This window comes from Polyodon spathula, chromosome 8 (assembly GCF_017654505.1).
Source record: "Polyodon spathula isolate WHYD16114869_AA chromosome 8, ASM1765450v1, whole genome shotgun sequence".
Lineage (NCBI taxonomy): Eukaryota > Metazoa > Chordata > Actinopteri > Acipenseriformes > Polyodontidae > Polyodon > Polyodon spathula.
Genome location: NC_054541.1, coordinates 14,500,726 through 14,572,814, shown reverse-complemented (window position 1 = coordinate 14,572,814; position 72,089 = coordinate 14,500,726). Strand labels below are relative to the sequence as shown.

Here is a 72,089-nt window from a genome sequence, read left to right as displayed (position 1 = left end):
CAGCCATGGGTGTTCCTTTGGGAAAAAAAACACCACAGTTGAAAAATACTGCTTGATATTTAAAAAAATAACTAAAATAACTAAAACAAACAAAACACACACACACACACACACACACACAGTTTTAACCAATTAATTACCCAGTCATTTTTTCTTTGATAAACTCAGAACACAAGCTGTATTAGGCCTATGTAATCTGATACATTATACTTAGACTTCACATTTGCGGTTTAACAAAACGAGAGTAATTTATCGTAACACTATGGTTAAAGAGGACCTTAAAATAACAATTAGATGATGCCGGTTAAACACGCGCCAGAAAAGTAGCCTGCGCTCACATGAGGACAACGGTACTTGAATGAGTTAATGAATACACTACAGTTTGACACTGCCATGCCTGTCAACATTGAGTTTTCAAAATACAGGAGCTTTTGTAAACTGAAATCTCATACCTGACAAATTTTGAAAATACAAAATCGAGAGCGAGGGAGGGGGAGTGCAGGTGCGTGGGTAAGTATGTGATCTTGCCTCACGCACTGAATGCATGCATGCCTGCCACATCACAGGACCCCCCCCCTGGGTCCTAAACCCTGTCTATTTCAACCCGGGAATTGCAGTAATCGCACACAGGCCATGAAGTTTATAGACATTAAAGGTTTGCTGACATAAGGGGGTTTAACAGTAGAATACGGGAGATGTCTGGGAGAAGGGTCCAAAATACAGGAGACTCCTGGTGAATACGGGAGAGTTGACAGGCCTGTGCTGCCGAAATGCTTCTAGACTCGTCTTTAAGAAGCCAGTGGCAGTCTGGAACAGCCTCATGAAGGTGACATGGACTTTGAACGCGGAGTCTTTTAAGTTGTGAGCCCAATGGTGTGCCAAGTTAAAGCATCAAAGCATGTGCCCGACAGATGGAGAAGCACTCCATTAACAGTATGGTGTCTCTCTCTTTCTCTCTCTCTCAGTAGGCCTCCATTTGGGGGATTTCTCTTTTCACCTGCTTAGAATTAGTGTCTTTTTTTTTTTTTTAAACGAATTATTCCATTGATGTTAAATGACCTACAGCAGAGGACGTGGTTAAGTGCCAGGAAGTAGCAACTTTGTTATCTCTCTTTAAGCGTGCTAACCAATGATAAATAGATATGTTTTTTTCCATATCCCCTCAGTCACTATGTGCATAATTGCATCATGTAATTCAAGTTCTACAATAATATAGGTATATATATATATTATATATATATATATATATATATATATATATATATATATATATATATAGACACACACACACAGTGCCTATACAAGTATTATAGTAAGTATTCACCCACCTTGGACGTTTTCACGGTTTGTTGTATTATAACCTGAAATGGGATGCTTTAAATTTAAATTTCCCCTTTGATTTACACAACCTACTAAACACTTTCAATGTGAGAAAAAAAATGGGGGGGGGGGTTGGGGGGGGAACAAATCAATCAAAAATAAAACCCTGAAAAGTCTTCATTAGATAAGTATTCACCCCCTTTGCTGTGACACTCCTAAATAAGCTCAGGTGCAACCAATTGCCTTCAGAATCCACACAATAAGATAAATGGAGTCCATCTGTGTGCAATAAAAGTGGTTCACATGATTTCAGATTAAATACACCTGTCTCTGTAAGGTCCCACAGTTGGGTAGTGCATTCAAAGCAAAGATACTACCATGAAGACCAAGGAACTTTCAAAACAACTCCAGTATAAAGTTGTGGAAAGGCACAGATCAGGGGAGGGGTATAAAAATATTTCAAAGGCAATGAATATCCTCTGAAGCACAGTCAAGCGAATCACTAAGAAGTGGAAGGTATACGGCACCACCCAGAATATGCTTAGAGCAGGCCGTCCTCCCAAACTGAGCAGCAGGGTAAGAAGGGCATTGGTCAGAGAAGCCACCAAGAGGCCAATGACAACTCTAAAAGAGTTCCATGGCTGAGATGGGAGAAACTGTCCATGTGTCAACAATAGCTGAGGTTCTCCACAAATATGGCCTATAAGGAAGAGTGGCAAGAAGGAAGCCATTTCTGAAAAAATTCCATGTAAAATCCCACTTGGAATTTGCAGTGGCATGTGGGAGACTCTGAAAACATGTGGCAAAAGATTCTGTGGTCCACTGAAACAAAAATTGAACTATCTGGCCTAAATGCAAAGAGTTATGTCTGGCGCAAAACCAACACAGCACATCACCCAGGTAACACCATCCCTACTGTGAAGCATGGTGGTGGCAGCATCATGCTGTGGGGATGCTTTTTATCGGCATGGACTGGGAAGCTTGTCAGGGTAGAGGGCAAAATGGATGGAGCTAAATACAGGCAAATCCTTGAGGAAAACCTGCTTCAGTCTACAAAAGACCTAAGACTGGGACAGAGATTCACCTTTCAGGAGGACAATGACCCCAAGCACACAGCCAAAGTGACACTGGAGTGGCTTAAAAACAAGAAAGTACATACTTTATACATATGTGTGTGTGTGTGTGTGTGTGTGTGTGTGTTTCAAATTTATGTCGGGGCAACTTCTCAAACTCCGTAGAGTTCATAGAAACTCTTTTCATATTTCTAATAATGAAATACAAAATTCGTGACCGAAGGGCAAATAGACTGAAGTCGGTACTCCTTGGGGACTGTGTTGCTCGTGCTAACGGTAGGGTGACCAGACGTCCCGGTATTTTTTGTCAAAATAATAATAATAATAAAAACACCGCTTCGTGGCACCTACAGTGAAAACTAAATACAGTTCAAAATGTAATACGGTAATCAAGAACATTATTTTTATTAAGTGATTAACACTGAAATAGGGCAATTTTGTAGCTGTTCTGATTGGATTCAACACAGACTCGGCAGAACAACAAGAGAATGCAAGCATCATCAACCAGGTTAAACCACATAAAAATAATAATAATAATAATAATAATAATAATAATAATATAATAATAATAATAATAATAATAATAATAATAATAATAATAAAACAGAATGAAAAATGCCAAAACAAGAAACAAATCCTACACCCGGCAATGTATTAAAATTAGCTTGCTGCTTAAAAAAAAAAAAAATGAAAAAAAAATCGCTGAGAGGATGGCTATTTTAATAATCATCAAATACCCTGTATTTAAATGGTTTGATTAGTCTTATCAATTATTTAACAAAGTGTCCCGGTTTTGAGCTTTGAAAATCTTGTCACCAAAGGGGTAAGAACATGTGTTTTACATTGTTGGTTAGCCCTCCTTTAAAATGAGGAGCAGGGACTACAGTCGTGGTTTTGGTTAAGTATATTCATTAAAGTAATGAGACACGAACAGCGCAGTGATTCACTCAGCCTGCAGGCATCTTATTTAAAGACAGGTGTGCTTAGTACCGAGGCAGGTTGTTAATCTAGTATCGTAATCACTGCGAACGTGTTAAACTTTGTCATTTGATCCTGCTGCTATCATTAAGCTTTTAGGTCTATTTTTATTGCAGGATGTTGTGGTTGTAGTGTAGCGGACATGCAATGTCAATTAATGCCCAGAGGCTTCTTTACGATCTCAGGACGGTGACAGAGATTATACTGCGTTCCTATTCAATTACACGTTGCTTAACTTGACGATTTAAACTCTTTTGCACGTATTGCGTGGTACAGCTGTGACCAAACGTTTTGCATCACCTAGAATTGTAGGATTTAAACGTCATTTAAAAAATACAAACTATATGAACATAATGTAAGTCTTATTTAATGGTATGGAACTCCAAAAGGATACTGCAGACGTCTACCCGAAGCCATAGTCGTAGTAGGCTATGGTATTTCATATTAGAATTCAAAATGTCACATTTTTCAATTTTGGCCAGTTTTTTGTTAAATATATGGAAAGCTACAAAGCCGTGTGTAATTCAATGTTAACGTAATATTATTCAGCAGGCTTAATTTATGAAGCATAATTGGTTAGGGTGATGCAAAACTATAAATAGTGGGTCCGAAAAAACTGTTTTATGTCATGTGTTTTTATTATTATTATTTTTAATATAAATGATCAATTCACTAACATAACGTTAAGACTAACCATGTATACTCTTGTAAAGCCCACCACCGAACCTCATTTTAAATATGATTTGATGTATTGTCTTCTATCCTTCAAATTTAGTATGTTGTGCTCTTTACAATACTTGTGTAGATAATATGTTGTTGTAGTCTTATAAGCATTGCCAATTAAACAGAAAAAAAAAAAAAATCAAAAATTGTATTTGTCTGTGTTGCCTGTTTAATAGTACAATCAAGGACTGACATAAGAGACAAGGGTATTTTATGTTAAGCAGTCATTAACTGTCTGTGTTCTGGGTTAGAAAATTAGACTGATTGGGCAGTATTGTAGCATTGAAATATAGTTCCTAACTTAATGTTTATAACTTTTGTTTAACAGCCTTCTTGAATCTGCAACTGTATTGCAATCACATATTTACTGTAGGAAACATTAAATTCACTAACCTCTCCGCTGTTACACAACATGGAGAAAGAGGAGAAAGAAGAGAGAGATTGAATATGCAGGAAAAGGTCATAAAAGTAACATCAATAATAAATGCTTCTAGAATGAAAAGAGGTTCAGCTCACCCTTCAGACATTGTTTCGTTGTGTTTGGAGCCCTAAAAGAGAGAAAAAAAACCCATTCATATTAATAAAATATAAATATGACTTTTGAATGGTCTTTTATTTCAAATACCGGTACTGCATTTTTATGCAATTGTAGTCTGTTATCAAAGTATTATACAGTACTCCTAAGCGCAAATTAAATCTTTTATTTCTGAAAGCAAAATGACAAAACTAGAAATGTACTTTGCCCAACAATAGTTAGAGGTGAAATGTCTCCGTCTGCTCAGTGTGTTTGCTTCTGATGCAGTGTTATGGTTAGAATTTTACGTTGACTCAGAAAAAGCCCACTCACGCAACAAGTTCACGTCACAGGTAATGGGACCTTGCCTGACCTCCCCTAGTTTCCTCTGGGCTGCAGAGGCTGTAGAGTGGCACTGCAGGGCTGTTGCATAGGAAGGAAGCGAACTTACAGCACTGTGGCAGGAAAAATAGGTTTGACCAGCATCAAACAGGAAAATAGTGGGCTACTCTCAAATTGTTGTTTATTGAAGACACAATAGAGATTTGTTTTAGTTTATTGTGACTAACCAGATTACTAACACTTTAGTGAATGGTATTCATTTTGTGTTATTAGATCATCAATATATACATTTATTAACTATTAAAAAAAAAAAAAAAAATAATAAAATAAATCCTGATCTCATGTTACAGCGGTAACATATTTTAAAGTAAAATAATTCAACCCTGTTTTAATGATTGATGGCCTTTTTTTATTAGTGTACACTAATATTAAATATAAATACGTTCATATTAACCAAGCAATGCACAACTCTTAAAGTGACCAAAATAAATAAAACTGTGTCTTCCAAAACCTCAATTCCCTGTAGGGTGTTCCCTGTTGAGTGTATTGCTGTGTAACACAGTCACAGTGATTTCATCCCTGTACTGCTGTCGAGCTGGTGAATGCTATAAAGCGGCCCCTGTAAGTCAGAGACAGGCTGCTTTCATACGGCCACACTCATAGGCAAAACTCTCACACTCATACTGGGATGCTGGAATATGTCCTGCCCCCCTCAGACAGGTGGATTTATAGTTGGGTGTTTTTGTAGTTTTTTTTTCTCACTTGTAGCTCAGTGCCCTGAGTGGAGGGAAGCTCCAGACCTATTTGGTTCGGTGTAGTTTTACAAGGTGATCCACTCGTGTCAGTCACGCATATACTCTGATTGCAGGAGTTGCAAGAGTGTCTTACTCCAGGGGTCAGGTTTAAACGTCTTCACACTTAAATTAAGTGTACTACTGCGACTAAACATTGAGTCATTCATAAAAAAAGAAATAGTTGGTATATAACTTACTGTGATTATATAAATGTGTTCAAGTCGTGCTAGGATTTCAATAAAACCTAACAGTTTTATTCTGTATAGCAAACAAGTCACCATTGTTTATTGTTAAGTCTGGCCATGCCTAATTGTTAGTTTTCTACCATTATTTATTACCAACTGCAGAATATTAAAATGGCAAAGCCACAATTCTTAAATGTTCTACCATCCAAAAAAAAAATTAATATATTTTAGATCACAAAAATAGAATATTGAGGAAAAGCACACTGCAAACAATATGATAGCAATAAAAAAACCAACAAAATACAAGAAAAAAGAACTAACCTATGACATATTTTAACCCTGTTGAACAAAATCTCAAGACACTGAAAACAGGCAGTTTAATCCTACCAGTGCTGAAGAAGCCTTGTTTAGTGATTCTGCGATGTTAGTTTGCCTGTTGCTTACTGTGGCTTACCGTTTGAGGAAAGGTGCCAGTTGCAGTCAGGTTGGAGGAAGGGGTTGGGTCACTCGCATTTATTGTTTCGGTCCTTACTGTGCCTGTCACGTGAATGGCTCACTAAAATAGCCCTATGCCTGTGACAGGCCTTGCCTTGACATTGAGTACAGAGCAACCACAGATTGTAACCCTTGCACTACACTGCATGCCCCAGCCACCAGCTCAGCCTTGACTCCCCTAATATGTGAGTTGGTGTTTATTGGATAGCTGGTGCAGGACAGTGGAAAACACAACCTGAACTGCACCTCTATCATGCAAAACTTTACTGTATCTATTAACATGCTCAAACCTCATTTCCGGAGACAGGTCCAGAGTAACTACTGGAGCTTCACGTTACATGGTCACCTTTCACATTTCAAGGTGCTTTCACTGTCCGTGTACCTGCTCTACAGTTCTAGTTGCTGCCATCAATTTAATTCAGGCTATATCAGCCAGAGTGTCATTACATCAGTAAGCACCAGTGCCATCTTATGCTTACCTGGTGTATTCCAGCAAAACCAAACCTGAACCAAAGTGGCAGAGCACTAGATGATGTTGGCTCTGATATCCAGAAAGAGACTTTAGCACATCTAGCTAGGATTAGGGTTAGAGTTAGAGTTATATCGTACAAAAAGATTTACATTGTGACTCTGCAGAAAAACATTGTAATGATGTGTAAGCACACATGTATTTAAGAAGTAGCGACTATGTAAAAACACAATAATTAGACGCACTCAATGTACTGTTGCCATGTTGTTGTTGTTTTCTTTGTGCTAATGTAAAAAGCTTTGAAAATCGAACCTAGTGCATCACACTATATTTACCGGGTTGGACAAAAGAATGGACATGGGAACATTGAGCAAATATTCACCCCAAGACAACTTCCATAATACAAACCCTATATAACGTGCTAATGTTGTGGTGCTAATTATTTGTCTGAGTTGTATTGCATAGATGAAAAGAATATCGCTATTGTAACTCAAGAACTGTGGCTTGGAGTGTGTCCCCATAAAGTCACGCCACTGAGCTGCAGAATGCAAGATCAACACCCTGGAATGACAAGAAGGCTGCCTCAGTCTGGCATGGCTTGTGACCTCCGTGGCTTCACTTTGACAGAAGCTGAACGGCTCTGGCTGTGTGATTCAATAACTAAAGGGGATAAAAACACCAGGCAAGGTCAGCTGTAAGCATGGCCTTCCCCTTTACACATTCAGCACAGGGTTTATGCATTTTTCTCTCCTTGCTTTTTCCACGTTTATTCTGTACATTTACCATAGTGTACCCTTGTTTGCCATGTTTATGAATATGCTTTACCATACCTCGTTATGTTTCACAATGCTTTCACTGTGGTTTATTACATTTTTCTCTGCTTTTACTTGTATAAGGGTTAGTTTACTGTGTTTTTTTTTTATATGCTTTACCATACCTCTCAGTGTTTTACCATACCTCTATTCTTTACAATGCTTCCTTATGCTTTATCATACCTTTCTGTGCTTAACAATACTTCCCTATGGTTTATCATACCTCTTTATGCTTTACAATGCTTCCCTATGCTTTCACTGTGCTTTATTACACTTTGCTGTGCTTTCACCACGGTGAACCCTTACAAGAGACTACTTCTGATAAGCTGTGCAGCAGGTGTTATTATGTTTATTATGTTTTTGTACTGCCTGTTATCAATCCTACTATACTATACCATATCACAGTGTGATCAGAGTAGCTTAGTATGGGACACTTTTACAAGGGCACATCTGCAATTAAAACATGTTTTTCTGCACATTTCATTGCATCATGTTGAAATCACGTCTTCATGATTCAACCCTTCTGGCCCCTGGTTAACCACCCTACCCTACCCTGTGCTTGTTGTGCAGTATAGTGTTCATCTGTTCCTGCACTGTGATTTGAAGAGACACAGGGTGCTTATTGCAAAGTGATTGAGACCGTTATACCAGTTTAAAAGCACATCGTTTTATGCAGTACGGTCTACATAACAAACTAGATCGTCAGATACCTTTACTCCAGATTGACAGTAACCTCAATAAAGTTACCAAACCAGAAACAAACTGCTTGGGTGTTTCATTTCGGGGCTTGTATGTCATATTAAATAGTTTCTTAATTAAAAAAGGAACTTCATTTCTGTAACAGTGGCAACTGTTCCCAGGTAAATTCTTAAATGGATAATCTCATGACACATTAGTTACAGCTGTGCTCATGTAGTGCTGATTTCTTCAGAAATGCAGTTTCTTGTAGTCTTTTCAGAAGCAACCCTGCTGTTTTAAAAATGATATTTCTGCTGGAATAGCTAGTAAGCCTGGTAAATAATGATATAAGCGGAAACAGCACTAGACAACGACAGAGAACATACATCATATACACAGGTAAGACATACAATACTGTAAAACAGTTTCTGCGGCAACTTCATTTTCCGGATGGCTCACTGTGGACATACTTACAGCAACAAGTGTTTGTGCATGTAAACAATGCATATACTGATTATAAAGTGAATGGAATGATTATGCCAATTTTACTGCATGTATATTTGACGGATTTTATAGCAAAAGAAAAATCAGTGAATTTTTCTTGCCAGCAAACGTTTTATGTTTTACAGTACGGGTAGATGCGATATGCATTTAAATACTGTAAAAGTGAAATTGTTAATAAAGTCAGATGCACAAACGGTTCCCATTCAGATTCTCACTTCATTGAGCCTGATCAAGGCAATGTATTTGAATTTGCTGAGAAAGGGTAACAATGTGTCTCCTTGTTGATTTATATACCGGTAAGTCCAATAATACAGGAAACAGCTGCAGTATGCTAGTAATACACCAGCAGGCTCTTTTAATAAACCCTTTGCAAGCATTTCTGAATGAAGACGCAGGCAGTCTTTAGCAGTGACTCCTTGTCACATCACTGCTTTGTATTTTAAGCACTTGCTATATTTATGGAGCTAGTATGCAAGACATTGAGGAGGGTTCACATCTAGAAATTATGTGCTTGAGTACGACTGAAATAACCTCAGCGCGCGCTCCACTGTTCTCTGTGACCTTGTGTGTATTAAAATGGGCGGCTTGTATACAACATGAATTTCCAAGCAGATCCTCACACAGTGGACTCAGTCTGCTCCCACTGACTCGAAGGTTCCCTGCTTTAAATACATCTGCAGCTCCAGCCACCCTGCAGAATGAACTAATTTTGCTTCATAGTCCAATGAAACCTGCTGAATAATGTTATGTGAGGATATTGAATTACACACCGCTTTGTAGTTTTCCACATGCTTAACGAAGAACTGACAAACTTGAAAATGTGGCATTTCGAAAACCAACATGAAATACTGTAGGTTACTACTATTACGGCTTCCGGTAGACTTTTCCAATATTATTTTGTAGTTGCTTTGATTATATGATGTTAAATGAAAGATCTAAATATATATATATATATATATATATATATATATATATATATATGGGATACAGACTGCAGACCAGGAAGTGGAGTGAGAGGAACAGCTGGAGGAAAAGACTGCAGGGAGAACCTGGAAAAGTTGGACCAAGAAACCAAGGGAAGTTACAACCAAGTAGGGGTACTTTTGTTTTGAGTGGTGAACCCTGTCTAGCTTGAAGATAAGTGCACAGGGCTAGAATAATTTTGTTCAGTGTGCGATTGGAAACCATTTTATTTGACAGTACAACACATATATGTCCCTGTGGGATAGTGCTTGTGTTTTGTTCTTTTTGCTTGTTGCAGCAGGTTCCTGGGCCCAGGGGTTTGGGCTAACCTCCTGTGGGGCAGTGCTTGTGTTTTGTTCTTTTTGCTTGTCACAGCAGGTTCCTGGTCCCAGTGGTTTGGCTGACCTCCTGTAGGATAGCATTTGGGATGGGGAGAAACCGGTCCTGGGTAAAGAGGGGGCCTGTCTGTGTAGGGCTAATTTTATAATGAATAGGACAAGGGCCATTTGTGGTCTGGAGGGATCTTTCTGTGCTAAGGCCTCCCCTCACGAGACAGGCAACCACAGGCGAAGCGAAGCCGAGACAGGCAACCCCAGGCGAAGCGGAGCCGAGACAGGCAACCCCAGGCGAAGCGGAGCCGAGACAGGCAACCCCATGCAAAGTGGAGCCGAGACAGGCAACCCCAGGCGAAGCGGAGCCGAGATAGGCAACCCCAGGTGAAGCGAGACCCTCGGCAGCCCTAGGGGATAAAAAAAAGACAAGCAGCCCCAGGCGATGAGGAGCAACAAGGAAGCCTCAGGCGTTGCGGAGCATCCTTGGGCGGTGCGAGGCAGGCAATGGCAGCAGTGGACCATCGGGAGGCGACGGCGGAAGGACAGCCAGGCCTAGCTGTGGTGCTGGGGTTGGCCCTCTTCGCAGACACTGCGGCCGGGCGTTTTTCCTCCCGTGCTCCCCTCAGCAACCTATGCAGGGGCACACCAAAATGATATCTTAGCTACATTGATGACAGTGAGGATTTTAAACAGTTGATTCAGTCCGTAACATTTCCACCCCGCCCTCGATTACACATGAACAAAAACGAAAACAGACAATAGTATGTCTTTCTTAGACATTTCCATCGCTGTTTTGAATTCCACTGTCTACTACAAACCAACTGATACCAGCAGTAAGACTCCTCACACCCTGAGGTTTTCCGTGACTCGATTCCCTATTCACAACTGTTAAGACTCATTTCAAATATAAATAGAAAAAATGCTTGTTATAATAACAATATACAACACACAAGTGATAGAATCCCTCTGGTCCTCACTTACCCCTACCAACAGAAAGATACAGACAATTGTCCAAACAAACTTAAAAACTTTACAAACCCATCTACAGCGCCTATTTTCAAGACTCCCCCTTGATGTCATAGAAGAGAAGAATGTAAGAGAATATGTGGTACACAGTGATATTCATTCTTCTGGGGAACCTTTGAAAGGTAACAGACTATGATGTAATACCTGTAAATACATTCTTTCTGAAACAGAGATTAGAGGCATTAAATCTTCAATCAACATTGAACATTTTACATGTACCTCTAAAGCAATAGTCTACTGCATTATCCGCAAGAAATGCAACAAATTGTACATTGGGGAAACTAAAAGACGTTTAGCAGACTGGTTTGTAGAACACTTAACACCACTGCATTTCCAGTAGACCGTCACTTCAACAGTGATGATCACACTGCTGAAGACATCACAGTCTGTGTGATCAGTCAGTGTTATGGAACAAATGTTGCTCGGAAACAAAAAAGGAACAAGAGTTTATCTTCAAACTGGGAACTTTGGAACCTCTGGGAATGAACATTCTATTCTAATAATCATGACACCAGCCACAGAATATTTGTATAATTACAAATCTTGAATAATAACAAGTTTACTGCACTGTGTTTACTTTTCTTTTTAAACAGCTGTAGAACTACCTGGTTTAATCAATGACAATCAAGTGCAATCAGTGAAAGGGCAGGTAATTTAATACTGAGTTAAACTAGTCCTGTGGTGAACGTGTAAAGGGCATGTTCACAGCTGACCTTGCCTGGTGTTTTTACCCCCTTTAGTTATTGAATCACACAGCCAGAGCCGTTCTAACCCTTATACAAGTAAAAGCAGAGAAAAATGTAATAAACCACAGTGAAAGCATTGTGAAACATAACGAGGTATGGTAAAGCATATTCATAAACATGGCAAACAAGGGTACACTATGGTAAATGTACAGAATAAACGTGGAAAAAGCAAGGAGAGAAAAATGCATAAACCCTGTGCTGAATGTGTAAAGGGGAAGGCCATGCTTACAGCTGACCTTGCCTGGTGTTTTTATCCCCTTTAGTTATTGAATCACACAGCCAGAGCCGTTCAGCTTCTGTTAAAGTGAAGCCATGGAGGATACAAGCCATGCCAGACTGAGGCAGCCTTCTTGTCATTCCAGGTTGTTGATCTTGCATTCTGCAGCTCAGTGGCGTGACTTTATGGGGTCACAGTACTTGAATTACAATAGTGATATCCTCTTCATTTATGCAATACAACTCAACACAATCTGCTGAGCAACGAGATCAAACCAGGCGATCGGTAATAACAGACAAATAATTAGCATCACAACATTAGCACATTATATAGGGTTCCTATTGTAGAAGTCGTCTTGGGAGTGACTACAGGACCAGTACAAACCCAGTGCTGGTAAAATAGTGACATCTAGTGATGGCTGATGGCAGAACAGATCTGAGGTAGGTACGCTATCCTTCAACGTGTGCACTGTTCCTGCGTTATTTGAATGTGCTATGCTGGTATGGCCCGTCCTCCTATTCCTCTGAAGCAGTGGTGGGCAATTCTGGTCCTGGAGGGCCGGTGTCCCTCCTGGTTTTTGTTCCAACTGTGCCCTAAATTACTTAATTCTACCAATTGGTCTAATTAATGAATTTAGGGTAGAGTTGGAACAAAAGCCAGGAGGGACACCGACCCTACAGGTCCGGAATTGCCCACCCCTGCGAAGGATGGAATTCTACACTATCTCAGGGGTCTCCAACCCTGGTCCTGGAGACCCCCTATCCAGCAGGTTTTATAAGTGTCTTTACATCATCATTCGCTAAAGATCTGGGACACCTGTTAATCTTGACTAATTAAGCCAATAACTGATTCAATTAAGTAACAGCGAGATTGGTTAAAATGAAAACCAGCAGCCCCAGTAGTTCTCCAGGACCAGGGTTGGATACCCCTGCACTATTTGAACAGTATGGATTCCCTACTGCTGCTCATGACATTGTGTTTGATGTCATGATATCTGGTTAAACGTAGTGTCTTATTCTCGGAATGTCTGTTGCTGTTTTACTTTCTAGGTCAGTGGTGCACAACTCAGGCCATGGAGGGCCGGTGTCCCTCCTGGTTTTTGTTCTAACCATACCCTAAATTAGATAATTGGATCAATTAAGCATCTAATAAGGTCCAATAAAGTACTTTAGAGTGCAGTTGGAATAAAAACCTGCAGGGCATGCCAGTTACCAGGGGAAGCAGCTGATTGGTTAATGACAGGAAATGGGTGGGGACAGTTTCGCTCTCCAGATGACCAAGGAAGCACAATACTAACTGAAAGCAGGGCTTGCAAATACAATTCTTGAACCTGACATTCTGTTTTAAAATGAGAAACATTTTACTTTTGTAAAACTTTGGTTAAACTTTTGTTGCCTTATAGCCTGGAATTAAAATGTGAAAATAGTCATTTTTTTTTAAATTTATCTACACATCCTACCCCACAACTTCCAAGTGAAAAATATATTCTAGAAATTTGTAGAAAATTAATTAAAAATTCAAACTGAAATAGCTTTTTTGGATAAGTGTCCACCCCCCTTGTAATAGCAATCCTAAATTAGCTCAGGTGTAACCAACTGCCTTCAAAATCACACCAAGTTAAGTGGCCTCCACCTGTGTTAAATTGTAGTGATTCACATGACTTCAGGATTCATGGCCAGCCCAATCTCCAGACCTGAACCCCATTGAAAACCTCTGGAATGTGATCAAGAGGAAGATGGGTGGTCACAAGCCATCAAACAAAGCCGAGCTGCTTGAATTTTTGCGCCAGGAGTGGCATAAAGTCACCCAACATCAATGTGAAAGACTGGTGGAGAGCATGCCAAGACGCATGAAAGCTGTGCTTGAAAATCAGGGTTATTCCACCAAATATTGATTTCTGAACTCTTCCTAAGTTAAAATATTAGTATTGTGTTGTTTAAAAATGAATCTGAACTTATTTTCTTTGCATTATTCGAGGTCTGACAACACTGCATCTTTTTTTGTTATTTTGACCAGCTGTCATTTTCTGCAAATAAATGCTCTAAATGACAATATTTTTACTTGGAATTTGGGAGAAATGTTGTCAGTAGTTTATAGAATAAAACAAAAATGTTCATTTTAAGCAAACACATACCTATAAATAGTAAAACCAGAGAAAATGATAATTTTGCAGTGGTCTCTTAATTTTTTCCAGAGCTATATATATACATACACACACACACACACACACACACACAAACTATTCTAAGGGCTAACAATTGATAATAAAAAGTAATAAACACAGAAACATATTTTTTTGTAAAGATTTATTGATGTACAGAACAGTGGTGACCAACATACTAAGTACTGAGATCTGTTTTGGTGGAGCTGCGATCCACCAGCAATAAAGTGAAACGAGTAAAATAAAGTAAACCCCTTTTGACCAATTGGGATTATCTGTCCAGTGGTGACCAATACGTTAAGGTAGCAATGAACAAAAAAAAACTTAATAAAACGGTGCAAGCCTATCAACATTTTCAACTTTTAAGGACAAATATGCTTATAAACAAATGGAAACTTAAGCGTTTTTGTATCCGACGAAAAGCAAGTCTGAAGGTTGTATTTTGTATCATTTTGTGCTATAAAATTCACCCCATAAAACTAACAATGAACATTTTATTCAAATCAAAGAAACATCTTAGTCAAGTAAACAGATGTGTCCCCTTTTTGGTTTCTGCAAAAACTAAACACGGTGGCATAAAAACGCACGAACTCTTCAAGTTGAGTCTTTTTGCACGCTTTGTTTTTAACATTTTTTTTCCAGCTCGGTAGCACAACGAAGCTGAGCCTCAAGATTTCTATTTCATGGTCAGTCAGTGCTGAAAACGTTACGGCAAATAACAGCTCCCACTTTTTATCAGTGTTACGCGTTGGCAAGAGCTTCGTCGCCTTTGATTACTCGCACAACAAAGCGATCCATTGAAACCACCAAACACAGCTGTACACTACGAACCTGAGGTATAGAAACCAGAGTACAGTTATTAGCGCCATCTACTGTTTGGAATGAATATAATTGATCTATGTATGTATTAATAGTCAGGATGTTTATATTTAAATACGCAATCAACCTTATTAAAAATCATTCTTTGCTTATGTGTTGATGCTTGGACCAAGATCCACCAAAAATCTCGGAGATCAACATATTTACCACCACTGGATAGAAGAACAAATTAAAGATTTAACTAGTACATAAATATATATATATTATATATATATATATATATATATATATATATATAATATATAGATAGATATATAGATAGATAGATAGATAGATAGATAGATAGATAGATAGATAGATAGATAGATAGATAGATAGATAGATAGCTAAAATAAAAATAATAATAATTTGTGGAGTTGAAAGCATTGCTTTACCGGCTGAGCGTGTGATGTCTGCAAGTTCATAACATGGCGCTGACACACACACACACACACACACACACACACACACACACACACACACACACACACACACACACACACACACGCTTGGATTTCGGACGCTGTACTGCAGTACCTGGATAACCCTACAATGCACTGCTCATGTATACATGCTTATATCACTGACAACATATATCACATATCATATAACATATATAATTTTCAATAGAAGAAATGTGCTTCATCTGTCAGTCTGTGGAGCGGTGCTGCATTCTGCACAGTTCAAGCAAGGGGGGGGGGGGGGGGGAATCTAGTTACAGAGAAGGAGGCAAACTGAGGCTTGGAGATGCAGTTGGAGCAGTTCAAGATTATCAATTCAGATAGTCTCACACAGATTATCTGAAAACAAGAAGAACAGTTGTCCTGTTAGAGCCTCACAGGCCATCTTATACACACACACACACTACAACTTTTAACACAGCAATGATGGGCAAGGAACACACGGAGACCAACATCCGTATCTGCTTACAAGGCCGTAGCCAGCTATGAGGCACGTGAGGCACGGGCCTGGATTAAACTCATACTAATCATTTTTATTTAGGCTCTTTTACATGTTGCTCTGCTGCAGAACCAAATGCATTTCATTCCTCATTATGTATGAATTAAAAGTCCTGCTGATATCCTCTGTGCTCTTCAAAATCTTTTACTGTCATTGCAAACTACAGCGACACCATGCGGGGTGCATGGACAAGTGCCTCTGTGATTTTTCGAGTCTGGCTACAGCTCTGGCTTAGCATATGGGTGTCACTCTGTCATTGGATTTGAATGAAATCAGAATCGGATCACTCAGACAGTGCTTGGTGCTAGCTCTTATGAATCACTCAGACAGTGCTTAGTGCTAGATCTCTCTTATGAATCACTCAGACAGTGCTTGGAGCTAGATCTCTCTTATGAATCACTCAGATAGTGATTAATGCTAATGCTAGATCTCTCTTATGAATCACTCAGATAGTGTTTGGTGCTATATATCTCTTATGAATCACTCAGATAGTGATTGGTGCTAGATCTCTCTCAGGGCTGGTTGTATCAGTTATGCTATAATACATACTGGCCAGTGCCCGCAGCATCGAACATCTTCTTCCTGCCCTCCATGCCAGACATAGCCTCCACGTTTTTACGCCAGTCCTGCACCTCCGAGGTGAGCACCTGGGAGCAGAGCAGAGAGACAGGGTTTGAAAAACCTGCAGAGGCCACAGAGCTTGTACGTCCAACACACCCACCTTCAGATACATGCCAAGGATTTTAAAGTGCAAAGAAATGTCTCCTATGCTCTGTCCTAAGTCTAAGTCTTGGTTTCTGTGCTGCACTTAAAACTGTTTGTTAGGACCAACTCCTTATTAACTTTGCCAGCTCCTTATTAACTTTGCCAGTTCCTTACTAACTTTGTCAGCTCCTTATTAACTTTGCCAACTCCTTATTAGCTTTGCCAGCTCCTTATTAACTTTGCCAGCTCCTTATTAACTTTGCCAGCTTCTTATGAACTTCACCAGCTCTTCTGGTAACAGTAGACTGTTAGTATCCTGGATACAGAGAGCTCTTCACCTTCTCTGTGTCCTCCTTCTTCACAGACTTGAGGTTGGCTCTCAGGTCCACAGATCCCTTGTGCTTGGAGCCCAGCAGTGAGCGCAGGATGGCGTCGGCCGAGACACGCACTCGGCGCAAGTTGGGCCTCTTGAACTTGCCTCGGATGTCCAATATCTTCAGATTCAGGTCATGGATCTAAGGTAATAAATGATATTCGAAGTTACGTCACCATTTTGAACCTATCCGCAGCATCGACAGTGTAGATCTCACACTCAGAGTGAAACCTGCTGAATAATGTTATGTAACATATTGAATTACATACCACTTTGTAGTTTTTCATAAATCTGACAAGAAATACTGTACTACTATTATGGCTTCAGGTAGACTTTTGTGATATCATTTTGTAGTTTCCTTGATTACATGATGTTAAATAAAAGAATAAAAGAGATTTTTAATTATGTCTGAATTCTAAAATTGTAGGTGATGCAAAGCTTTTGGCCAGAGCTGGATATAAACAGATCAAATACGTTAGCATTAACTTAAATACGTTAGCATTAACTTCCCATCAGTTTTGTAATTTGTATTTAGAGTTAATGACTTATAATATGTTTAAGTGTTCGGTGGCTTCCTCTGATCAAGTTGAGAGTGTACTTTTTCTTGCCCTATTTGTATGACAGGCCAGACAGTTTGGTGCAAGTAGCTCTGATAATGCAACCCTTCGAGTCATGCTAAGGCAATGTGGGAGGTATTGAGTTTCCTCGGCAGTGCTGAGCATGCTGGAAGTGTGTGAGGTATTGAGTTTCCTCGGCAGTGCTAAGGCAATGTGGGAGGTATTGAGTTTCCTCGGCAGGGTTGAGCATGCTAACACAGCGTGTGAGGTATTGAGTCTCCTCGGCAGGGTTGAGCATGCTGGAAGTGTGAGAGGTGTTGAGTTTCCTCGGCAGTGCTAAGGCAATGTGTGAGGTGTTGAGTTTCCTCGGCAGTGCTAAGGCAATGTTTCCTCGGCAGTGCTAAGGCAGCAGGTGTTGAGTTTCCTCGGCAGTGCTAAGGCAGCGTGTGAGGTGTTGAGTTTCCTCGGCAGTGCTAAGGCAGGGTGTGAGGTGTTGAGTTTCCTCGTGCTAAGGCGGCGTGTGAGGTGCTAAGGCGGCGTGTGAGGTTGAGTTTCCTCGGCAGTGCTAAGGCAGGTGTTGAGTTTCCTCGTGTGAGGTGTTGAGTTTCCTCGGCAGTGCTAAGGCGGCGTGTGAGGTGTTGAGTTTCCTCGGCAGTGCTAAGGCGGCGTGTGAGGTGTTGAGTTTCCTCGGCAGTGCTAAGGCGGCGTGTGAGGTGTTGAGTTTCCTCGGCAGTGCTAAGGCGGCGTGTGAGGTGTTGAGTTTCTTCGGCAGTGCTAAGGCGGCGTGTGAGGTGTTGAGTTTCTTCGGCAGTGCTAAGGCGGCGTGTGAGGTGTTGAGTTTCCTCGGCAGTGCTAAGGCGTGTGAGGTGTTGAGTTTCTTCGGCAGTGCTAAGGCGGCGTGTGAGGTGTTGAGTTTCCTCGGCAGTGCTAAGGCGGCGTGTGAGGTGTTGAGTTTCCTCGGCAGTGCTAAGGCGGCGTGTGAGGTGTTGAGTTTCCTCGGCAGTGCTAAGGCAGGTGTTGAGTTTCCTCGGCAGTGCTAAGGCGGCGTGTGAGGTGTTGAGTTTCCTCGGCAGTGCTAAGGCGGCGTGTGAGGTGTTGAGTTTCCTCGGCAGTGCTAAGGCGGCGTGTGAGGTGTTGAGTTTCCTCGGCAGTGCTAAGGCGGCGTGTGAGGTGTTGAGTTTCCTCGGCAGTGCTAAGGCGGCGTGTGAGGTGTTGAGTTTCCTCGGCAGTGCTAAGGCGGCGTGTGAGGTGTTGAGTTTCCTCGGCAGTGCTAAGGCGGCGTGTGAGGTGTTGAGTTTCCTCGGCAGTGCTAAGGCGGCGTGTGAGGTGTTGAGTTTCCTCGGCAGTGCTAAGGCGGCGTGTGAGGTGTTGAGTTTCTTCGGCAGTGCTAAGGCGGCGTGTGAGGTGTTGAGTTTCCTCGGCAGTGCTAAGGCGGCGTGTGAGGTGTTGAGTTTCCTCGGCAGTGCTAAGGCGGCGTGTGAGGTGTTGAGTTTCCTCGGCAGTGCTAAGGCGGCGTGTGAGGTGTTGAGTTTCCTCGGCAGTGCTAAGGCGGCGTGTGAGGTGTTGAGTTTCCTCGGCAGTGCTAAGGCGGCGTGTGAGGTGTTGAGTTTCCTCGGCAGTGCTAAGGCGGCGTGTGAGGTGTTGAGTTTCCTCGGCAGTGCTAAGGCGGCGTGTGAGGTGTTGAGTTTCCTCGGCAGTGCTAAGGCAGCATGTAAGGTATTGAGTTTCCTCGGTAGTGCTGGGGCAGTGAAAAGTTCAATCGCACCCTGTTCTATGACAGTACCTCGCGAGCGTTCTTGCCGACTTTAAACTCAATGTCGTAGCGCTCCTCGTCCACAACTTCAATCTTCGCGTGCAGCTCGGTGCATAGCTTCTGTAATCAGAGCACAGCAAGTTCATGACAGGCCAGCAGCATTAAAGGAGGGGCAGCTTCCAAAGCCATGGTAATTATTCTTGTAACCACCTGGTCTATAGTAATAACAGGATGGGCCAGCACAATTGAAAGATTACAACACTGGGCTGAATTCTCAAAGCTATTTACTCTAATTTGCACATTTTTTTTTTTTTAAATATTAGAAACGCACCCAGTAGGGTTACCAAACTAGAAGTAAACAGCTATGACTTTTAATTCAGTGAATTAAGTATTAAGTCGCTTCTTGTTCATTTTAGTTTTGGGAATCTACCCATTGTCACATCTATTTTTTTGATCTAAACAGTGGCATCTTAATGTTTTCACCCTTACATACATGACCACCTCATATCCTCAAAACTCCCTTCTAGTTTTTAGATGGGGACATATGCAAGACTCAAATGCATGACAGCCTCATATGAGGATCAGTGGTGTAGTGGAGCTGGCCCATTCTGGGACTATTTTCTATAGGCAGCAGTGGTGTAGAACTCACATAACAGGCAAACTAATTCACATGACTCACATCTCCCACACACCTGTTTGATTCAGTCAGTCCTTTTGATGCAATGCAAAGAGCATCGGGAACTTCTTCTATTACAAACTACTTCTTTAAGAAGGCTAAACATGCTGATGAAGACGACAACAACAGTGCATTGACTGCGACTGAGAACACAAACACAGACGAAGCCACTGACACACACACGTAAATAAAGCATTATGACAAGATGGAGAAAGACACTTTGTGGAAATACTTGTAGTAATAAGATAAATGCATTGCCTATTATATGTTACTAGAAGTTCGGTATGCAAATAAAATGTGAGTTTGTATGATAATTCTTGTTTACGAAAATCTATATTTTAGTGGCGTTCCGGTACAAGCAGATTTAGGACTATACCACTGGCGAGGAAGCCATTTGTTCCCCATATAAAGCAATGGAAAATAATTGATAAAATGTTCAATAAAAATATATTCATTGTGTGTCTACTTTCAATATTTTGTGCATGAAAAGGGTACTACAGCCATCCTAACATGAAAATCAAGGTCAGAACCATACCTCTCTGTGCTTTACAATGCTTCCATATGCTTCACCATACATCTCTGATTTGCAGGCTTGCCTATGCTTCACAATGCCGCTCTGATTTACAATGCTTCCCTATCCTTCACTATGCCTCTTTGATTTGCAATGCTTTCCTATGCTTCATCATGCCTCTTTGATTTATACTGCTTGCCTATGCTTCACCATGCTTTCACTATGTTTTATTTACACTTTGCTGTTACTGTATAGGGGTTCTTTGCTACAGTCACTGCCGGGTGTAATACTTGAGGGATTCCTGCAGGGGGCACTCACCTGCAGCTCCTCCAGAGTGAGTCCTGCAAGCTGCAGGGGTGGTACTCGCTCCACCAGGTACCGGACCTTCTCCTCATCCCGGTCCAGCTTCTCCTTGTCCAGAGCCTCTTTCGCTCGGGTCAGCAGCAGGATCTGAGGGCAGAGTGCAGGGTCAGTACCCGGGCTGAGGAGCAGTATCTCTGGACAGGAAACATTAGATACTGTCCCCTCTCCGGCTACACTGCTCTAGATTCATCGAGCACTTTACTAGGGCTGTGCCACTGCTTGTAGTTTCAGAGTATTTGCCTTTGAGATATTTGAACATTGTTAGCTTTTATAAATGCAATAAAACGTGTTCACAACACAACACTAAACAATGCCTTGGTTTCAATCTGTAAGAATCTGCTGTTTAATGTAGAACCTGTTGTGATCAAGCCAACTAAAACTACTTTATAGTTTATAAGCAACTATGTGTCTTTTCTTGTGTCCTTTTGATATCAAATCCTTTTCTTTTAACTTTCCCTAGTGTATTTAGAATTGATTAATTCATGAAGTGCATTGTGGGATTGTAGTCCTGGGCAAGGTGTTTTCACTGTTTATAATCCACAAAGAACTACATATCCCAGTTCCCATAGTGGTAAGTTGAGCTAAGTTTAATCAAAGGTCAGGTTTACAGGACGAATCAATTACATTTGTTAGTTTTGCAACATATTTTCATTGTCTGTTTACGGCCTCAATATGGCATTCAAAATGTCAGTGCCCTGGATGGGAGGAAAATTGCTTCCAAACTGCTTTTAAAACACTAAGTGTGGAAACTAATTACCATGGATTGGTATTGTAAAGGTGAGGGAAGGACATGTTTTCTTGTTTTGAAATCACCACAGTAATAAATGGGTGTTTTTGGTTTATTTCATATCTGCAGCAATTACTCTGAAGATACAAGCACAATTTTTATTGATAGAAAAATCAAACAGCTAATGCTGCATAACTAACAGACTATGTGAGCACACCTTTGAGTGCATGCCTTTGTTTTATAATCCATTTTACTTTCACAAAAAAAGAAATGAACTTGTGAGCAAAGATCTGTGGGTCTTGCTGATTCGCAGTAGTGAACATTTACCTGCTTGTAGCGCTAATATAAACTCATCAGCCTAGTTGTCTAGCGGGATGAAACATGGTGCTCTACCTTAAGAGAAAGCTTGCGGGATGCTGAAATCTTTGACTTCGGCTGCAGAACAAGAGAACACAATTACTGCAGGAAGGACTTGGGAATTAAATACCTCTTAGACAAATTAACCATGGCATTTTTGCAGTTTTATTGACTATATTTCCTCCCCATGCTTTTCCCATGTTTATACTCTGTATTTACCATAGTTTAACATGCTTTGCCATGTTTAATAATCTGGGCTTTACAATGTGTATTTATGCTTTACCATGCTGTCACTGTGCTTTCTTACACTTTGCTATACTTTTACTATGGGAAACTTTTCTAAGAGATTCCACATCACAAGCTAGGGACAGGTAATACAGTTGCATCACACACTACCCCTTGTATCACACACTACCCCCTTGCATCACACACTACCCCCTTGCATCACACACTACCCCCTTGTATCACACACTACCCCCTTGCATCACACACTACCCCCTTGTATCACACACTACCTCCTTGCATCACACACTACCCCCTACCCCCTTGTATCACACACTACCCCCTTGCATCACACACTACCCCCTACCCCCTTGTATCACACACTACCCCCTTGTATCACGCACTACCCCCTTGCATCACACACTACCCCCTTGTATCACACACTACCCCCTTGCATCACACACTACCCCCTTGCATCACACACTACCCCCTACCCCCTTGTATCACACACTACCCCCTTGCATCACACACTACCCCCTTGCATCACACACTACCCCCTTGTATCACACACTACCCTCAGCCTTTATTCTCCATGTAATTTACAGCTTTTCTCATAAAAGCAGATAAAAAAAAATTAAGCAAAATAAAAAAAAAGTGTCAAATTATTTCCATGTTGCTGGGATTGGTCAGTTTTCAGCTTGTTAAATCATCCAGGTTTTGCTATTGGATGAAGTACAGTACTGTGTTTGTGAGCTCGGTAAGTCACATAGCAGAGTCCTGTAGCTCCTGCTTTACCTTAGCAGGAGGCTGAGCCTTGGGGGAGGGGTCTGCCTGCTTGGGGGGGGATGGTTGGGGGGGTTCGGGCTCAGCCTCCGTCTCCTCTTGCGCTGCCTCTTCAATCTCCTCAATCTGCAGTGGAGAGAATGAGAAAAACAGAACCATCTGATGACTGCAGTCTAAACTGTCTCCCACTCCTGCCCCCCGCTATCAAACCAGCGCTCTGCCCGCTCCGACAGCGTGACTCTTTACTTGTACAGGTATTGAAAAAAATACAATTATCTTACGCATTCTTTTTGTTGTTTAGAGTCAATTTGTGAAAAAGTTTCAGTTTTCATCATTTTATATTTACAAGTTTAAAGCCCCAATGTGGTCAGAGCCCTTCAGAAACATGTCCAATTTCTAAGTACATCTAATACACCAGAGTGCAAGCATTAACCTGACCAACTGCAGCACTCCGCCCCCAGCCCAGCCTACACCAGCCCAGCCCATTCCAGCCCAGCCCAGCCTATTCCAGTCCATTCCAGCCCAGCCTAGCCCATTCCAGCCCAACCCAGCCCAGCCCAGCCCAGCCCAGCCCATTCCAGCCCAGCCCAGCCCATCCCAGCCCAGCCCAGCCCATTCCAGCCCAGCCCAGCCCATCCCAGCCCAGCCCAGCCCATTCCAGCCCAGCCCAGCCCAGCCCAGCCCAGCCCAGCCCAGCCCAGCCCAGCCCAGCCCAGCCCAGCCCAGCCCAGCCCAGCCCAGCCCAGCCCAGCCCAGCCCAGCCCAGCCCAGCCCAGCCCAGCCCAGCCCAGCCCAGCCCAGCCCAGCCCAGCCCAGCCCAGCCCAGCCCATCCCAGCCCAGCCCAGCCCAGCCCAGCCCAGCCCAGCCCAGCCCAGCCCAGCCCATTCCAGCCATGCCGATGTGCCAGGGAGACTGCAAATATACTGATTCCCTGGAGGCCATCAACACCGTGCCAATAGGAAATCCACATCCAGTATTAGTATGAAGTAAATAACAAAAGAACATAAGAAAAGTTTGGGAATGAGAAAAGGCCATCTGACCTATCAAGACTCTTTCCTTTTTAGCACACTATTCTCCCCTATTGGGTGCATGTGTGAGTGTGTGTGTGTGTGTGTGTTAATTTAAAAATCACAGAATCTAATCTTATTTTAAACGTTCCCAGTGTTTTAAATCCGACTACTTTACATGGTCGGCTATTCCATGCATTTCTAAACTCTACTCAGCTTCCACTTATGCCCTCTTGTTCTTCTCTCTGTGCTAAGTGTTGGGTTCACTTTATCTAGACCATTTATGATTTTAAAGACTTCAATCAAGTCCCCTCTTTCTTTTTTTCTAGGCTGACGATGTTTATAGCTCACTGAGTCCTGGGATCAGCCTAGCTGCCCTTCTCTGTACCTTCTCCAGTGCAATGCAGTGTAGTAAGGTGACCAAGGTGGGGTCTAACTAGGGCATTGTATAAAAATAATACCACAGCTGCAGCTACTCATTCCATCCACCAGAGGCAGTGTTGCAGAAGTGACAGGTTTACTGTTATAATGATCAATGCCACCTGTTTCAGAGCTCCACCAAGGCCACAAGCCTGTTTTAGGAAGGCAAGGAATGTTAAACAGTGCAACAAGATCTCCACCGCAACACCTCCACAAGGTGAAATACTATTCTCTGCTCTTTTTACAGACCGCCTTTGTTAGACTGTTTCTCGTCCCTGTTAACCTGAGATAACAGTGCTATACCCCAGGTGAACACCAGGTGGACAATGTCTGCAGTTGTGCAGCAACAACACCCACTGTAAGGTTTCTGAATGAAGGTAAACATGGAATGAGCTTTGTTACACTATAAGGATGAGACCAGACCATGCTTCAAATCTTAATAATGTTTACCATTTATTAGTTCCAAATACTCGCATTACATTCCACATTGAAAGGTACTGATTAGATACAATACGTGCCGCTAGTATTAACAGAGACAGGCAATTGATCAGATTACCTGAACCCCTGGAGAGAGCCCACAGACTGATTAACCGACGGTCCACGATAATTCTAGAGGTATTAGAGGCTTCTCTGTCTGTGTCACCTCCATGCCTGGTATATACGCGATCACAGTCTGGTTTTGTTATCTTATTAATTATCAGTAGAATTGAACTAACCAATCTCTTTTACAAGGGTAATTATTTCCCATATTTAATCTCATACATTTCTGCACAGACTTTATCACTCAAATCATTTTAACCCTAAGTTACCCTACTTATATCAAAAGTCACCTCCAATAAACTAGTTTAACAGTACCAATACATTTTACTCGCATATGATATTTCCTAAACTGAAGTTAGAAACTACAGTATATTAAAATAACAAATTGATAAAAAAAAAAAGTGATCTTACCGCTCTGAAATGGAAACAGGAGAGAAAAAAAGACAGAATTAAAAATGACTTTTTGTTCTTTCATCTCTTGTAAGGTTATAAGACCAGCTCACAAAATTAGTAAAACAAGGCTGTTTGCGTGTTAGAGTGTGCTAATGACAGACAGACAGTTTCTTCTCCATTCCTCACATTCCTCTACTCTCAATAACTCCAGTTAAAGAATGTCACAATCAAAAGTAAAATGCATACATAGTTAAACAGATGAACAGTCATCTTCTTATATCTCTACATTATGATGCTCTCAATGCTTTGTGCTAAAATGTCTTAACAAAGTTTCATTACAATTGGATAAGCGGTTCTCTAGATCAAACTGAATGTATCTTTGTGGGGCATGAGAAGGTTCAGGAAAAAAAAAAAAAAAAAAAAAAAAAAAAAAATCTAAAAACTCTTAACCTGTATAATATATCAACTTAAATACAATGTTACTGCTGACCCCTCCTGTCATGTCAACGTTCCTAGACGGCGCTGTGCAGCTGACCGGTGCACCTTTTTATTTAAACCTGCATATTTACTGTGTGAAGTCTACTGTCATCTGGTGATGTACGCTGTTTATTGTTTACTACGTGGAGTGCGTATTAGTAAGCGTTGGACACAATAAGTAAACTATTATCTGCAGTGTTAAGTTTGCTCTCATTATGATGGATCGGTGGCCGGTTCGTGCAAAAGAAAAATCTATATTCTTAACATACAAAACACATCTAATGAAATTAGTACCCTACTTACTCTTGGTCGGACATCGTAGGACTGGGTCACCTGCTAGATACAGTAAGGGAAGGTTTGTGACATTGTGTGTGATAAATACACACATAGCAAGAAGCACATTTCATTTAGGGAAGCATGCAAGCAGTTACCATTCACTTGCACAATGATCGTTTTATGTACCATTTGAATACAAAATAACCTGTATAAAAACAGCGGTGTTCTGTTTATTAAACACCCAATTTGACTTGTTGTGCACATAAATCAAACCACTGGAACTGAAAATGTTGTCAAAATAGGCACATTGGTGCTTGTCTAATTTAATTGATGACTTGAATAGGCCGCACATGCAATTCATTTTAAATAGTAAAGGAACACAGCCACCGATGGTGCAATGCAGGAGACTTTTCAGAAGTTGTTTAAGATGCCTGATTAAAGCATTAAGCGGTCTAACATTTTCACACGCGAGTGCCTATTGTTTCTGTATCACTGTTTACTGCGCGGAAATTTACATGCTCACACCCAGAGGTTTTCATGCTGATAGGTGTGTGTATGAAGGATATAAAGGACAAATCTTGAGGTATATTTCAACGCCCAGCGCATTGCTCTTACCTGTCGATGGAGAATTGGACTCCTATAAGATATCTGTAGTTTCTGATCGGCAAGCGATACACAAAGCAGTATTTATCTGTGAATGTCACATACACCTGCCAAGCAACTGGACAATAAATATAGAATCTGTACCACGAAAGAGAAATATTCTGGGCAGTGGTATTCGGTGAATGAAATCTTACCCTACCCATGTGACAAGGCGCGACAATGCACAGCATTGTCAGCACATCATATTGCTATTCCTAGTAGTATAGAGTTAATAGAAATAGAGTATAACATGACGGGAGCAACATGGGTTACTCATAGTATACATATCATTGTAAGTAAGATAAAGTACGATTTTCAAGTGTGCTATTTAAAGAATAGAAGGTTTTTTCCTAGGGTTATTTTATCTGTCACGAAATAGTTCCATCTTTGTAAAGCAGGTGGCTTGGAGTCTTTCATATAACAAGATATAATACATAACATGACCTGTGAAACTATTAAAACAAAATTAAACGAAATGTGTAATTAATTTAAAAATGAGCTACAGTTACCTACATTTCAAGTTTTACATTAAGATGTGTTTCGTGTGTAAACTATTGAATAAAGCAATGTTCTTTAAATACTGGGATAGCGGAGCGACTGTTTTAGATATTTAATAGGGATGCGGTAAAAGCCTGAACGAGAGGGAACGGCCCGGGACGGTACTTTAATATGAATTCAACTGCTTTAAAAACAGCATAGAAAGATAAACACACGCGAGGAGAATATTTTACCAATCAGAACCGATTTATAATGCGCCGTCATTAACCCGTTCCGGCCCAGAACCTTATTTTTATCACCAAAAAGTTCCCGGAACGCTGGGTTCCGAAGGTGCAAAGACGACGAAAATTATACACATAATAAAACTAAGTGGTAACAACATAAAACCATAGAAAAAACCCACCGAACCCACCTTTAACTGCCCATTCCGGGTAATAAAACTGTGTTTTATATATATATATATATATATATATATATATATATATATATATATATATATATATATATATATTATATAATATCTATAATATATAATAAAACTATATAATTTAATTAAATCGACCATCATTTTTAAGCACATGTTTTTTTTTTTTATAGTGGAACTAGTGGAAGCTTCTTGTTTGACTTTCTGCTTTGCAGGGAAGGAGGTGATACAGTAACAGTATTTTCACAAGTAACAATTGCAAAGTTCTAGAATTGCTGGTAGCCCCTAATTGTAATAGTTATACGTGATTAAAGATAATAATAACACACGCATATAGCTGCAACAGTTTCACAACATTTATTTTTTTATTCTTCTTACAATGATAAAAAATGTCTTTAAATGTATAACATATTCATATATGCACATATATTTGATACAAAACGGATATAATGCAATTACAGTACAAAGGCAAGCAAATACACTACCTTTATATAGTTTACAACATGTAACAAAAAATGAGCAAACAATGCAGAACAGTTTAGATTTTGATATTACGCATGACGACTTCAAATACAGAAACCTTGATGCTTTTCTCATTTTCTTCCCCTTCAAAAAGATAAATTCGTTTTTAAATTGTGTGTCACATGCATAAATAAACTGTTTCTTTTTTATGTCTGTGTTTAATTTGGGAAACACCTGTCTTGTCTAGTGCTGTGTGTATGTGTCTGAATACGAGAGAAATTAAACCATGTATTTTGCTCTAAATGAGTTGCTGCTATATTAAACTATGTAACAGTGTACAATGTAACAATATATCGAATTGAAGTATTTGGCTTAAACGCTGTAACTAACAGACAGCACTAGTTTGTGCAGCATGAGAATTGAAACACATTGTGAGTTGAGATTTGAACCGGGAACCAAATGGTATGAAGCCTTTGTCTTAAGCCACTGGTCACCTTACTCAAGCTCTATCAAATACCTTGCTAATGCACTTTTTAAACTCTCAACCCTCGCTCTTTTCTTATGTCTTATGTCTTATGTAAAAGGAGGAGGGAGGAGGAGGTGTTTTGGGCAGGGGTTTGTTGGGGGCTATTGTTGGTTGTTTGGGCGAGGGACGGAGGGAGGGAGCAATTCCTGAATGGCTGGATATTGTGAGCACGGGTGTGGAGTGTGATTGTGGGGTTATCTTGGATGTTTATTATTGGGCTTTGTGGTGGTCGCCGGGGTTTACAAATAACTTTGTTTATTAACTGCCTTAGTCTTTTATTTGCTCCCAGTTCCCGTTCCTTTTTTCTTATTAATTTAATAAACACTGGCTTGAGATGTGTTGTAAAAAATAAAAATAAAAAAAAAATCTGACATGCTCAGCCTCATTTGTACCCACAGCTGTTGTATGTTACATTACATACTAATGAAACCCCAATCTCTTTATGCCCAACGGATACCTTGTTAAAAATGCAATACAGTTTAACAATCCGACCTAGATCTCACTCGTTTTACATTTGTATTACTTTGCCGCTTTTGCATCTTACTCTAAAAACAGTCTAATGAATATCACTAGCTTGTTAAAGTGAACAATCAACAATTTTTATGTGGTTACACAGTCAACATCTGAAAAGTACACACACATTTTTCTTATAGCCTATTATGACTTAAAATATGTACATCTAGTAATTGGGACGAATTGTCGTGGGGACGAAAGTTCGTGGGAACCAATTGTCGCAGCGGCACATTGTCGGGGACGAATTGCACCCTTGGGTCGTACCTCACCATTCTTATCTATCTATCTATTAGTGATGCACGGACCAAGAAGAAGCGCATGCAAACCCAAGCTGGTGATCGCTAGCCCCTGTATTCTCATAATTCAGTCTACAACAACATCCAGTGTACCACAAACTTATCAACACAACCTTGAATGGTTGTCAACGCTAAGCACTTTCAGCAGTTTACAGGAGTCATGACATTTTTGAGAAATGAGTACCGAGTTCTCAGCATACCACATTAAACCATTAAACTGATTATTAGAAAATAAAGACAGACTCTTACAAGTGTTCAAACAGCACCAGATAAAAGGTTCCACGCCTAACCTTTTTTGCTCAATTTTGTTTTCCTGAGATTACAACACATCGTTGAAATTTGCTTCTAGTACATAATCGGTTTTTTTGCCCGTTTTCCCACTGGAAATAGTGATATTTTGAAATATCACTGTCCTGGTCACAAAAGCAAAGTTTGTGGGGAATAATAGCCATTTTCTATACTTTTGAGGGAAAAGCAGTTAGGAAATAACATTTACTACCCAGGAACAAAAATTGTGTTACACAGTGAAATCAATGACCATCCCCCCGGCTGAATACCCATTGTTGAATTTGCAGTAGCTTAATTCATATTAACCAATTGGATGCAGGGAATGGGCAATTAAATCTCGCTTAACAGTTCGGAACAGTTTCTGTAAGTATGTTGCTCACTCTATTATGTGTCAGCTGTATCTTTTTCGTCCCCTGTGCAGCTTCTGGGCAGCTTTATTATTCAAGCTGTTTATTGCACGGAATGGCCAGTAAAAGGTTGGTTCATTTTTTTTTTTCAGCTGTGTTATGTTGTTCCCACTTAGTTGTATCGTGTGCATAATTTTCATACACTGTGCAGCTTCAGAACCACGTGTCCAAGCCATATTTGTTTATACTGTTGTTTATTACACAGAATGGGCAGTTAAAGGTGGGTTCGGTGGGGTTTTTCAATAGTGCTATGTCGTTACAACTTAGTTTTATTATGTGTATAATTTTCGTCGTCTTTGCACCTTCGGAACACAGTGCTCCGGGAACTTTTTGGTGATAAAAATAAGGTTCTGGGCCGGAACGGGTTAATGACAGCGCATTATAAATATGTTCTGATTGGTAAAATATTCTCCTCGCGTGTGTTTATCTTTCTATGCTTTTTTTAAAGCAGTTGAATTCATTAAAATACCGTTCCGGGCCTTTCCTTCTCTTTCCGGCTTTTACCCCATCCCTATTTAATACATCCCAACAGTTTATATTCACACTAAATAGTTACATCCATGACTCCATCCACTCAAATCAAATACCTTTTCAAAACTAAAGAAACTTTGCAAATAACTATTGTTTAGCGAGTTCACACACGAAGTCATTTACAATACCAACACGCCCACTCTTAGCATCTGACCAATCACACATCACTTATTTGCATATTAGCGGCTCCAGGTGCGTGAGCGCTTGTGTGGAGTTTGATGAAAACAGACGTCGTGCTGTATTTGATATGACAGCGGAGAGATGTTTGTGCGACAAAATTCAGATATACTTGCAAACACTAACGCGTACCTGTGCGTTAATCCTCCGCTTCCTGTTCCGAGGAAAGTAGTCACCGGATATTCGATATTAAGCTTTGAAAAGCTTTGATAATGTGGATTTACGAATTTTGTCTTTAGCTATTTGACACAGTGTTACTTGTCCAACAGAGGAAATTATCCATATGGTTTCAAGCAGTAATTACAAAAGAAAGCATGTTAAAGACACGTTAAGACCCTATTACGCATTACACGGATAGCGCTTAATGTGGCCCAGTGTATCCAAATCTATTGTTATTAACTCCAAACTTGACACAATGTTACTTGTCTAACAGAACTCTCCATATATTTAGTGAAAACAGTTGGTAAAACACTTTATGTCAATAGGTAAGCATACATTTGACAGCATAAAGTTCAAGGGAGCTCTGCTGAAAAGGTAACATTGTGTCAAATTTGGAGTTTGTAGCAATAAATTTGAATACATTAAGCCACGTTAAGCTCTCTTTTATAATGGGAAAATTACGCTTAATGTGGGTTTTAGATATTTCCTCTTCATATGCAGTCACATAATGTATATCATATGTAGTACTCTTTATGGGCTAATATTGTGCCAAATTTGAACTTTGTAGATGCATTTTTTCGTACATTAAGCGTTTTTCACGTTAAGCGTGTTTTATAACAGGGAAATGACGCTTAACGTAGGTTTTATATATTTCCTATTCATATACAGGCACAAAATTTATATCATATGTGGTACTCTTGGTGGGATAATATTGTTCCAAGTTTGGAGTTTGTAGCAATAGATTTGCATACATTAAGCCACGGTTTGCGCGTTTTTATGATGGGAAAACGAGGTTTAACGTGGGTTTCATATATTTCCTGTCCAAATACAGTCACATACAGTGGCTTGAAAAGTATTTGCCCACTGTCTCATTTTCTGCATTTTTGCACATTTTTCACATTGAATTTGGTCAGATCTTTTCGTGGGTTGTAGTAGTATATAGAGGGAGTTTGTGAGAAAAAATGACACCAGTTTGGTGATTCTTTCATTTGTTTGGTGTGCAAGGTAATCAAACATGCAATCTTCAGGTGTGAAAGAGTTATTGCCCCCCCCAGTTAACTCAATCAAATTAAAGGGATAATTAGGGTCAGCTGTTTGAATACTTTGGTTAACAATCAGGCTTGATTTGGGCCATCCCTGCCCAATATAAAACTGACTAACTTTGGCCATCAGAGTGAAGTTGTTAGTACACAGGTTCTAGAGGCACATCTCCAAGAGCAAGGCGTAAAATTATCTAGGAAGTCACAAAGAACCCTAGAGCAACATCGGCTAAAGTCAGTGTTCATGACTCCACCATTAGAAAGACACTGGGCAAAAATGGTTTTCATAGCACAGTAGCAAGGCAGAAACCAGTGATCACTAAGAAGAACATGAATGCTCATCTCAAGTTTGCCAAACAGCACCTGGATGATCCTCAAGAGTTCTGGAACAATGTTCTATGGACAGATGAGTTAAAAGTGGAACTTTTTGGCCAACATGGGCCCCGTTATGTCTGGCAAAAACCATACACTGCATTCCACCGTAAGAACCTCATACCAATGGTCAAGCATGGCAGTGGTAGTGTCATGTTTTGGGGATGCTTTGCTGCATCAGGACCTGGACGACTTACCATCATTTAGAGAAACCATGAATTCTGCTCTGTATCAGAGAATTCTACAGGAGAATGTCAGGACATCCGTCCTTGAGCTGAAGCTGAAGCGCAGCTGTGTCATGCAGGAAACACACAAGCATGTCTACATCAGAATGGTTCAAGAACAAGAAATTTAAAGTTTTGGAATGGCCTAGTCAAAGTCCAGCCCTAAACCCCATTGAGATGTTGTGGCAGGACTTGAAACAAGCAGTTTATGCTCGAAAACCCACAAACGTCATTGAGTTGAAGCAGTTCTGCATGAAAGAGTGGGCCAAAATTCCTCCATGGCACTGTGAGAGACTGATCAATGACTACAGGAAGTGTTTGGTTGCAGTTATTGCTGCTAAAAGGTGGCTTAACCAGTTATTGAGTCTAAGGGGGTGATTACTTTTTCACACAGGTGCATTGGGTTTTGCATAACTTTCTTTATTAATTAAATAAATGAAATAAGTATCAAAATATTGTACACTTGGAAAAAATTACTTTAAAATATATTAACAACTGTCAACAGTGACTATAATGTGTTGTAACTTGCTTGGTTTTCATTTTAAAACTCAAAACCCTCAGCAGGTTCCTACTAGCAAAGTTAAGATGCTGTCCAAGCAAACATGAGACATTCAGCCCTGTCTACATTGTCCAAGCAAACTCACAGTGTAATACAACAAACATGAGACAGTCAGCCCTGTCCACAGCACTCATGCAAACTCACAGTGCAATACTTACTAACATGTTCTCTGCAGTCTGAACCATCAAGGGTGTGACTTTCAAGGAAAAAAAAGTGGGCACACTTTTCAACTAATGCTGATTAAGACAAAAACCAAATGTCTATCTTCCTGTCCTCTCAAAGCTTTGCCTAGCGACAAGAAAATTCCAAAAAAACAAATCGAGGAGGAACTGCTTTAGGTTTTGCCTGCTGGCTGGAATCAACGCGGCAGTGCTTGGAAGAATGGTGTTCTTAAGAATTCTGCTTCCATCCAACCTTTGCAACAACGAGCATTAAGAGGACCAGACCCATGTCTGTCTGTCTGGTAAACTCCATAAGTGTCTTGAATTACCAATCACATTTTCACTGTCTTCTCTTTGTTCCTTGTCTGCTATGTTTACTTTAATATGCAGATTTTAAATACAAAAATCTCTTCAACAGAAGAAAACAGGGACCAGTTGGTATAACTAAGAAGACAGGGTAAGAAAATGTATTTAAAATTCTTAGTTAGCGCTCTCATCTCATGGGGGGGGGGGGGATGATCATCTTGCTAGTGCCTTTATAAAAATGTAATAAAGCACAGTGAAACCATGGTAAAGAGGTATGGTAAAGCATACCGAAAAACAAACCTTGGTAAACTGACCCTTAGAAAAGTTTCCCAGTAGTAAAAGTACAGCAAAGTGCAATAAAGCACAGGCAAGCATTGTAAAGAATAGAGAGGTACTTTACAGAGGTAGGCTGTCAACTGTGCACTATATATCCCATCCCATCAACAGGACAGAGCACAAGGAGGTTAAGTGACTTGCTCAGGGTAACACAGTGAGTGGCAGAGGTTGGATTTGAACTGATGACTTTGTGGTGACAAGCCCCTGGACTTTAACCACTGAACCACACTACCTCCTTTTTAAATTATGGAAAAGATGTAACAGTGCAAAAATACTGTGCAAAAGTACAGTGGTAAACTACTATAGCAGCTTGTGTCTGGTTTATTTATTTGGGTGGAGCTGTTCTGGTTGTCTCAAACAATTAAATAGATTCCTAGCTGTGACAACAAACGATTCAGTTAGCTCACAACCCCCTACAACACAAGCTTGTCAAGCTTAAATGACATCACTGTAGAGCACAATGACACATTGTTCAGTAAGCGGATATTCCAGACTAAGCACATTGCCACGAATGGCAGCCTGTTTCTACAAACCCTCAAGGATAGGAATGTTGTCATCACAGCCGTGAACAGCTTTCTGATCCCTGTCAGGTGGCTGTGCTATTTATTCATAACCTTTCCATCCCAGCATGCACACGTATGACACCCTCAGACAACCGGAGTCATTCTGCATCACAGTTTAGGCGGAAAAGGTTTGTAGAATGTTTTTTGCTGATTCAGAATTGAATTTCCTCAGTTATATGTGCTGCATTTAAATGTTTAGATCTTAAAATGTACAGAAGAGAAGGTTATAACTAAGCCGAGCAGTACAGTAGTGTCTCTGGCCTACCCGTAAATAATAGTTTAAAAAAAAAAAAAAAAGCAAAAACAACACAGCCCACTTTTGATGTTTGATCCCAAGAACTATCATGATTCATGTGTGGTGTACACGTGCCAGTTGTCGTGTTTTTTTCGAGATTATTTAGTTTGTTGACTTGATACTGGGACAGTGTAACAGCTACGCAAAGGGCATGTGTAGAATTTTATAAGAAAGTAGGGTTACCAGAATAAAAAAATGTATTGGTAGATGAAGTACCCAATTGAGAAATCTTATTTCATTGTATCACAATACATAAGTGGGTGCATGCATGTTAGGGTTGCTGTCTAATGTAAGATTGGTGGCTACCAAACCTCTGATTGGTTGAATGGACATTCAGAATCTGGTAGAAGCCAATAGCATACGGGGCGGAGTGATTTTAGCTTGGCAGTTTTGCTTGTAGTGGATGACAGGCGCTGCACTGAGAAAACCATTATTGTATTAAAAGATAATAAACATCACATCCTGATCTGTTAATGCGCTTGTATTTGATGTGAAACAGCTGCCCCTGCTACCCTCTGCCAAAGACAGCATATGTAGATTATAACCTTGACACATCCCCTGCAACCCTGGCTGTGAGGCTAAACACAGGCAGCTGGGATTTTCTGCATACCTGCATTAGATAAAGGAGCCAACTAAAAATACTAGTCTGTTTGAACACCAGGGTTGCATAGCAAGCAGCACAAACTGTGATCATGCGTCCACTCACATGGTATTCAAAGCGACAGCAGCTCACGCAGCAATTCCATGAAGTTTACCTTGTTCACACATTTATAACTACCAGCTCTCAATTGTACATTTTTTAAAGAAACACGCATCTTCGCTATGTCAACATCCTGAGATAATTTATCTCGACAGAACACATTTCTATTTCATCCCCCCCCTCCCCTCATCCTTAATGAGACACTGTAGGTACTGCATTAAAGACTCTTCTCAGTTTCCATGCCTTATGCTAATGAAATCGGTTTCACTTGCACTCCCTAGGTCACTTCACCTCAGCAGTGTCTTCAGGCTCAAAACAGATTACAGGCTGAAAGCATGTCAGTCACTACTAGGGGAAGTAACTAGCTGGTTAATGACAAACTGTTAAAAAGGTGACATGACCTAGGAAGCACAACACTGTAGAAAGTATGGTTTGCAAACTTTTACTGGCAATTTCTTTACTGGCATTTGTGTTTCTTTCAAAATTGCACATTTGAGAGCTTTATAACAAAAGGAAGAACACAACAGGTACGATTTGTGAAATAATTTTGTTCACTCCAAAGCTGTCATTCTTTGTTGCCCCTATAGCACCCCTCCTAGTGGCCATTTCTGTTTTCATTGCAGAAATTCCCCCCTTGCTCAGGCTTGTGCAGAGACAGTCCCATAAAGAAAATATTCTGGTAGCTTTGTTAAACACCAGATATCCAGGAGTGCAGAAAACAATGTTGTGTGGCATTTGAAAACCCTGTGCAATAGTTTAGGGATCTGTGTTCCCCAACTTTATACAACCCATCTCACACCAGCTGGTCACCATTTCACATGGAACTAACATCAGCCAATATGATGAAAAACAGTCCATGCTAAAATACTGAGAATATCATAATGATCTTAAAGTATAGTGTGTGTAATAAACTGCTCCACAAAGTCTATACAGTATTCACAACATCTGGAAAAGATGCAAGTGGACACATGCTGATTTTCAAATCCAATTTATAGCTTTGACAACAGTGACATCCAGTAGTGGAAAAGTGTATTACAAAGGTGATCTGGTACTGTATAGCAACCCACTAAAGTAGGGGTGGGCAAAGTTGGACCTTCCAGTCCTGGTCTTTGTTCCAATCTTGTTCTAAATTGTTTAATTGACACATTAAACCTCTATCCAGACCCTGAAGTAGTTCATTATCTCATGTTCCCCTATTAAACCTGGAGTGGAATGGCCCTTCAGGACCGTGACTGACTGAACACCAGCACTAAAGAGAAAGTAGCTTCAAAATGCAACATGCCTTTTAATGAGGTGTGCAATCCTTCTGAGAGGTTCTTTGAAGACTTTGGGTCTAGTTACCCGTCGTACAATATACACATGTACCCCAGTGTAGGTCAGGCATAGTGTCATATAGAAAACAAGTAAGAGTTAGCACCCTCTATTGAAAACAGCCAAGTTTGTTTTTTGTATTGCTGATTGTACACAGCTGTCTCGTGCTTCTAGAAAGATGTTTTGGTTGCTGTTTAAAAACAAAACGTAATATTTGACTTTAATAGGTAATATAATTACGCTTCATCTGGATTTTTAAACATTATTTAGACAGTGATTCAAGTATTCAAGTCCATTGGTCTCTACTTCAAAGCGCGCCATTCAGTATGCACTTACATTCTAAATAACATTAGGTTATTACCATAACCCTGGTTCCCTGAAAAGAGAATGACAACCATTACTGAATGGGAAGAATCTCTCTGACCATCAGTCTCTGAGCAAATATACAAAAGCTGCCCTATCAGGGCCCTGCTGTGAGGGGGAAGTCCCTCCCACCTCCTGTTGAAGAGGGACGTCCTCACAGTAGCACATCACCATTTCGAAAACAGGTCAGCTGGCAACACGACCTCAAAGGGTAATTGCTGTCATTCTCTTTTCAGGGAGAAATATGGTAATAACCTAATGTTCCCTTTCAATTCGAATGACAACCATTACCGAATGGGAAGCTGTACCAAAGCTGTCGTGGCTCCAGATTACCGACAGTACAGCCCCACGGCAATAGCAACAGAGCCCACATGACGCCTAATGGCATGCCGCCTGCAAAACTCTAGAGCCCAGAGAGGGTCTCGTTCGATTTGTCATATCAAGGCGGTAAAAACGCACAAATGTCTGACTACCTGTCCATGTAGCAGCATTGCATAACTCATCCAAGGAGGCGCCATGAAAGAAAGCCAACGAAGTTGCCTGGCCCCTGGTAGAATGGGCTGTAATGTCCACTGGGAACGGGGAGTCCGCCTGTTCATTCACCAAACGTATCGCATCTGTCACCCGGTGAGCTAGACGTTGTTTCGATAGGGCCTGACCTCTAGACCGGACCCATAGCAGACAAACAGCTAGTTGGACTGTCTCAAGGACGCCATCCTATCCAAACAACAGCGCAGAGCCCAAACTGGGCATAGTGTGCGTTGTCTATGGTCCTCTTCTGACCGTGCAGGGGAGGTCTGAAAGTTTCCAAAACCACTGATTGGTTAATATGGAAAGAGGATACCACCTTTGGCAAAAAGGATGGACTTGTTCTTAATGTTTCCCGTGAGTCACTTCCAGTAAAAGCCATACATGTGTCATCGATGGACAGCGCATGAAGCTCACTTACTCATCTGGCAGACATAATGGCTATTAAAAATGCCACTTTTAATGAAACAGGGCACAGTTCTGCTGACGCCATGAGCTCAAATGGGGGACCCATAAGGGCCCGCAGTACCCGTTCTAGATCCCACTTGGGGACTATACTTTTCATGGGAGGATGAAGCCTCTGGGCCCCTTTTAGAAACTGCACTGCCAAGAAATGTGCCCCAGGGGACACTGAGTCAATTTTGTCATGGCACACTGATATTGCTGCCAGGTATACCTTCAAAGTGGATGCTGATTTTCCTGTGTCAAAACTGTATTTTAAGAAGGATAATATCGTTTCAATCGGGAAGTCACCAGATTGTGATCTTCGGCAAGGCTTGGAAAACTTTGCATTTATATGAGTACTGGGCTCCAGTGCTGGGCTCTAGTGCTCGGCGCCCTAGCAGGCTGTAGTGTTTCTACTACTGCATCTGGTAAACCTCATCTGAATAGACGGCTCCATTCAACAGCCAGACCCAGAGTAGGAGCTTGGCTGGGTTCAGGTGCCATAATAGCCTCTCCGCTTGGCTCAGGAGGTCCTTGCGCAGCGGGAGCTACCAAGGCTGATCCAACAACATGTCGGCGAGGACAGCAAACCAGGGGCGTCTCGGCCATCTGGGTGCAACCAGCAAAACCTGTGCTCTCTCTATCCTGATCCTCTCTAGTGTCAGGGGTAATAATGGTAGCAGAGGAAATGCATACAATAGCCCCTGTGGCCAGGGGTGAACTATTAAATCGGCGTAGAAGATGACGCCGTGAGCCCGCGGGGTCTCCTTACAGCAACACAACAGCTTTCACACGATGTAACAACCACACAAGGCCTCATGTCGTGAAAGAGCAATGGCCACTCGCTAATCCCTTAAGAGGGATCGAAACCAGCTCTAGTCAGAAAAAACTGATGCGAGATTAAGCGAGAGCACTCTTAGACATGCTCGAAGTACGATTTTACCATGGAAAATTAGTTTTTACTTTGCAGATAAAACCAACAAATCAGCCAATTTCAGTTCAAGAAAGCAAAAGGAATCTGAGAGATGAGAGAGAAAATGGCGATGTGCTACTGTGAGGACGTCCCTCTTCAACAGGAGGTTGGCGGGTCTTCCCCCTCACAGCAGGGGCCTGATTAGGGCAGCTTTTGTACATTTGATCAGATTGACGGTCAGATAGGCTCTTCCCATTCGGTAATGGTTGTTATTCAAATTGAATGGGAATCCGGTAATATACTCTCACTAGTCTGACAGTACGTGTTTGTTCAGACTGGACAATATGCGGGCTGCGGGTAGCCTTAACTTCACAGTAAACCGCCGTTACCATGAAATACAGCTACATATGTAACACACATGCACAGTTAACCGCAAAACAAACAGTACGCCGGGACTTACAGGCGAGAGCTTCGTACTGTGTACTTATTTAGGTATAGGCACACATGGCATCAGTGTGTCGTGTTTCTGCCCGGACAAGAATGTTTGTTTCTTTCCCTTCACCTACTGCCCATGCGTCAATGCGCGATTTTTTTCACATCCTGCTGGTCCTGTGTCTCTTCTGTCTGTATCTGCCCAGCCCCGCTTCCTACCGCCTGTTGGACATTGCAGCCAGCAGCACGGTGCTGTCCGCTGGGCAAGCTTACCTGCTCCAGCCCAGGGATCTGAAGAACAAGCCGTCTAGGCTCATTCCCCAATCCTCTCGCCTACTCAAACCTGTCCGGTGAGTCTCCGCTGTCCGACTACACAGGCACAACACAATGGGATGCGGCGTTTAAATAATTCCACCCTTGCATAATGGTTCTACCCCCTTTTTGTCTTTTCTTTACAGGTCTCAGGCCGGTTTCGTTTTATTTATTTAGCGTTTGTTGTTACTGCTTCTGGGAGCCATCATGGCAATGAGACAGACCCCGCTGACTTGCTCTGGACACACTAGGCCAGTGGTTGACTTGGCTTTCAGCGGAATCACTCCGTACGGATATTTCCTAATCAGTGCTTGTAAAGGTAGGTCTGTTCTGTTAGGTACACGGGGCTGTGTGATAGCAGTGTCGATGTTTGACGTGCTAGAGCATTAAATGACGCATACAGTACACCCGCAGTCTTGGTACTCAAGCCAGTCAATATTTAAACGCAGTTTTGATAGCCAGCGTGGACCAGTCTTGTACTATGTAGTGTTCAGCATCCCTATATCCAAGGCGTACGTTGTAACCAGTCACCTCCCCTTAACTTAAATAAAATTAATACGGTAAATGAAACGTTTACATGCAAAGTATGGATCTTCGTGTTGTATGAAAATGTTTAATTTGGCTGTTATTTTTTACTGTGGGAGGGGGGACACTTGCAGCTTTATATTGATTTCTTAATTTTTCTTTTACATAGCAGTTTCACCCATTCCAGGTTTTAATACGAGCTTGATTACCCACTGTTTCTAGATAACAAGCTCAGGGCTGCGTTCAACTAGGCGAGTTGAACGGTTTACTGAACATCTCACAAACATTTAAAAATGGCGCATAGATCAACTTCGGGTTTAGCTGCATGAATGGCTTCATTAGTCATATTAGATGAATTTATGTATGATAGCGACCTTAGTAGCGTTCAGTTTGACATTTTTAACGTAACGTCACTTCTAAAAGCACCCGCCTAATAAATATTGTAGCGATCTACGAAATGAGCAAAGCGAGACGGATTCAGAGCTAACTCAATTTTTATTTACCAACACAGAACTGATCAACAGGCAACTGAGTGCTGCGCTGTTATATGACTCTCCGGTTGCTATCAGCTGCAACTACGCTCTCTAATCCAGTTCTCTCCAATTTCTCAGCACCGTCCCGTTTGTCTCTAATCGAGGGTACACGCCGAGAGGATACCTCCTGTTTTTCATTAAGAAAAGCTGACTCATCTTTTCTACCTCCCCTCCAATCCCTTCTGCTCTCTTTTATTGTGTGACCCCCTATTTGGGAGAGTGCTGCTGCCGTCCCCAGACAGGATTGGCTGTCCAGTTCCGCCGCCGCTACAATATGTTTTATATTGAGTAGCCTAATAAAACATGAGAAACTCTGCATGACTTTTGAAGTATTTTAATAATCGTATAATATAATAGTGAAACCTACAACGCAATACACGACGGCTCAGCTGTAGGGGTGCTACACATATTTTGCCAGTTCTGTGCAAGGCTGTGTTTTGAGTAGCCTATTTAAATCATCCTTAGTCACTTTATTTAAAAGTCTCGGGTAAAGTATGTCGGGTTTGTTTTTTTGTATTGTTATTCTTTTATTTGACTGGATTCTGAGAAATTTGGCTTTGTCTTTTTCTTCTTGGATTTCTATGGCGGTTAACACTAACAGGTTAAAAAAGAAAAAAAAAAAAAAAAAAAAACTGAAGACGGTGGAGCAACGGACAAGGTTGGTGACCTTAAGAACGTTTATGAATTTAAAAATAAGAGAAGCACCACTAAAATAAGTGTTTTGCTTATTTTAAATTCATAAACGTTCTTTCATTCACCAACTTTTTTTTTTTTTGTTTGTTTGTTTTGCTTGTATCAGCCTAGGTTGCGGTTTAATTAGCAGCGTTGTATTTACTGCAGTATACTATCTTGCAACGTTGTATGTGCTGCGGTGTAAATCCTGCGGTTTAATAAATAACTGTTTGTAACCAATTATAAACTCAAGAAGATCAACTAACTATTTCTCTTTTCTTTCTTTTTAAATTATGTAAATGGATCCTTGTACAAATTAGATATTAGAGCACCTTTAGACTAATTAGTTAATATTTATCATCAGCAATATACATAGGACTATATATATTACCATTTTTAAACATATTTTACCAAGTTTATATTAAAAAACACATGTTTTTAATTCACATTATATTATAAACATAACATATAATATAAACATATCTGATGTAACTCTTTCTGCTTCTTGGTTTGTCATACATTGACAAAACTTCTCCATCGCCAAGTGTCAAAGAAATGTTCTCCCATCCAGTAGCCATTTTTGTTCGCATTAAACTGCCTCTTTAGAGTGTTCACCACCATTAGCAAATGTTTGTGACGAACAGACCACAAAAGCAAACAAGTTCGCAATGTTCGCCTAGTTGAACGCACCCAGGTGTGTCAATAAACTGGATCAAACCACTAGGCATGTGAGTGGTGGGTCTTATTTCCGTCCCTGTTGTATGTATTTGTTCACGCAAGATACATCCTGAATACTACTTCATTAGGCATGTTATTTTCTGTTTTGGATAACCCTTTCGCATTTTCTATTTTTTCCCCATCTTTCCACTCTAAGATGGCAAACCTATGCTGCGCCAGGGAGACACAGGGGACTGGATTGGAACGTTTCTGGGTCACAAGGGTGCTGTCTGGGGAGCCACCTTAAACAAAGAGGCCACCAAGGCGGCCACTGCTGCGGCAGACTTTACTGCGTGAGTGCTGACTACGATGCATAATAACATCAAATGGTCATTTTAAGAATGGACCAGTTTATTAAAAGACAAAACCTGAATAGGTGAGGGAGAGTATGTATTCATACCTATAAACCATACTCATTTCTTTGTTCAAGAACCTTTCGGTGAACAACGGTGAGCTATGCTGTGCTTTTGGTCTTGCGTCACGAAACAAACTATTCATACCTGTATTACGATGCATATTGTCAAGAATAAATCTGGACACGTCGATACTCAATGAATTGTGACACCTAACAGTGTGTGTCACGGTTACAGTTTTCTGTGTACATGCAGGTCATGGTAATCTACTTCATGATAGGGATGTGCTTTTGGTAAATTGTTATGAACGTTTAAACCGTATCTGCACACACACACACACACACACACACACACACACACACTTTATTACATTCTGGTGTGTACTGACAGCCTTGGTTAGATATCCAAGCAACGAACCCCTAAATAAGCAAATAACATTTTAATGTTGCAAAGACTGAAGTAGGAAGTTTAAAAAACAAACAAAAAAAAAAAAAAACACATACACACACACACACATACAGTGGCTTGCGAAAGTATTGACCCCCCCTTGGCATTTTTCCTGTTTTGTTAACTTACAACCTGGAGTTAAAATTGATTTTTATTTGGATTTCATGTAATGGACATACACAAAATAGTCCAAATTGGTGAAGTGAAATGAAAAAAATAACTTGTTTCAAAAAATTCTTAAAAATAAATAACGGAAAAGTGGTGCGTGCATATGTATTCACCCCCTTTGCTATTAAGCTTCTAAATAAGATCTGGTGCAACCAATTACCTTCAGAAGTCACATAGTTAGTTAAATAAAGTCCACCTGTGTGCAATCTAAGTGTCACATGATCTGTCACATGATCTCAGTATATATACACCTGTTCTGAAAGGCCCCAGAGTCTGCAACACCACTAAGCAAGGGGCACCACCAAGCAAGCGACACCATGAAGACCAAGGAGCTCTCCAACCAGGTCAGGGACAAAGTTGTGGAGAAGTACAGATCAGGTTTGGGTTATAAAAAAATATCAGAAACTTTGAACATCCCATGGAGCACCATTAAAGCCATTATTAAAAAATGGAAAGAATATGGCACCACAACAAACCTGGCAAGAGAGGGCCGCCCACCAAAACTCACGGACCAGGCAAGGAGGGCATTAATCAGAGAGGCAACAAAGAGACCAAAGATAACCCTGAAGGAGCTGCAAAGCTCCACAGCGGAGATTGGAGTATCTGTCCATAGGACCACTTTAAGCTGTACACTCCACAGAGCTGGGCTTTACGGAAGAGTGGCCAGAAAAAAGCCATTGCTTAAAGAAAAAAAATAAGCAAACATGTTTGGTGTTTGCCAAAAGGCATGTGGGAGACTCCCCAAACATATGGAAGAAGGTACTCTGGTCAGATGAGACTAAAATTGAGCTTTTTGGCCATCAAGGAAAACGCTATGTCTGGCGCAAACCCAACACCTCTCATCACCCAGAGAACACCATCCCCACAGTGAAGCATGGTGGTGGCAGCATCATGCTGTGGGGATGTTTTCCATCGGCAGGGACTGGGAAACTGGTCAGAATTGAAGGAATGATGTATGGTGCTAAATACAGGGAAATTCTTGAGGGAAACCTGTTTCAGTCTTCCAGAGATTTGAGACTGGGACGGAGGTTCACCTTCCAGCAGGACAATGACCCTAAGCATACTGCTAAAGCAACACTTGAGTGGTTTAAGGGGAAACATTTAAATGTCAAAGCCCAGACCTCAATCCAGTTGAGAATCTGTGGTATGACTTAAAGATTGCTGTACACCAGCGGAACCCATCCAACTTGAAGGAGCTGGAGCAGTTTTGCCTTGAAGAATGGGCAAAAATCCCAGTGGCTAGATGTGCCAAGCTTATAGATACATACCCCAAGAGACTTGCAGCTGTAATTGCTGCAAAAGGTGGCTCTACAAAGTATTGACTTTGGGGGGGGTGAATACTTATGCACGCTCAAGTTTTCTGTTTTTTTGTCTTATTGTTTGTTTCACAATAAAAAATATTTTGCATCTTCAAAGTGGTAGGCATGTTGTGTAAATCAAATGATACAAACCCCCCAAAAATCCATTTTAATTCCAGGTTGTAAGGCAACAAAATAGGAAAAATGCCAAGGGGGGGGGGGTCAATACTTTCGCAAGCCACTAATATATATATATATATATATATATATATATAATATATATTTTTGGGGCCGATATATATAACTGTCACTAGATTCAAATAAATTGGTTAATTTAATTGCTAGTCACTAGATTCAAATTGATTGGTTAATTTATGGGCCGTAGTCAATTAACGGGCAGATTCATCCGTGCACATTTTTAATAAAGGTGTTGATCTTATAGTGTCTGTCCTGCATAGTAGTACCAAAAAATCAATAGAATCTAAAAAATAAATAATAATAATCCCAATGAAAATGTGTTCTTTTTAAAAGCTTAAACCTTTCTTCTAAACCTTTTTTTTTATATTATATTCAAAGAACAAAACCAAACCAATAATAATAAAAAAAAGATAGCTTACATGTGTTACAGATTCCAGTACCTTGTTATATTAACTCTGCTGTTCAGTGCCACAAATGGGAAATCCATGTATATATTTTTTTGTAAATACCGCCATCTTTTGACAAATTGCATAGATATCAAGGACTTTTTTTTTTCTTTAAACAAACGATTTGCTTAAAAATGTACTGGTAAATTAAAGCCTATACATAATTTATTTACAGATGCGTTCTCTGAATTATGCGATAGTGCCAGTCTCTGATGGCCATCATCAATATTAGAATTGATTTTTAGCATTGTTTTCTTATATATATAGTTATATCTATTTATAATATATATCGTATATAAAAGATTATATATATATATTTGACTAAAACCTGAAAAAGGCGATTCATTTCTGCTATGTACTGATTATTTCTCAGGTACTTTTCCGCTGAGTAAAGACGTTCTAAGAAATAAAGAACAAGGATGACATACATATAACAGAAAAACAATGCGTTTCTATTTACTGCATTGACTTTTTTTTTTTTTTTTTTTTTTTAACTTGTTAGGGTTTTAATCACCTGAGAAATGCACAAGCAATTACTGAACAGTCCGTGTACAATGGAGTCTGAACTACCAGTAGAATCTCTCATTAAATAGCCTGAACCACCAATACAATCTCTCATTAAATACCTCTCCGAAATGCCTCTTAACTCACCATGTTTCAGTCAAAGCTCTCCTGAATCTGTATATGAATGGATCAATATTACTGAATTGTCTGCGTCTGGCTTTGTTGTTGTTGAAAGATACTGTGTCTGTGCTCCAGTCAAGCTGACTGTGATTGGTTCTCAGCAGTTGCAGGTACAGGACTGGTTGCTTTCATCGATGCTAAGTATTGATTGACTGGTTTTGGTGGATGTTAAAACTAATTCCGACCAATTGTGTCTTTTAGTATTTACTGTTCAATAGATGTGAACTACGCTTAAAAATACAGAAAATTACAAAGAAAAAGCCAGTACTTGCGCGGATTGATTTTAAATTTGATTCACAGTTGGTGCCGAGACGTTCCCGCGGGTATCTACCATCTGTTAGCGCCCACTAGAGCTGGAAGCTGATTGGCTGACGGTACTGAATCGTTTTCTAATATTGAAACTTTCTGTTGCACCAATTAGAAAAGCTACTTGGAGGCAATTGCCAAACCCCTTGCTTTTAATACTATCCGCCCGTACTGTGCACTAGAGCAGGCGGAAACGCAACAGACTGGCTGTATGCGATGTTACGTGGCCGTTTATATGTCTAGCTTATTATTCAACGTTTAACCACTTCCTTAGAGCATATGTGTGTTAATAGCCATGGCCGTGGCGGGGTATATGTGTGTTACTAACACAGACGGGTGTTGGTTTGTTTTTTTGCAGCAAAGTGTGGGATGCAGTGACTGGGGATGAAATCCTCTCTCTTGCCCACAAGCACATCGTCAAATCTGTAAACTTCACTCAGGTACTTGGATCATTGTGCTGGATCGAAGACTTCCATTGCAATGCAGTTGGAGCCGTTCCAGGTTTTTCTATGAGTTTGAATAGCCACGTGTTTACATTTGTGTGCCTAATTAAACAATTGTAACCAAGGCTTTTCAAACACATTCCGGTTGCAATCGTTTGTAGAACATTTTCATAATTCTTGTAGTCCCAATGTTATTCAGGCTTGATTTTGAGTGAAGCTGCTTTATTCTGTCAGCAGATTATAACTACACTGCTGCAGAAACCTACTCTTAGTGTCTAACCCAGTCAAATGTGTAGTACCACTCTTGAGATGGCTTGCTCGTTAATACATTGTGCATATCGATTATCTGTTTTAGGATGCCAAAACATTAGCTAATGCCCCAACCTTAGTCATTCTGCATTTGTTCCAGGGATTGCAATAAGACTCCCATTACATTGCAGTTTGATCCCTTCTTGGTTTTACTATGAGTTTAATATAACACACCTGGGCTTGTTACTTGTGTAATGGGTCTTATTGCCATCCCTGCAGTTTAAATTCTGATTTAGCGCTCGCAACAGTCTGATCTAAAGCCATGAAGATCATTGATTACTTGAAACAAAAATGTACCAGTTTGACTTGTTTTTGTTGTTTAAATCTGCAGTAATTACTGGTGTTACTGTCATGTAACCCAAATCTTCTCTTTTTGTAGGACAGCAATTACCTTCTAACTGGTGGACATGATAAAGTGTTGCGCATTTATGACTTGGGCAAGCCGGAAGCAGGTGAGCCCTTTTACACGTGCACAGTAATACAAGGAAGGGGAGGCTGTGATTTTGTGTGCGGGTTTACACTCTGTCCTTGTGCTGTCCTGTACAATACAGTACAATTAGCTTTTATATAACGCTCTTCATGCAGAGCTTTCCGGGGCGCTTTGCAATCATCCTGCTCAAGAACACGTCAACGCAAACAAAGCTGTTTTTAAATTTGATTTAAAAGACTTTACTGCCAACATTCTTGATGGGACTTGGGACGGAGTTCCAAATCCAGGGAGCAGAGCAGCTAAAAGCCAGTTGGCTACAGTACTAAAGTATAGTTAATAGGATAGTACAGTTACAAAAAAAAATTTAAATAAAAAATCTCTTGAGACTAAAACCTAGTACCCCATCAAATTATCTATTAAAGAGAGGAGAGGAACTGTTCTCTACAGTAGCATGTGTGTTATTTAATACCTCATTTATGCATTGTTTTCTTTGCATGATCTCTTTGTTAGTCGTTTATACATTGTTATATGAACATGGTCTCCAAATGTATTTAAAGCTGTGTTTGTTGGAAGATTTCTCCCAGCGCTAATTGCCAGGTTTAAAAAAAAAAAAAAAAAAAAAAAAACTGGTAAAGGCACTGGCAGTGCTGCTACCCTGTGGACACAAGGGGACGCTTGGTGCTGCTGATTGAATTCGTGCATCAGAGGCAGCTAATAGTGTGCATAAAAGCTGCGTTTGTGTGTATCTCATTGTGGGTGCTAGTCAGTTAGGTCAGGGTTTCTCATCCCTGTGTCTGCTGGTTTTCATTCCAACCGAGTTCTCAATTACTTAAACAAACCCTTTATTGAACTAATAATGTCCTTAATTAGACCTTAATTGCTCTCAGCTCCTACAAAGTTGCCAATTTCAAGTTACTTATACAATTGTATAGCTAACTTTGAAATCTCCAACTGTTTTAAAAGCTGAAAACAATAAAAAAAAAAAAATGTCTGATTAAGCTAATAAATAGTTAAATTAAGGGTTCAATTAAGTAATTGGGAAGTCAGTTGGAATAAAAACCAGCAGACACGGGGGTCCCCCAGGTCCAGGTTGTGAAACCCTGAGTTAGGTCATGGGTAAGTATCGGTTTAAAATCCATATTGTACCTTGTATCTTTAGGAATAGATTGTAAAATATATTTTTAAATATAAGGTTTGCTGTATTCTGTGTGCACTGTATGTGTATACCCTTGCTTGCTTGCTTGCTAAGTATCTTGGTATCCCTGAAGAGATAACATCTCCAGAATGCTAATTAAAGTACCAGGCTTGGCAGTCATCAGGGTTATGGATAACATTTGAGATTCTTCCGCCTTTGTGGGCCCATTTAAAATACATTTCATTCAGTGTTTATTTTATATTAGAAAATTGAAAATGTTATTGGTTCATGGATGCTGGTGTATGAGGCAAAATAGGTGATCAAATCACTCAGCCGCTTGTTGTTCTGCATCTACTGCCCAGTGCCAGTGCTTTTCCTGCAATCTTAAATGAATGTGTCTCCCCTCAGAACCTCAGGAGATCAGCGGACATACGTCGGCCATTAAGAAAGCACTCTGGTGCAACAATGACAAGCAGATCCTCTCGGCCGCTGATGATAAAACAGTGTGGTAAGCGAAGATCCTGCCAGCTAATCGTCTCCAGCCCAAGAGCATGTGGGTGTATCCAGGACAGGGGTTATTAATGGCCTTGGTGTTCTTCATGCGCTTCAGGTTTAAAGCTTACACCACACCCTGCACTTTTTTAAAAACAGTAAATATTTACAATAGGTGCACAAAGTGATTATTTAGATCCGCTCTCCACAGATGAGGGTCGTTGATGTTGATCGGGCTGAGTACCATTCAGAGTGAAGAAACAGCTGGAATGGTAAATTAGCCTAATCAACACCAGTGACCCTCCCCTGATGACCTTGGAGAGATCAATCTCAATTTGTTCGTACGGTACCAGTATTTACACATAAATCATCTGGGCAGTACTTTCAGCTTTTGCTTGGGAGCGTTAGTCGGGAGCCAAAATATCTATTGGATGCATTGTGGTGTTTCCAGATCTTGCACCCTCCTGCAACACTGCCACTGTTATTTATTTATTTTTTATTTGTTTCCCACAACATGCCTCTCATGTCAGTCAGAGCACCAGCATTGTTGCAGGACGGAGCATGAACTGAATGCAGCGCTTCTAACAGAAACGTTCTCCAGGTGAACTGTTCCTTTTGAGGGATGTATTACCAGCTGATTTGTGAATAAAAATAGCAAAACAGCCAGTATTCCATTTAAAAATATATTCTTGCGGTACGGACACTGCATACAGTGATTGCAAGGTAAGATATGTCTTGTAAACGCTGCAGGCTTGTTGTTAAATTAATTTTCTATTTGGGTGTTAGTAGTTTAGAGTTTAAATGTTAGCCTTAAAGTATTAAACATTTACTATCTTAGCTAAACTGTTGCTGAAAATATGCAGGCCAAGTACACAGTGTGTTGGATTTGATGCGTACTGTAGACCAATATTCTAAACTGCTTGGGATCTTTCAGCCAATCAGAGCACACATTACATCTTCTGCATTGCACGACACACCAAGGAGAAACCCCATCGATGACGCCAGTGCCTCTCCCTGTTTTGACCGTGCTGTATTTTCCATGTCAGCATGACTGACTAGGTCACCTGCTTGATAAAATGGAACCCGAGGCACCTCTCCTGAATCCCATTCAACTGCAGTCTGTTCAAAACGGTGACGTCACAATGGGCCGCATACCTCCGCCACCTTGTCCCTCTTTTCAATGAAGTTGACATTGGACTAAATAAATGATTAGAAAATTCTGTGATTAGAAAACAAATATTGCTGGATTTAATAGTTATAGTACTGGGAGTGTATGTGTGGTTATATTAGCACTCCAGGTGCTTAAACTCTGTTTCCTTATGTTGCCCAAGTACACAGCTGTGTGCCGTCCTATAATAATAAACGCTGCACACATCTTGTCTTGCACGCATGTTGCGTCGGTGATTCCTGATGGCTTTCCTTATTGGTTACACAGTCCTGGTCTGGTAATGTTTAATACTGAAGTGTTAATGGAAACTGCCCCCTGGTTATAATTGTTGGGGGGCTCCCTGTTTGCTCTGCAGCCTGTGGGATCGGAGCAGCATGGAGGTGGTGAAGACTCTGCCCTTCGACACCTCAGTCAGCAGCATGGAGTACATTCCAGACGGGGAGGTGCTCGTCATCTCCTATGGAAAAACAGTGGCATTCTACAACGCGCTCAGGTACGGTGAACACGCGTTACCAAACCCTTGTCACACAACTGGGACGTGTCGGTTAACGTATTGTTTGTTTGTTTGTTTGTTTGTTCAGGTAGAGTTGCATGTATTGCTGTATCTGATCAAAGATTAAAGTAAGTGTAGCTAACAAAATAGTGACCCTGTCATGCTGATCCATTAACTATACAGACATCAATTACCAGTTTCCAAAGAAATGTTTTCCTGAAATGTATCTTCATTATAAAACATGATATCTGGTACTGTTGTAGGTGAAAGTACTGTCTCTCAATGTCTGTGTTACCGGCTGGTGAAATTGTTCCCACCGTTCTTTCTTGTCAATAACCAATCAGCTGCTTCAACTATTGCCTTACATGCTTTTAGCCGGTAACGTTATTTGACCCGTGAGAAACTGCTGAGGTGATATGACCCAGGAAGTACAAGTGTAAACAGATATCCCAAAAACAAGGCATAGAAACTGCAGGCTTCATTTAACCTCAAGTAGTGCCATAGATCATGCTTCAAAATGAAAGCATCTGTGCTATAACACATGCTTATTTTAAAAAGGCACATTTGAGACCTTTGTAGCGAATGGAAGTGTAAAATGGGTAATATTTATGAAATTAATTCATTGGCTATTATTCCTTTAAGACCTTTCGAGGAGTGGCATTATAAACAATGTTTTTTTTTTTTTTTTACTCTCTTGCAGTCTGGAGTTGATCAAGACGGTTGATGCCCCGGCTTCAGTGTACTCTGCTTCTCTTCACCCCGAAAAGGATTTCTTTGTTGTTGGAGGAGACGATTTCAAACTCTACAAATACGACTACAACACTAAAGAGGAACTTGGTGAGCCGGGGGGGTTCGTTCACTTGACATTGAAGCCGGTAGATCTAAATCTGAGCTAGAAATAAGACTAACATTCTGAGCCGTTGCAGGCTTTTAAAATGCAAAGTAGCCCAGTTGTTGTGTACTGATACTTCTACTCGTAATTGCCTTTGACAGTGGATTTATTTAATACCTGCTGGTAAATACTACTTCATACTCATCATTGCCTTGATTCCAGCTAACCCCTACTTACTAACACCCATTGTTCTGCACAAGTTATTGAGCCAGGTGATGTGTGGAGATACCTGTCTGTGAATTTACACTCTGGAAGCAAGACCAGGTGGTGAAGCTGTATCATATTGCAGGTCTATAGCATTGGCGGGAGACGCATGTTCTACATATGTCCTTTGATTTGGCTACCTTTTTGAATCAATGCTGTTTGGTAATTGTGTTTTTTCTTGTGTTCTTGAAGAATCCTACAAGGGGCACTTCGGCCCAGTTCATTGTGTGCGGTTCAGCCCGGATGGAGAATTGTATGCCAGCGGTTCTGAGGATGGAACATTGAGACTCTGGCAAACTGCAGTTGGCAAAACCTACGGCTTGTGGAAATGTGTACTTCCCGGTGAGTTCCTGCCTCTCCCTTTCTGCTTGTAGAACCAGTATAGCTTCAGAGCATTTCATGCTCTGTACAGTCTGAAACAGATCTGATTTATCAATACTATTTGTTTTGATTGCATTTTTTTGTCCGTATATTAGTAAATGCTTGATAGTCGGCTCCCTTTCTTGTCATCATTTTTGCTCAGTCTCTTTTCAAGCGATTTTAAAGTGTTTAACTGGTGTCTACTTCCTCTTTGATTTGTCTTGCAGAGGAGCTGGTTTCTGAGAACTCGGACGCACTCTACAGCACTGTTCCCGAAATGAAGGCATGAGCACCACAGCACCATGTGCATGAGATGGGAAAAACAACAAGAGAGCGGACTGCCCTGGTTCCTTTGGATATGCAGACCAAAACTTGGACTACATGGTTACGAAACTGTGTCCTGGTGGAGTGGAAACTCCTCCTCCTCACCTCCTTGTCTTCAGGCATTTGCGGTAACTGTACTGGCTAGCTAACTACTGGCACGCTGAGAGTGTTTGTCTGGAATGGTAAAAGAAAGAATAAGGCAAGTAGTAGACCTGTGTTCACCTGCACAGCTGCCTGCTGCCTTCTCTGTTGGCAATACTGCACCTGTGGGATGTGCCAGTATTTCCAACGCCGTAGCCATGTTTACTGTTTTTTTTTTTTTTTTTTCTCTTTGTTTAAAATCTAGAAAGCGGAAATTTTTTGCTGGTGCTTGCAAGTTTCTATGAGGCAGGAGGATTTTGTTTTATTGAGATTTACTGGAAAAGAATGGAACGAGAGGAGGCAGGTGTTTTTTTTTTTTTTTTTTTTTTTTTGGTTCTTCGCTTTTGTTTTACAAAGACTTCTGTTTAATGTCAGCTGTGATTTCTATTGTCAAATGGACAAAAATACTAATAGATGTTTAAATGTTGTACTTTTTCTTATTTTTCTGGTCTGTTGTGAAATGTCGTGTGTTTTTTTTTTTTTTTTTTTTCCTTCAAAACACAAAAATAAAAAAAGGATGTGCACAACATCTACCTGTTTTGGGTGTTTTTCCCCGAAGGATTCGACAACGATCTGAAGTACACAAAACAGCTTTTTTAAAGCAGCTTGTTTTAAATTGGGTGGTGGGGGTACCCATACTTCTAAGGGTCATCGGGGGTATGCAGGTAGGGTAACCAGACGTTCCGATAAAATTGTGATTGGCCCAATATTAGGGGCCTCGTGGTGCAGCTGCATACTCTACTGTTTTAGGGTGTGTTCTTTGAGTGAGTTGTTCGCAATCTCATTAACCTGCAGTCATATGATGTGGTATGCATCATGTGTTTTCCTTGGTGAGTGCATCTGTGTGTCCGGTTTCACTGGCGAAACAAAAAAGACAGAACAAGTACAGAACGCAGTGGGGGGTGGGGTGGGGGGTGGATGGTCAAGTCATCCATTTAGGATTTGGATTATAATTACGATTTCACAGACATTTCGCAGAACTGTTTAGACATTAAATACACCTAATATTTTAGAGGACTAGAAAAGCCTACAATAGTGGTACTTGTTTCCTTACTAAAACACAATGCTGTCGTTTGTTAAAAGGCAAGCATGCAACATCTCCCAACAGTTGCTGCCGACATTCTCTGTCTGGTGCGGGTTTGCACGAGACAGAGCTCCCGAGATCTGAACTGTCATTAGAACAGTTCTAGTCCCCACATCTCTGCTGGGTGACCTAAGGGGGTCGCCTTCAGGGCACGCCAGCAGGTAACCAAGCCCTGCCGGCAGGCAGACGGAATGCAGCGTCAGAGGAAACGTTTTCAGGGCCAGCACCCTAAATACTCTCTCCAATCTGCCCAGCCCCATCCTTGGCAGCCTGAGCAGGGCCCCTGACGATTGACAGCCTCAAACCCCCTTTTCGGCACAAATGCTGCAGTACTGGCACGCTTGCACCAAAATGGCTATGCGCTTCAGTTTCACTTGGGACCTCCTCCCTTTCAGTTAAACAACTGAGAACAAGGATGCAACAAAGACCAGGAGTGCAAGGGCCAGCTTTGGAGAGCCCTGGTGTGTCCTTAGCTGGCTGGCTTTGGGGGCTGTGATACTTTGTTCCTGGTGAAACAGTGAAGGGTGCTGTCTTGGATATGAAAGCATACTGCCATTAGTCTCAGTCAGATCTGATGTCCCACCCTTCAAGACTGAAAGTAACCAGTAGTAGGGAGGTGCAATTTGTGTGTGTCACAGACTAGTGAAATGGAGACTAGTATATATTTAGTTTTTTTGTCATGTTATATATTTTTTTTTATTTTATGTCCGATGAACACCTGTATCTTCACACAGTCGCAATGATAAATGTTAGATACCAGTAATGCACTTTTGTGTGGGCTGGGTATCGTGCTCAACTTTGGACACCCTGCCCATTGCAGCTTAGTTGTGAGGCAGCTGATGTAATGGGTAGTGCTGTGTGTTGCACTACCGTTACAGATTCTGTTCCCCGTTGATGAGATGCAGTTAAACGCTGACAAACTGCGAGCTGGTTCACACCCAGTCTCCTCCCTGTTACACTCGCAAATTTGAGGTACAGTCTTCATATTTGAAATACCTGTCAGCGTGGAATTCTTAACAAGTGACCAGTCATGAGAGGTACAGCTTACAGCTAAACAACTTGTGTGTTACTCAGGCAAGCTCTTCAATTTCTACCGGACTGTACAGCTTTACATGTCGATTCTAAAAACAGCTATTGACATTTGCCATTTACTTTTGCTGGCAAAGCAGAAATAATAATTCCCCTTCGTCTCTCCTTTTAAATATTAGATTACAAAACTAAGAATGTGATTGGTCAAAGTAAGATGACGACAGGGAGGGAAATGACTGCAGACACTAGAAGTACGGCGACAGTGCTGTCAAACTGAACTTTTACCAATTTTATTTTACCTGTGGCGGCGATTATAAGCTGAACTTTCCTCGTGTCTGTCTGTAAAACTGCTACAGTGTCCGCTTCATGTCTGCAAGAAACCCGGGAACGGAACTCATTAAGGTCCGAACAGGTTAGCAACAATGATTGGTTCCCTTTCAATTTGAAGATGGCCACCAAAAACATTCTTATGGAATATACGCCTGCCAAATGGTGGGTGTCACTAAGCACTTTGTATTAAAGTTGCTGATAGGCCCTCCTTCCCTCTCTGACATCCTCGATCCTCGCCTACAGAAGGTATGTAACCGTCACACAGGGAAGAATCATTCTCTTTTCGCGTCTCAAGATGGTACAGTGAGACTTTCTGTGTTGCATCGAGCCCTTTTTATTACTTAAAGCGCTGCTTTGAGCTTGCTGCTAGTTCCCTTGCACTTGTGCTGAAAGCTGGCTTGCCACTTTCAGGGAATCAGTAGCTCCTAAATTGTAGCCTTTTTTCTATTTCTTATACTGTCTTCGGCACCTGCTCGCTATGCGTGTCAGGCTGCTTCTCTTCTCTCTCTCGTCTGTGTAGTCGACTGCCAGTATGCAGTATTATTTTGTGCCTTAATGCCAAATGACATTAAGGCACAAAACAAATATTTTCAATCCTTAATATCATACCGACAGTTATCAAAATACAATTTGACAGACAGCAATCATCACAATGTGTATAGTGTTTGGTATTGTTAGTTTAAGAAATGTATGAACAAAATGTTAGTGTCAATCTTGTATTTAGAAAGTTTTAGGAAAATTATGTATACGCATCTAAACATTTTAAAGGTTTGCTGACTGGCAAAGCGAATTCAAAGACATTCTCTAACCCACTTAGTTACTCATAAAATTCAATAGACATTTCAACACCTGGGCTAGAGACAGCCATTTTATCAGAGTCTGACCATTTAGAAAAACAGACACACTTTCTTGAGTCACTTGGCCTGGCATCCTTATCTAATCAACACAATCTTGTTAATATCTTCCTGCACTAGCTAATCAATCTTGTAGTAAAATCTGGAATGGGAGAGATTATAATGCAGTAGGAGTCTTACTTTCACACTGGATTATCATTATGTTTAAGAGCTAGCTCTCTGGCTGTGATGCGCGTCTCCCTGCTTTGTGTTCAGCTCTGTACGATGAGCTCCGGCAGTTCCGGGAGGCCTGTGGAGAGGCCCACATGAAGATCATCCTGGTGGTGGGGGAATGGGGATCCTTCGGCAACATCTACAAAAGGCAGCCTGGTGGCTGTGATGGCTGATAACCCCCTTCACTTCACCTGCACTCGCTCACGGTGGAGGCTGGGTGTGAACCAGAAACACTGCAAGCAAACGTCTCTGCATTTAGGTTTTAGAGCTTTGAACCTCATCTCATCTCATGGACCGGGGACAGAATCCGGATGCAAGGGTTTGCTGTGTACCGATTCACGATAACAGTTATTATAATAATTTAAATTTTTTATATAGTGCCTTTTATGTGGACCACCATCACAAAGAGCTTTACAAGATACGAGACTAGGGTGTCTGAACTATGCATCAGCTGCAGAGTCACTTACAACAGCGTCTCACCCAAAAAACAGAGCACAAGGAGGTTAAGTGACTTGGTCAGTCATACAGTGAGTCAGTGCCTGAGCTGGGATGTTGAACTGGGGACCTCCTGGTTACAAGTCTGTTTCTTTAATCACTGGAACACACAGCCTCCTGACACATAACATGACACATCCTATCGTATTAGAGCTGTGTATCGCTTGTGTTGTGACATAAGACCAAAAACACTGTAGTTCACCGGGTTCTTGAATAAATAGATATGAATTGCAGCTGTTGTGATAAGCTCTACAGTCTATAAGCTATGCTGTTGTGACGCTGTGTTGGCCTATGACAGGAACACCCACTGTTTTTAATAAAAGAAGATGCCTGCAGTTCCCTGTAGCTTCCACATCATGGCGCTGTTGCCTCAGTCTTCCCGTCTGCCCTCTCCACCCCCTCCTAATTGTTGATGAGAAATCCGAATCGTGACTGTGTGCTTAACTAATAATCACGTCTCAAACCGATTACACTGCCAGATTGTCCCGGGGTCTGATTAAGATCATTATTAAAATGCGTTGCTTTTGTCACGCCGCTCCTTTTCTTAATCTCCTCTTGTTTCTATGAATTCTGGATGAGATTTCTGAAATTGAATAATAATTTGATCCATTAATCTCTGAAGCTGGCAGTTTTTATTAGGCCCTCCCAGAGCTCTCTCCGGCTGGCAAAATGAATGGAGCTTCATTAGCGCAGCCAAAGTTTAATAGCCATTATCCATTATCCTGTAATTAAGACTTCCTGTAACGAATCAGCAGGACAATGGAAGTAAAAGAAATAGAACATTGCTTTAATTAACTGGAAGAAGCCAATCTTGTTCTGTTCAGTAATGAGGTGCCGAGCAGCTGTTAAACGTGTTGCTTGAACAGAGGGAGACTAATTTTTATACGTCTCCAGTTTGTGGTAAATCTATTTTTATTGGAAAGATAATTAACCTTCATTTCATTTGACGACTTCTTCTGACATGAACTACAATGGTGATTAACAGCAATGTGACTGCTGTTAACTAATTGACCCGCAAATGCTTCTCTTGTGAATACAGCTGATTACTGGTCTAAACTAATATCGGTTCCCCTGAATATTTGTTGCCCCAGGGGAATGAATAGTTGCATGTAAAATACTATTAGTAAGAGCAGTGTTTGGTGGTTTAGGGTTAGGGAAAGTGGTCTTAAAATGAAGGTATTAGTTGAAAATGCTTGGATATAGACTCCTATGCAAATAAAGATTGTTACAAAAAAATAAGGGGTTACAAATATTTGAAAGGGGGAATGAATATTGGTTCCTAGGTGGAACAAATTCTTTGACACTGGCACACTGTGTGTTCACTATATTATCTGCTCGTATAGAGAATGGCTGCCCTGTATGTGAAATACACGTGATGGAATGTTATTGCCACCTACGTGAAAAATAGCAACAAACAAATGTCAATAGGGGCAGTGATTTGTGTAGTACTCATGCTTTGTGTCTTGTTTTTATAATCCCGGTTCGGACTTCATTAAGACGTCGACTAGGAAGGAAGAGGTTAATGCTACTTTCCTGTTTCCCATAGTGATGGTCCGAGCCATTCGAGAGTACTTCTGGAAGACCGGCGTCAAGGTAGGACAGCAAGCAGGTGGTGTACAAGACTTTGTCTGTTTCTCTTCCACACTCCCTCTCTAACTTCTCTTTTCTCCCTTTCTCCCCCCCTCTCTCTCCATCTCTCTCACCCCCCTCCCCCTATCACCACCTCTCTCCCTCTTTCTCACTCTCTCTCACTCGCTCTCTCACCCCCTCTCTCTCAGTGGGCGGTATCTGCATTGCGAAGGACTATCTGCTCTGGCTGTCCCTGATGAAGGAGGAGCTGGGGGAGGAGTGGCTCAGCCCTGCGCTGTTCAGCCTGGGAGCCAGCCCAGGAGCCAGCCTGCTGAGTGACATTGAGAGACAGGTCCGTCAGCATGGAGACTGGAGCTAGTCCTGACACACACTCACACTCACACTCACACTGAGAGACAGGTCCGTAAGCATGGAGACTGGAGCCAGCCCCGACTCACACTCACACTCACACACACACTCACACTCACACTCACACTCACACTCAACTCTTTCTTTTTCTCCCACCTTGGTGGAATATTTGTCTTTAATTTCATTGACACTGGAAACCAATCAGGGCAGTGGTCAGGGGGGTCTGTTTCTGTTTAATCCTCTAAACCTTTAAACTTTAATAGTGAACACATTTCAAACTTTTAAACTGCATACAGCCGTTCTCTATACGAGCAGATCTGTTTTATAATGCTTATATGTTTTTATTTTTTTCAAAGTTATGGCAAGGCAACTCTATCTCAAAACTGTTTTAAAACATCTTCTAAAAGTTTTTTTTACTGTTTTAAAAACCATGACCCCCGTAGAGGATATAGAAAAGAAGTCTTGCAATATTGTTGGACAGCAGCGTGTCTGGTAAAGTGTTTTCCTGTTCCCCTCTCTTCAGATCTTTCATTGTGTGACTGAGAGATACACTGCATACCACAAGCTTCTTATGGCATAGGAAAGCGCAGAACGCTCCGTCACAGTTCCAAGTGTAATTAATGTCTGGGAAGCTGACGCTGTCCGGTTCAGTGTCACGCTGTCTCTTATAACTGATTTGCCCATAACGTTCTAATCAATGTCCCCATTGGATCACTGGCCAAGCATTCTCCTCTGATAGAAATCAAACTAGCCAAAGGTTGAAAATAATACGTTGATGACAAAGTGAGTATTCCCGTATAAAAGTTCTCCACAGTGTGCTCTACAATGCTAACAAGCACATCTTCCAAACAATTTGCAGCTAGATTCCATAGGATGCCAGTCCTGTGCAGAACAATTTAAACACCTCACAGGCCTTGTGGTGATGCAATGTGGCCCTGAAAACACTTTTAAGTGTTGTATTCACTAGTTTTGCAGCATGTGAAGTAGTGAAACACCTCGATAAATGGAATGCATCGTCTTTGTGTTGTAAGAGCAGACACTTTAGTCCTTAAGAACATAAGAAGTTTACAAACGAGAGGAGGCCATTCGGCCCATCTTGCTCGTTTGGTTGTTAGTAGCTTATTGATCCCAAAATCTCATCAAGCAGCTTCTTGAAGGATCCCAGGGTGTCAGCTTCAACAACATTACTGGGGAGTTGATTCCAGACCCTCACAATTCTCTGTGTAAAAAAGTGTCTCCTATTTTCTGTTCTGAATGCCCCTTTTTCTAAACTCCATTTGTGACCCCTGGTCCTTGTTTCTTTTTTCAGGCTGAAAAAGTCCCTTGGGTCGACACTGTCAATACCTTTTAGAATTTTGAATGCTTGAATTAGGTCGCCACGTAGTCTTCTTTGTTCAAGACTGAACAGATTCAATTCTTTTAGCCTGTCTGCATATGACATGCCTTTTAAGCCCGGAATAATTCTGGTCGCTCTTCTTTGCACTCTTTCTAGAGCAGCAATATCTTTTTTATAGCGAGGTGACCAGAACTGCACAAGTGCATTGTACAGTTTTAACATTACTTCCCTTGATTTAAATTCAACACTTTTCACAATGTATCCGAGTATCTTGTTAGCCTTTTTTATAGCTTCCCCACATTGCCTAGATGAAGACATTTCTGAGTCAACAAAAACTCCTAGGTCTTTTTCATAGATTCCTTCTCCAATTTCAATATCTCCCATATGATATTTATAATGTACATTTTTATTTCCTGCGTGCAGTACCTTACACTTTTCTCTATTAAATGTCATTTGCCATGTTTGCCCAGTTCTGAATCTTGTCTAGATCATTTTGAATGACCTTTGCTGCTGCAGGTGTTGCTACTCCTCCTACTTTTGTGTCGTCTGCAAATTTAACAAGTTTGCTTACTATACCAGAATCTAAATCATTAATGTAGATTAGGAATAGCAGAGGACCTAATACTGATCCCTGTGGTACACCGCTGGTTACCACACTCCATTCTGAGGTTTTTCCTCTAATCAGTACTTTCTGTTTTCTACATGTTAACCACTCCCTAATCCATGTACATGTGTTTCCTTGAATCCCAACTGCGTTCAGTTTGAGAATTAATCTTTTGTGCGGGACTTTGTCAAAAGCTTTCTGGAAATCTAAATAAACCATGTCATATGCTTTGCAATTATCCATTATCGATGTTGCATCCTCAAAAAAATCAAGCAAAGTTAGGCACGATCTCCCTTTCCTAAAACCATGTTGACTGTCTCCCAGTACCCTGTTACCATATAGGTAATTTTCCATTTTGGATCTTATTATAGTTTCCATAAGTTTGCATATAATAGAAGTCAGGCTTACTGGTCTGTAGTTACCTGGTTCAGTTTTGTTTCCCTTTTTGTGGATCGGTATTACGTTTGCAATTTTCCAGTCTGTCGGTACCACCCCTGTGTCAAGAGACTGCTGCATGATCTTGGTTAGCGGTTTGTAAATTACTTCTTTCATTTCTTTGAGTACTACTGGGAGGATCTCATCCGGCCCAGGGGATTTGTTTATTTTAAGAGCTCCTAGTCCCTTTAACACTTCTGCCTGTTATGCTAAAGTTATTTAAAACTGGATAGGAACTGGATGACATGTGGGGCATGTTGTCAGTATCTTAAAACAAGAATCAGACTTAAGAAGCCTTAATATTAATCACTGGCTGTTAATTACTGATCCTCAATCCAGTTTATTAAGGTCTGGATTATGTGTCTGCTGTGCTATTAATTATACTCCTGCAGTCTTAGGTTAGACCTCAAGAAAGAGCTGTAGTAAATTCTATAGAGCAGGCTTGAGCTTCATATCTAAATTACTGCTACTCAAATTGGTTAGTTTACAAAAAAAACAAAGCTTTTTGATCTCTCTGGTCGTTATCGATGGAGATTACCTGCTGTTAAAAAACTGAAATATTTTAACATTGTTTCTGTAGGGAAAACTTGGAGTTGAATTACTGGCGGTCAAAGGACAAAGGCCAGCCCTGCAGGTGTCCGCCCGATCTCACTGGGCGCCTGGCCGGTAGGGTCCGCTGTAGAGCAATGAGGAGAAACAGTCCCTGACAGTTTTGCACCCCTGATACGCCAGAGCCAATGTGATACTCCCTCCAGAATCTCCAATGAAGAGCGGTGACTTCATAGCCAGGTTAAATGAGTTTAAATGATATGATTCAGTTGCTCATAAATTTTGCCTTTATTTAGCTACTCTGTTTAACTTTTTAATTAAATGTCAAATGCATTGCCCTTGACACTTAAGATTATTGAAAAACTGAATGGATTTGTTACACGCTTGTACTGTCGGTATACTGACAGGGAAGCAAACGGCTATGTGTTTATGTAGATTTCAAATAGGGTTTATGTCTAACAGTAGAAAGCATAGGAAAGTGCAATAAAGCACAGTGAAAGCATGGTAAAGCATAGGGAAGCATTGTACAGCATATGGATAAGAGTGTCTGCTAAGAAATAATAATGTCACAGCCCCCCCCCCCCCCATGTCACAGACCCCTGCTCAGCCTCTGAGTAACTCTGAGAGCCATGTCCATCTCCATGTCACAGCCCTGCTCAGCCCCTGAGTAACTCTGAGAGCCATGTCCATCCCCATGTCACAGCCCTGCTCAGCCCCAGAGTAACTCTGAGAGCCATGTCCATCCCCATGTCACAGCCCTGCTCAGCCCCTGAGTAACTCTGAGAGCCATGTCCATCCCCATGTCACAGCCCTGCTCAGCCCCTGAGTAACTCTGAGAGCCATGTCCATCCCCATGTCATAGCCTTGCTCAGCCCCTGAGTAACTCTGAGAGCCATGTCCATCCCCATGTCACAGCCCTGCTCAGCCCCTGAGTAACTCTCTGATGTCACGCTGGTAATTGCTGTGGCAATGAGAACGATCATGTGTTCTTCCATCAGATAATTGCCAATTACATTAGCATTAGGAAGGCATTAGTGAACGGGAACAAACAACACAGCTCTCAAAGCAGCCCCAGGAGAAGACAGACAGGTTTTGTTTGGCATTAAAGATGGAAAGCTTAAAATCTTAACACACTTATGCCTCAGAACACAAGCTGTATGCATGTAACCTGTTACATTAGATTTAGACTTAACTTTTGCAGGATAAAAATGCTCCTAAACATTTTCATTTTAACAATAACATACGTGAGGTTAGAGACATTTCTCAGTTACTGTTCAGGTCGTTTCACCATGGCAACGCATTCTTGGTGAAATTAACTGAGAAACACTGATGGCTTTATAAAGCAAGGCTAGCAAACAGACAGTGTAATAGCAGATCATTTATAATGAAACTGCACATCTGAGCTCATTATAACGAATGGAAGTGCACGATGGGTAAGCTTATGTGCAGATTTTGCAACAAATTTGAACTGAATTGTCCAAGTTACAGTCTTGGAAATCAATAACAGGGGACAGTATAGGGCTGAGGAGGGGATAGCTCAGAGTCATTTATTTGTATTTAATTATTTAGGAGCTAAAGCTTGTGGAGATCAAATCCTTTCAGCTGTAGCATCTCGATCACAGGAGCATCCCGGAAACATCAGGCTGAACACTTGGTTCTAACAACGATGTCAGCGGCGTGTATAACTCAGTACAAGCACAACAATAGCACGTGTCGGGCAGCTGGCAGCAGAGCCTAAAAGAGCACCAAGCTTGGTCTTCAGTCTGGGTTCATTATCCTGACTGACATCACTAAAGCAATCGGCTGTATAATTTTCTGCTGTATAACCAGTACCTGAAACACTGCTTCCCTTCCCCAGGTTTTAGCAAAACAAACCTTGCATCACTCCCAGAGCATTGAGAACATGCTGCTCTCTCCTGCCTTGCAGTCTGTGTGTGTGTTTGTGTGTGTCATTTGGTGTGTGTGTTTGTGTGTGTCAGTGTGTGTCTCAGTGTGTGTGTGCGTCTCAGTGTGTGTCTCGGTGTGTGTGTGTACAGTATTCCTCCCACTGCTGCTTGTTTGTTTGTTGTTTGGATCCTGGTTGGTAGGTAACTGTCTCGCTGGTCCCTAGCCCCATGCGCTGGGGATCAGCCTGTTCCTAGCCTGGGCAACACCACAAACAACACGATATTCCACTTTGCTGAGTCCAAACACCGTGCAAGATGTGCCACCTGCGTACACGGGAAAATCTCAGAAACGCTTGTTCAGGTAAGTTTTTTATCTTTAATATTTACACTGCAGGACATGTGTTACAGAGCGTGGCAATTACTAAGCAGATATTTGGAAAATACTGTCCAATTAATGTATATTCACAAATTTTAACCGTTCACAAAAAAGTAAGCATTTTTTCAAGGAATATTTTCTAAGAAGAGTGCTTATAAACCTTATGTCAGGTTTGAAAATGGAGAATAAACTCCTAACCTAAAAAAGGGGGTTTTCATGAACTGCAAAGAAAAAAAACATTCACCAAAACAGGCTTTAAATCATTCCTTAGAGGTTTGTGACTCAAGCCCAATATCAGGTCATTAGTGACAGTGCCACAGTCATTGTCAAAAGATTATGAATTTGCTAAGGATGGCTTTATCCCTGAGCTTGGGCCAGTGCTTTTCTACCTGATTACAGGGCAGTGTTTGCTCAAGAAGCACAAAACAATGTATTCCAGTGTTCTCAGAATTGGAACAGTTTTGCATTTGAACAGGTTTAGTTTTTACACACCTCCATACATTAGTATTAGTGCTACCTGAACTGGAATATAATCCTTGTTGTGAGTCACAGCATTGTACACCACACCCACAGACCCAAATAAAGCAGGTTTCATCACAGTCGGACAGGCAGCTCCATAGATATATGGAAACATGTACGCGTAAGATCGACCGACTGACAGACAGATTGAAAAACTGATTAACACAGGTCCTCTTCATATAGCTCTCTGTTTCTAACCACATCAGTACTGGAGTGCCCTTAGCAAGCTCTGATAAGATAGAGGTATAAACCTCAATACTTCAGCGTGTCTGCAGTGAAAGCAACTATAGGGATGGGAATAAGGCTCCCATTGCAGAGCTGTTTAATCCATTCCGGGTGTTACTATGAGTTTAATAAGACACACCTGAGCTTGTTACCTATACACTGGGGCTAATGAAGACTGCAGTAAAACCTGGAATGAGTGAAACTGCTTTGCAATAGGAGTCTTATTTCCATCTCTCGACTCTCTTTAAAGCTCTAATTACAGAGCAATTAACAGCAAGCTTGTAAAGTATCAAAGGGTGCACGTTCCCAGTGCTGTTGGGAGTGATGGAAGCACAAAGGCTACAAAGAGTAAGTACTGGGTGGCTCTTATTGCGATGATGTGAATATTCCGTGTTGTTCAATAGAAATCGCAAGTCTGTGTCAAGGTGCTTTGACTGTGTGTCCCGGAGCTGAGCCTCATTTCTAACTGCTTGACATGTGTAACACAGTGTCATTATATAGCGAGTGCCACAGCCACCTGGAGCACTGCCATCTATTGCCAGCAAAGCAAAAGAAAACTGGAGCCAAAGTGGCAGGTCACTAGATGGCGCTAGCACGTAAACAAAAATACCTAGCCTAAGTTGCATATCTCTAAAGCTTGTTTTCAGCTGATTCTGTTTCCTAATTAAATTTGCTCTTTAAAATAGCATTTCTAAAAGTAACTTAGTATGTGCCAGCCAGTTAAAATTAAAATAGGCTTAAAGAGTAAGTAGTGAGGTACCGAAAAATATGACGTTATCCATTCCCACGTGTTGCTACAACTGTTTAAATAACTTGCCTGTCATTTTTCTTTTCATTATTAACATCTTGACAACTTTTTACACTTGGAACTTTTGTTTCAAAGCTCTTTTCAAAATGGCCGCTCTAGTGCACTGATAGATAATGTGGCAATAATCCTGACCCTATCAGTGCACTAGAGCAGTCATTTTGAACAGAGCTTTTAAACAGACTTTAAAGTTACAAGTGTAAAAAATTGTAAGGATGTTAACAATGAAAAGAAAAATAACAGCTACCCTATTTAAACAGTTGTGGGTATGTGCAGCGCTATGTTTCCCAGAACCCTGCCACTTACTCTTTAAGAAAAGACTTTCCATATCAGAAATAATGCACTGGTGGCTGAAATAACGTAACAAATCATTAACACTGAGCCACAGTGCATTACAGCCACCACTCCCTTATATTATATTCTGAATCAGGAAAATAAAAATAAAACAACATTGGTTTATTTGAAACAATATAATTAGCATCTTGAATTAAGAACTCATCAATGAACGGATGAATTTTATATCATCCAAACACTGATCTTACATAGAGGTTTTATTTTGAGGGTTGTAAAATGACTGTCGCGGGTCTGAGGGTTTTAATATCAATTTGCAGGTCTGAGTGGTCTGGGCATTCAGTAAGATGGACAGGATAAAGAATGTCATCACCAAGTTTCCGATGGCAATCACTTCCTGCCATCCAATCCATTTAAACAGAGGCAGATCATAAATGTCATTATTTATATTATTGAAATAGACAGAGCCAAGCTAAAGAGGCAATCCTTCACTGCTGCGTGTTTGGTTTTCCTGTCCTTGGGCCGGTTATTAATTTTTGAATCAGTGTTGAGATTTAATTATATGATTTATATTTTAAAACTGGTTGGATTATTATTTATGTAGCCATTTATTAATGTTCTAAAATGTAATATATATGTTATATATTTATTAATGTTCTAAAATGTAATTTATATGTTAATGGACTGCATCCACAACTGCACTTCCGTCCATCTGAAACCGCACGCTTCGCGATTACTCCACAATCGCGTCACCTAAGATTAGTTCACTACTAGTTTCTGAGGTTGCCTTGCACTTTGTCATTCAGCTGGTGGAAACGTATCCTTATGTGTTAAACTTCAACTTAATAGTGACGGTGCTTTATGCACCCAGCCCCTGGTTTGGCTCGAGGCTCTGTGCTGCTCAATGCAGTCGTTAGATACAGGATTGGAACAGGATCCTGCACAGGAGTGGACTCAAAGAATCACAAGACAATACCTTGCTCTGTGTGTTTCTATTGGTTCTGTTTTATTGATCTGAATGCAAATATCTGAAGCCCTTATAAAAGTTTCCCACAGTAAAAGCACAGCAAAGTGTGATAAAGCATAGATAAGCATTGTAAAGCGCACAGAGGTATGGTAAAGCATAAATAATCTTTGTAAAGCTCAGAGAGGTATGGTAATGAACAGGGAAGCATTGTAAAGCACAGAGAGGTATGGTAAGCCTTTTTAAAAAAAAAAAAAAACATGGCAAAGCAGGGTAGACTATAGTAAATGCATAGTATTATAATGGGAAAGCTGTAAAAATATCCTACAAATTTACTGTAGTAAACTTTTATAAGGGGTTTGTGACATCAGTGTATTTGATCCGTGTCTGGGCTTTGGAGTCGCAATGCAGCTCAATGGATGTGAGGGTTACGTCTATAATCTATTATGAGGATGTACATACTGTATTGGTTTCTGTTTTTTAGATGCCACTTGCAAACAGAAATGCTGAAGAAACAGGCACTGCATGAGAAGAGGCTGGACAGTCCGAGGAGAAAGGTGGGGATTTTCAGAGGTTTTTTTTGTTTGTTTGGGTTTTTTGTACTGTTTTTGGGGTGTAAAAAAATCAGGTGAATTTTGAATTTAAAAAAAATATGTTTAAACGGACTTAAATTGCACAGACAGACAGACATGCACACATACACACAGGCACATATATACTGTACTTCCATTGTTTAAGAAAATATTCTTAATGTATAATTGTTACATGAGATTAACGTCAGTGTCATTTGGGTTTCAGATTTAAAAATGACATTTTTGGGTAGAAATCTGCCTGTTTATCACTAAAATCAGAACACCCAACACTCACCCTAACCCTAACCCAACACCTAGTCAATCCCTGAACACCCATCACCCAGTCAATCCCTGAACACCCAGTCAATCCCTGAACACCCAACACCCAGTCAATCCTAGAACACCCAACACCCAGTCAACCCCTGAACACCCATCATCCAGTCAATCCTAAAACACCCAACACCCAGTCAATCCTAGAACACCCAACACCCAGTCAATCCTAGAACACAAACACACACTCTTTTTGAGTCCTCTCAATCCACGACCACCATCACACAGTCAACGGGCTTTAGTTAAAACAACATACAAAAAAAAATCATGATATTAAAGTGCATGATATTGTCACTATTTATTGTTTGTTTTTCCCCTGCAGGATGGCAGCAGTTACAATGTGTGCCCACAGAATGACAGAGCTTGCACAAAAAGTAATGCTACTGATTGGCGAACAGAAGGGGTCAGCTTCAAGAGCATAGCGTCCAGAAGCAATGCGACAACGACAGTGCCGGCTCTGGCCACTGGGACTCTCACACTTCCCTCTTTGTCATTCCCCGGACACAGGAAGCTGAGGGGGCTCTCCTTTGTTCAGCAGGACGCCCTTGAAGACGTTCACTCTCTTAAGCAGAGCTGCCCACATTCAGATGAACCAAAGAAAGACTCGCTCCACTACGGAATCGGCTCTCTAAAGACAGAAGCGCAAAGAAGGCTGTTGACCGTCTCCAGCTGGCGGGTAGAAAAAACGAGCAGGGCTTTGGGCAGGCCCCTGCCATCGATCGGGGTCTACCCTGAGAACTTGGAAGCTGCCGGGGGACCCAGAACTTCAGACAGCATGGGATCCCAGCCAGGCCGGGTTTCTAAGAAGAGGGTGCACAGATCTAGACATGCTTACCCAGTCTCCTTCCCTGCAAGCTGCTCCAGGGAGCTCCAGAGGCTTTGGGCAGATCACTGCAAGGGGCTGCCTGCCTCCAACGCTCCCCTCCTGAAGAGCATCTCCACCCAGACTGGGCGGTCTCCCAAGGCAAGGTTCCTGGATAAGAGCACCACCACCTCTTCCAGGTCCAAGCCAAGTCAAGATGCACTGGACACCAAGAGGGAGGAAGTAGAGGGAGTCGGTGTGTCTGCCCTTGCACTCCGGGATGTTCTGCTGAGGGAACACCACCTCAGGAAAGAAGGCTCAAAATTATCAGGGGGGCTGCTGAGCCGACCAGTGGTCCCTCCTCCGGGGAGAGCAGGAGAATCTCAGTCTTCCTCGGATCCCTCCTGGAAGAGCCCCTTCCTGTCTGTGAGTGGCTATGTTTGTGCAGCGACTCCGCCACGCTCCCATCACAGTGACAGTGGGGAGGAGGAGGAGGGCTTTGTGCTGAGTCTACCAGTCCCTGTGTTCAATCCTCCAAGGCCTGGCCATCATCCCCAGTCATCTGTGAAATGAAGGAGCCACATTGAGTCCTGCACTGCAAGTTGAGCTAATGGCAATACAGTGACAACACAAATGACAAGACTGTCTCGAACCATTTCTAAAGCTGCAACAGATTCATTAACAAGCTAGTTAACACTTCAGCTAGTTGCCATACGTTAATAAAAAGCTTTCCTGAAAGTAAAGTTCGACAGACTTTTCACGTAGACAGCAGCTGAATATTTTAAACCAGAAAAAGGACATGCCAATAATCCACAGCTTGTTTAAAGTATTTATTCATTTATTTGTTTATTTATTTCAATTGAACATACATAATATTATTGGCTTTGGATACATATACTATACAGACAATACAATATATATTTATTTATAATGCCTCTGCTGCAGTAATATATCTATAAATATGCACACTATTATTACTGTGTAAAAATATAAATATGCAAATATATCTATCTATATAAAAGTTTTTGCTCAAAAGAGCCAACTTCCCAGCGTTCGGTATGTTTAACACGCCTTTGTCAAGAGAAAGTGTGTTTAAAAACAAACAGTGGCGGTACTTCTAGGCTTTTGATGCCATGGTAACTACACTGACTTATTTTTAATTAAATGTATGAGTATCTTTGTGATTTACTGCATAGTCAATGATGTAATGATCTACTATTCCTTTCTATGTAAACCTTCAGGCATTGTGTAATTGAGTCTATTTATCCATTTATTTTTCTATCCTTCTGTAGTGCACATTATCTAATTGTACTTCTTCTAATACATGTTCAAACTATTTGATGTTGAAATTTTATATACTATATATATAGGATATATATATATATATATATATATATATATATATATATATATATATATATATATATATATATTACAAATGCAAATACATACTATTACAAATATTTGTTAGAAATAAATATGCAACACCAGCATTACTCGTCTATAAGCTTACAAAGCAGTCTCCATAGAAGAGAATGTGTCATAGAATGTGAGAGACTTCTCGTGTTCTAGAAGCTTCTCAGGGAGAACACTGCCCCTCCCTCCTTAATCCAGTTCTAGGCTCTGCCAATTAAATCAACAGGAAAATAAACAGACTAACACAAGCGACTGTTTGTATTGTCCTTTGTCATGGCCCGTGTGTTCAAAGCTATAACGAGAGACTTGTAGCCTAGCTACAGTTACACTAAGTTAGTGCATTGTGTGTAGGGTGTCTCTTATTATTAGAAGCGATGCCATCTTGTGCAGACTTATTAGAAATCATAAAACTGAAGATTGCACTCAGGAACTGCCATTACACTTAGAAACAATGGTACTTTATCTTTAGTATTGTGATGTATGTTCTGTGCACAGGGAGACATCTACAAACAGGATATGATGAGGTGGATCTCTGACAGTGATTGGCTGATTTCTCATTCATGATTTAAAGTACCAACAGCTATGGGTAAAGGTTTTGCATCATCCTATAAAATTAACAAAGTTTGCTTCATGAAGTCAAATGAAACCTGTTGAATAATGTTACGCTAACATAGTGAATTACACACCGCTTTGTAGTTTTCCATGTACTTAACGAAAAACTGACAAAAAAGGTGACACTTCAAAATCTAGCATGAAATGCGGTACTACTACTTTTATGGCTTCCAGTAGACTTTTCCAATATTTTGTAGTTTCTTTGATTACATGGTGTTAAATAAAATATCTGAATTAAGTTCATATAGTTTTTATATATGTTTTTTTTTTTTATGTCTCAATCCTAAAATTCTAGATGATGCAAAACTTTGGCCATAGTTGTATTCTCAATATATACATCTACCAGTGTGCAATCTTTCAGAACACCAGTGCGTTTATGAGCATCAGCAAGCTAACAGGAAAAACAATCCCTCCAGGTGCCCCTCGCTCAGGCTGCCTGGAAGCAGTTACCTGCAGAGAGCTGGGAGAGAGGGCATCTTCAAAGCCCTTGAGGCTTGCAGACTGCTTATAGCAGAGGAACCTCACAATGGTTTTTCTCTTCTACTAATATGTAATTACTGTAGATTAAATTGAAGCCTTATCAGGGAAAGAAGATATAATATAGGGACTGTAGTGATGTGTGAAATATTGGACGTGGTCAAGCTTCTTAAAGGTGAAAGTGAACAGATACTGAAGCTGCAGTTTGACCAACAACATTTTCTGATTGGATCAAGGTGGGGGGGTGTGGTCACATTGGCTCTAGCGCTCCCACGGGTTAGGGAGGCATCTACCAGTTGGCTGAGCTTTAATTAATGTCTAACCTGTGACCACACCCCCTCCCCCTGATCCAATCAGAAAACGTAGGTCTGGTCAAACTGCAGCTTCAGTTTCACCTTTCAGAAGCTTGACAGTGTTGATATTTCACCCATCACTGCAATCCCCACATTATCTCTATTTGATAATGCGTCAATTTAATCTGCAGTAATAACACATTAGATACTGCTTAATTACTATACCTCTCTAGGCTTCACAATGCACACTACACTATGCTTTATCAGGGTTTCAATGTAGGTTTCTCAGTATTGGGCAGCTTCCTCTGATCAAGTTGAGAGTGTGTTTCATTCTTTGATTTGTCTGATCTGTCATACAAAGCTTGATTAATGGTAGCCAGCGAACACTTAGAAACATTAAGACAAATGAGAGGAGGCCATTCGGCCCATCTTGCTCATTTGGCTGTTAGTAACTTCTTGATCCCAGTATCTCATCAAGCAGTTTGTTGAAGGATCCCAGGGTGTCAGCTTCAACAACATTATTGGGGATTTGGTTCCAGACCCTCACAATTCCCTGTGTAAAAAAAAGTGCCTCCTATTTTCTGTTCTGAATGCCCCTTTGTCTAATCTCCATGTGTCCCTTGGGTCGACATTGTCAATACCTTTTAGAATTTTGAATGCTTGAATCAGGTCGCCACGTAGTCTTCTTTGTTCAAGAAGGCTACGTGCTTGACTGTAGGGATGGTGTTGACTGGGAAATGTCCTGTGTTGGGTTTGCGCCAAACATAACGCTTGGCATTTAGACCAAAAAGTTCCAATTTGGTCTCGTCTGACCACAACACCTTTTGCCATATTTTTGAAGGC

General features: G+C 40.9%; 3 protein-coding genes across 7 annotated transcripts in view; 1 reads left to right on the top strand and 2 right to left on the bottom strand.

The window, feature by feature from the left end:
- LOC121319495 (troponin I, slow skeletal muscle-like) overlaps positions 1–6,520 on the bottom strand; it is a 13,194-nt gene extending 6,674 nt beyond the window's left edge. Inside the window, exons 1-3 of one of the 5 annotated variants that reach the window (XM_041256961.1) lie at positions 6,384–6,520; positions 4,611–4,642; positions 4,488–4,494 (exon numbers count right to left, since the gene is read on the bottom strand). In XM_041256961.1, the coding sequence (XP_041112895.1) occupies positions 4,488–4,494; positions 4,611–4,621 (18 nt within the window). In that variant the 5' untranslated portion in view covers positions 4,622–4,642; positions 6,384–6,520. Of the gene's footprint in view, positions 1–4,487; positions 4,495–4,610; positions 4,643–4,832; positions 4,862–4,941; positions 5,028–6,250; positions 6,270–6,316; positions 6,336–6,383 lie in introns of those variants that run through there. The other 4 variants (XM_041256963.1, XM_041256965.1, XM_041256964.1 and 1 more) reach the window with 4 other exon arrangements.
- Positions 6,521–15,498: 8,978 nt separating this feature from the next.
- Positions 15,499–26,995, bottom strand: LOC121319493 (troponin I, slow skeletal muscle-like). Its single transcript, XM_041256959.1, has 10 exons — positions 26,907–26,995; positions 26,319–26,351; positions 25,557–25,560; positions 23,190–23,303; positions 22,209–22,250; positions 21,044–21,175; positions 19,569–19,658; positions 17,194–17,370; positions 16,700–16,797; positions 15,499–15,990 (listed from the first exon to the last, which is right to left on the bottom strand). The coding sequence occupies exons 2-10, from the start codon at positions 26,330–26,332 to the stop codon at positions 15,987–15,989; spliced, it is 675 nt and encodes a 224-aa protein (XP_041112893.1). The 5' UTR covers positions 26,333–26,351; positions 26,907–26,995; the 3' UTR covers positions 15,499–15,986.
- A 12,884-nt stretch (positions 26,996–39,879) lies between these two features.
- On the top strand, positions 39,880–53,300 carry LOC121319492 (serine-threonine kinase receptor-associated protein-like). The gene is made up of 10 exons (XM_041256958.1): positions 39,880–40,111; positions 40,220–40,392; positions 42,678–42,813; positions 46,779–46,860; positions 47,552–47,624; positions 49,146–49,245; positions 50,753–50,890; positions 51,591–51,727; positions 52,179–52,328; positions 52,574–53,300. Exons 2-10 carry the CDS (start codon positions 40,281–40,283, stop codon positions 52,633–52,635), a joined length of 990 nt encoding a protein of 329 aa, XP_041112892.1. The 5' UTR covers positions 39,880–40,111; positions 40,220–40,280; the 3' UTR covers positions 52,636–53,300.
- The last annotated feature ends 18,789 nt before the right edge of the window (positions 53,301–72,089 follow it).

What these genes read in the sequence shown, in the direction of transcription:
- LOC121319492 (XM_041256958.1), top strand. Translation starts at nt 40,281, where the DNA reads ATGGCAATGAGACAGACCCCGCTGACTTGCTCTGGACACACTAGGCCA. An exon ending in CCTAATCAGTGCTTGTAAAG is followed by an intron (nt 40,393 to 42,677) that starts GTAGGTCTGTTC and finishes TTCCACTCTAAG; the next exon opens with ATGGCAAACCTATGCTGCGC. An exon ending in GCTGATGATAAAACAGTGTG is followed by an intron (nt 49,246 to 50,752) that starts GTAAGCGAAGAT and finishes TTTGCTCTGCAG; the next exon opens with CCTGTGGGATCGGAGCAGCA.
- LOC121319493 (XM_041256959.1), bottom strand. An exon ending in AGGCTCAGCCTCCTGCTAAG is followed by an intron (nt 22,251 to 23,189) that starts GTAAAGCAGGAG and finishes CTTGTTCTGCAG; the next exon opens with CCGAAGTCAAAGATTTCAGC. An exon ending in TCGGCAAGAACGCTCGCGAG is followed by an intron (nt 17,371 to 19,568) that starts GTACTGTCATAG and finishes TTATTACCTTAG; the next exon opens with ATCCATGACCTGAATCTGAA.